General features: G+C 47.4%; 2 protein-coding genes and 1 pseudogene across 2 annotated transcripts; 1 reads left to right on the forward strand and 2 right to left on the reverse strand.

Annotated features, from left to right (window-relative positions):
- Window positions 1-14,364: 14,364 nt before the first annotated feature.
- PRP39-2 (Tetratricopeptide repeat (TPR)-like superfamily protein) lies at window positions 14,365-40,817 on the reverse strand. The gene is made up of 13 exons (XM_048700089.2): window positions 40,615-40,817; window positions 40,008-40,105; window positions 39,587-39,816; window positions 38,261-38,428; window positions 24,013-24,370; window positions 23,771-23,914; window positions 22,262-22,414; window positions 22,062-22,178; window positions 19,174-19,251; window positions 18,517-18,666; window positions 15,574-17,388; window positions 15,104-15,154; window positions 14,365-14,975 (listed from the first exon to the last, which is right to left on the reverse strand). Exons 1-13 carry the CDS (start codon window positions 40,709-40,711, stop codon window positions 14,892-14,894), a joined length of 3,543 nt encoding a protein of 1,180 aa, XP_048556046.1. The 5' UTR covers window positions 40,712-40,817; the 3' UTR covers window positions 14,365-14,891.
- LOC147984608 (uncharacterized) lies at window positions 27,877-29,626 on the forward strand. The gene has a single exon (XM_087545657.1). The coding sequence runs from the start codon at window positions 28,139-28,141 to the stop codon at window positions 29,624-29,626; it is 1,488 nt and encodes a 495-aa protein (XP_087401783.1). The 5' UTR covers window positions 27,877-28,138.
- On the reverse strand, window positions 30,852-38,253 carry LOC147984609 (uncharacterized; annotated as a pseudogene).
- Window positions 40,818-72,089: the final 31,272 nt, after the last annotated feature.

Below are 72,089 nucleotides of genomic sequence, written 5' to 3' on the forward strand. Positions count from 1 at the left end.
AACAATCGGCGTGTGGCTCCCATGGTGGGTGACAATTAAGCTGGTGGTGACTATAGATAAAGCATGCATGGGAACAGCTAGCTTAGATAGATGCGAGAACAATACATGCCACTGAGACGGACCTGAGCGGCCTGGGGATGATGCAGCCCGAGGGGCGCCCCCAGTAGGGTAAGATGTGGAAGTATACACGCCGCAGGGACAGGCCCATGCGACCTGGGAATAATGCAGCCCGAGGGGCGCTCCCAGCTGAATGAACTTGGAAAATGTCATCTGGTTTCTTTGTCGAAGAAGTGTTGGGGTAGCTAAAGGTGTGCCCTGAAGAAGTCTCTCCTCACGAGCCGCCAAGACCCTGAGCCTCGGGAGGCTCTGGGCTCAGGTGGCTCCTTGAGGACCGTCTCCATCTCCGCTAGGACCGCGTGATGCCTGGCCTCCTGGGTTGCCAGGATGCTCCGTAGGTTGCGCTAGAAGGCAGCTGCCATGCTGGGCAGGCCAAACGGCATGCAAACATAGCTGTGAGGTGGACCCTCGCATCGGCCAGCGCGCGAAGGCCAGAAGCGCTCCTGAGATGCGGCCCTATTGAGCCCTGGGATGTTGATGCAGATGCGCAGCTCGCCACCCTTGCCTGGATGGGGAGCTGCACTAGGTGGGCGGCGGTCACCGTGCATAGCCCTTGCTTCTTGAAGCTCCCGGGTGGCCTTGACGATGAACTCCTAAGCGCCGGGCTCTCCTCGCCCGGTGCCCTCCTGAGGGAAACGTGCCGCGGAGCACGCCTTCACGTGGTGCTCGAGCGCCTCCCTCGTGATGTTGGCCAGGTCTGAGGCCCTCCAGAAGAGATCCCCCGAGCCTCGCCCAGGAGGGCGCCGGGCGCGCCTTCCTATGCGAGGGAGGGAGGCACCCCAGGTGCGGGCGTTGATCCTAAGGCGGCGCCGCTAGAGACACTGCCCCCCTGAGGCCATGTACGGAGTAGCTACTTCTTCTTCTTGGGGATGGCCTCAGGAGGATGCTGCGTGCCCTCGCTGTCAGGGTCTTCGATTGCTGCGTCTTGGAAGGCGCGCTCGAGGGAGCACACCACATCTCTTTCTTCATAGGGGACTGTGATGATTCCGCCGCTTCCTGGCATCTTGAAGACGTTGTATCCATGGTGGGTCACTATCTTGAACTTGGCTAATGCTGGGTACCCAAGGATGGCATTGTACGGCAGATGGATGTGGGCGACGTCGAAGTCGACGAGCTCGGTGTGGTAGTTGTCGTGCTGGCCGAAGGTAATAGGGAGACGAACTTGCCCTATCAGGGTGGTGGAGCCGTCGGTCACTCCTGGGAAGGGCTTGGTAGGCTGCAGCTGATCATAGAGTACTTGAAGGCTGTCGAACGTCTCAACGGATAGGACACTGAGCCCTGAGCCACCGTCGATGAGGGTCTTGGTGACTTGGACATTGCTGATGATGGGTGAACAGAGCATCGGGAGACACCGGCGGTCGTCGTGCATTTGAGCTGGTCCGCCGAGCTGAAGGTGATGGCGTACTTGGACCACCTGAGCGGGCACGTGGCCTCAAGCCTGGGAAGGGATGCATTCACCTCGCGAGAGAACTGCTTGAAGATGCGCTGGGAAGCCGGGGCCTGAGCACCGCCCAAGATGCAAGCGATGGCGCACGGCTCCTGGAAGCCCCCAGCCCCCTCGTCCTGATGGTGGTCGTCGTTCCTTCTTGGTGGTGGTGGCAGCGGAGGGAGGCCAGGATTACCCTGAAGACGGTCCTCGCGAGGCTGGTCGCACCAGGCGCCCTCACGAGGTTGCTCCTGCCAGTGGTCCTCACGAGGTCGGTCGCGCCACTCCTGGCGGGTGCCGCGGTCGTCCAAGCGTCCTCCACCTCGTCCTCCTCCTCGGCCATAGCCCCGGTCATTGCGCTCGAGGCATCGACCGAAGCGTCCGTCTCGGATGGCCCTGAGCTCTTGACAATCGTTGGTGTTGTGGCTATGTACATTATGGAAGGCACAGAATGGACGGCTGCTCTTGGACGACTCGGGGTGGTCCCGGTCGCACTTCGTGTCCAGCTCCGCCGCGAGTACGGCTACTCCCTTGCGCTTCACGTCATTGACCTTGGCTTTCTTCTCCTCCGGGTCGGCAGCAGGGAGCTCGAGGAGGGAGAGACACCCCTCCTCAGCTCTTGTGCACTTGGTCGCTATGTTGAACAGCTCCAGAGTCGTGCATAGCTCCTTGTGGATGGCGGAGCACGCCGCAGGACCGCGCGTCGCGTGGACACCATCTTGATGCAGAGGGGGCGGTGGCGCTGCGCGAGCTGCGCGTCTTGGCGCAAGGGTGTCGTCTTGATGCGGAGGCGGCGGAGGCGCTCCGTGAGCTACATCGCCCGCGGGTGTAGGTGGGCGAGGCAGTGAGAGAGATGGTGCAGGAGAGCCCCCAGCGGCACTGACGAGCTCGGCAATGCGATCTAAAGCAGTCCTCGTAGAGGTCGTCGACCGGGCGGTAGCGCAGGAGCTCGTGTGCCATGAGCAGCGCGGCCTACGCATCCGTGGGCGCGCGATGAGCGTGAGACGATGAGCCAGCCGGATTCAGCGACGGGGTGGCGGTGCGGCCGTCCCGCTAAACGGAGGGGTGCAGTGATGATGCTTGCTGCTCATTTGTTGTCGGACCGGTAGTGGCGTTGGCAACAGGAGATGGAGAATGACGGGGAGGCCCGCCGACAGGGCTGTCTGAGCGACACGGGCGGCCCGGCGCTCGGCGCGGGCTCAACGCGCGTCTGACATGGATGCGGTGGAGCGATGGAACGTGGATCAACGGAAGGAAAGCTTCAGCGCACCCCTACCTAGTGCATCAAATGTCGGATTTCAGGTTCCGGCAAAACCCTTGAGGTTCGAACTCTGGGGTGCGCACGAAGATCTCTCCCCCTAGCTCACGCTCTCACCACGATCTCAGAGGTAAGCATGTCGAACTCGTAGAACAAAGGACACAGGGTTTATATTGGTTCGGGCCACCGTTGTGGTGTAATACCCTACTCCAGTGTGGTGTGGTGCATTGCCTCTTGGGCTGAGGATGAACAAGTACAAGGGATGAACAGCCTCCTGAGGAGAGGTGTTCTTGAGCTTGATGAGCTTGTGTGGTGGCCTTGGTGGAATGGGTCTCGTTTCAGCTCAGATCCTCCCCCTATGGTGGTAGCTAGTCCTATGTATAGAGGCTCTAGTCCTCTTCCCAAATGTAGGCATGAAGGGATCCCACAATGCCCAAATTTGAAGGGAGACAACTAGTACAAGTTATCCTGACAAAAGGTGGTCTTTGCTTGCCAAAGGCTCTGGTGGTGACGCCGTTCTGGGCTCCACGGTGACATCCGTCCTGCTGGTCTTGGTCTTGTTGCACCGATATGGAAACCTTTGCATGATGCCTCGGGACTCCTCGCCTGCGCATGTCCCTTTAGCACCAAAGAGGAAACGAGGACACTGCGCGCGCTAGCGTCCGCCTGGCCTTGGTCGTCATGGCTTGCGTCACAGGGACCTCGCGAGGTGCTCCCCGCCTTGATCTCTCCGCCCCTCGCGAGTCAGCCTGGTGAGGCCACCCCCGAGGAGGTCTTGCATTGTCCGCCTCACGAGGCTTGGCCCCTTGCGAGGGTCTTGAGTGTTCTCTGCTGAAGATGGGCCGTACGAGGCCGCTGGTGGAGCCACGCCATGGACCGCAGGCAGGCAAGTCTGGGGACCCCCGTTCCCAGGACGCCGACACCATCAAGATGGGCAACTATAAATTTTTGTCTTCTCCAATGGTTTTTGCCGACTCTAATATTGATCTAATTCTCGGGATGGATTGGCTTTCTAAGCACAAGGCTCAACTTGATTGTGCTGCCGGGGAGATTAAATTGACACACTCTTCTGAGGATGTGATCATCTATGCCGCTCATGACGAAACCATTCGGTTGTTCTCTCTGAATGAGAAGGGCGAGTTAGATGCTATTTCTCAGATTCCAGTTGTTTGTGAGTACCAAGATGTCTTTCCAGAAGAGCTTCCGGGTATGCCTCCTCACCGGCCAGTTGAGTTCGTTATCGATCTTGAGCCTGGCACTGAACCCGTTTGCAAGCGTCCATACAAGCTTGGACCAAAGGAGCTGAAGGAATTGAAGAAACATCTCGATGAACAAGAGCGTATGGGTCTGATCAGACCGAGTTCATCTCCGTGGGGTTGTGGTGTTCTTTTTGTCCAGAAGAAGGATGGCACGGACCGACTTTGCATCGATTTCCGTCCATTGAACAAGAAGACAATCAATAACAAGTATCCACTTCCCAACATCAATGAGCTATTCGAGCAACTCAAAGGTGCAAAGGTGTTTTCCAAGCTTGACCTCCGTATGGGCTATCATCAGATTCGCATTCATGAAGAAGATATCCCCAAGACAGCATTCAGAACTAGCTTTGGTTCTTATGAATATACGGTCATGTCTTTCAGCCTTGTCAATGTTCCTCCAACATTCTCTCGTATGATGAACTTCTTCTTCAACCCCTACACAAATGAATTCGTCCTGGTGTATCTCGATGATATCTTGGTGTTCTCCAAGAATAAGAAGGATCATGCCAAGCATTTGCGATTGGTGCTCGACAAGCTCAGAGAGTATCAATTCTATGCGAAGTTTTCCAAATGTGAGTTTTGGCTTGATAAAGTTCTTTACCTTGGTCACATCATCTCCACCAAGGGCATTGCTGTTAATCCGGAGAAGGTTTTTGCAATTCTGAATTGGGAGCCTCCTCAGAATGTCAAGTAGCTCCGCAGTTTCCTTGGGCTTGTGAGCTATTGCCGAAGATTCATTGAGAATTTCTCAAAGATTGCAAAGCCTCTTTCCAACCTCCTCCAGAAGCATGTCAAGTATGTCTGGACACTTGAGTGTGATGTTGCTTTCAACACTCTCAAAGAGAAGCTAGTCTCAGCTCATGTTTTAACTCCTCCTGGTGAATCCAAGCCATTCTAAGTTTTCTGTGATGCCTCATTGCAAGGTCTCGGTGCCGTGTTAATGCAAGAGAAGAAAGTTGTGGCTTATACCTCTCGTCAATTGAAGCCCAATGAAAGGAACTACCCCACTCATGATCTTGAGTTGGCGGCAGTTGTCCATGCATCAATAACCTGGAGACATCTCTTGTTGGGAAGGCAAGTGGACATTTTCACCGATCACAAGAGCGTCAAATATATCTTCACTCAACCCGACCTCAACCTCAGGAAAACTCGTTGGGTCGAAATGATTCAAGAGTAAAATCCAATTATTGAATATACTCCAGGCAAGGCCAATGTGATTGCAAATTCTTTGAGCAGAAAGGCTTATTGCAACAATTTAATCCTCAAGCCATTCCAACTGGATCTTTGTGAAGCTTTCCGCCAACTCAATCTCCAAGTTGTTCCTCAAGGCTTTCTTGCCAACCTTCAAGTCACTCCAACTTTGGAAGACCAAATTCGTGAGGCACAACTCCTTGATACCATGGTGAAGAAGGTGAAACATGGTATTGCCAAGGGCTTATCCAAATACAAGTGATATCGCATTGATGACAAGGACACCTTATTCTTCGAGGACAGGATTGTGGTTCCTAAAGGTGATCTAAGGAAGGTCATACTGAAAGAAGCGCATAATTATCTCCTTTCCATTCATCCAGGCAGTTAGAAGATGTTCCATGACCTCAAGCATTGGTGGACTCAAATGAAGCGAGAGATCGCTCAATTCATGAATGAATGTGATGTCTGTCGAAGGGTGAAAGCAGAACACCAACGACCAACTGGTCTCCTCCAACCTCTTGCTATTCCAGAATGGAAGTTTGATCATATCGAAATGGACTTCTTCACTGGATTTTCCAAGTCCAAGCGTGGGAATGATGCTATTTTTGTTGTCATTGACAAGCTGACAAAAGTGCCTCATTTCCTTCCAATCAAAGAATCTATCACAGCAGCTCAGTTGGCAGAGATATACACCTCCAAAATTGTCTCGTTGCATGGTATTCCACAATTGATCTCTTCAGACCGTGGAAGCATTTTCACTTCTAAGTTCTGGGACTCCTTCCAGAAGGTCATGGGCGCCAACATTCGCTTCAGCATAGCTTTCCATCCTCAAACAAGTGGCCAAGTCGAGCGATTCAATCAAATCCTTGAAGACATGATCAAGGCTTGTGTCATCTCTTTCGGTATGAAGTGGGAAGGTTGTCTTCCATATGCCGAGTTCTCCTAAAACAACAGTTTCCAAGCAAGTTCGGGCAAGGTCCCATTCAAAATTCTTTATAGCGGAAAGTGTCGTACTCCTCTCAATTGGTCCAAGACTAGTGAATGCCAACGTCTTGGCAATGACTTGATCACAGAAGCTGAAGAAATGTGTAAAGTCATCCCTGAAAATCTCAAAGCCGCGCAATCGCGCCAGAAGAGTTACTATCATAGCAAGCACCATGACTTGTCTTTCAAGATCGGAGACCATGTCTACCTCCGCATCTCTCCAATGAAAGGCACTCGACGCTTCAGTATCAAAGGGAAGCTTGCCCCTAGATATGTGGGTCATTTCAAGATCATTGGCAAAAGAGGCGACCTCGCCTATCAACTTGAGCTTCCGTCCAACTTAACAAATGTGCACGATGTGTTTCATGTGTCACAGCTTCGCAAGTGCTTCAAGACGCCAGAGCGCACTATCAACTTCGAAGAGATTGATCTTCAAGAAGACTTGTCTTATCATGAGCATCCCGTTGCTATTCTTGAAGAAACCGAGCGTAAAACTCGCAACAAGTCGATCAAATTCCTGAAAGTTAAGTCATCACATCATTCCGACCGAGAAGCCACCTGAGAACACGAGGATCACCTCCGTTCCGAATATCCGGAGTTCTTTCAGTCCTAGATCTCGGGACGAGATCCTCTTGTAGTGGTGGAGAGTTGTAACGCCCCGGATGTAACATTCCATAATTGTAACTCCAACTCTTGCCATTTCTGGCTATGTGATATGTTATTTCCTTCGTGGTTGGGTTTTTGTCTTTGTTTTGACTTTTTCCATTTCATGCATTTCATCTCATGTCATCATGTGCATCTCATTTGCATTCGTGTTCATCTCATGCATCCGGTCATTTTCCCCGTTGTCCGCTTCAGAATCCGACACTCCCACATGCACCCGTTGCACCTCTCAGATCTCGTTTTGTGAGCGGGAGAAAAACGTTCTCGGAATGGGTCGAGATTTGTCGAGTAGCTTTGGTACATCACCGGTAGGCTGCCTGGCAAATTTCGTTCCATTTGGAGGTCGTTTGTTGCCCCAACGATTAACCGGGTAACCGTAAAAGCCTCTCTCTTTGCAGCCCAGCATCCCTCCAAATCAGCCCACTAGCCCATCTAAACCCCCTCTATGATCTCCATCGTTGGATCACGATCGTGTCGGTGAAAACCGCACCTCATTTGGTCTCTCCTAGCTCCCCCTACCTATAAATATGCCTTCCCTTCCTCAAAATCCGGGCAAAACCCTAACCCATCTACCTCTCGGCCGTCGGACATGTCCGCCCGCCGCCGGACACGCCCGCGCCACCACCCACGGCCACTCCCGTCGCGCCACGTGGCCTCCTCCACCACCACCCACCGCCGGCCCGCACGGCCCGGGTTGGGCCCCCCGGCCCGTTCGCCTCCACCGTCGCCGCCCGCGCAAGCCGCCACGCCGGATCCCCTGCGCCGCCGCAACCACCTCGCCACGCCGCCCCGACTCCACCTCGCCACGCCCCGCCGTCCGCCGCCCGACTCTGACCTCGCCATCCCGCGCCGACCCCGCCGTCCGCCGCCCATCGCCGACCTCGCCGGCACCAGCTAGACTCGGATCCGGTGCCCCCGACCTCGCCGGCGTCCTCCTCCTCTCCATCGACTCTGGCTGCCTTCCCCACCATCTCTGGCGAATTTTCCGGCGACCTCAGTTCGCGTGCCGCGGACAAACCCTAGATCCGCGAGGTGATATTTTCGTCTAAGTCCCTGACATCCAACATTATGTGCACCCCTTTGACATGTCATATCTCCATGCTCATAGCTCCGATTTGCGCATATGATATATCAAAATGTTCACCTCGTGATGCTCTTCATGTTAGTGTCATTTGCATGCATGTTACTATCCATATTGATGCCCTAATCCTCGTTGCAGAAGTGCTATATGATGTTGTCTGCTGGAATTTATCATAATTTGCTGATTTGTCATTTTCATTGCATTTTGTGTGTGCATCCTATGAGCATGATGTCTACATGTTTTAGGAGCGTATCCATGCCATCTTTACAGGGGGTGCAAGCCTTGTATTTTTATGAGCTCTGTGGTGACTAGCATAAGCATGCAAAGTAGGCTATGTGATGTTGATGATTTCAGACACTTAGTATATTTTGCTAAGTCTTTTCCTGTTACATTATGGTGCTCTATCCATTCATGCCTCTGGTTGCAATTACGGAGGCAGATTGTTAACATGAAGTTCATTTTTTCCATGTCTTTTGCTAGTGATCCATGCACCCTATGAACTTTCTCTTGCCATGTTTAGCTTCATAAATGTGTCTACTTATTGTTGGTTATCTTGTTATACCATGAAATGCCTTGTGGTGAGTGGCATGAGCTTGCAAAGTTGCTATCATGAATCTGTTTCTGCCATGCTCTGTTTTTTCTTCCAAGTCTGAAACTGATCATATCACTTGTCATGCTTGCATGGGTGCTACCTCATTTTCTGTGCCTCTTTGGCTAAAGTTCAGTAAAGGAGTTTTGTTCTTTGCCTTTAGTACTAGCATGACATACCTTTGTTCGCCATGATATGTTCCTGTAGCATGTTATTTGCTAGCTCTAAACATTGCTACCTGATATTGTTTGTGACATGTTTAGTATTTTCACCAAGTCTGTGATGCTACTATCATTTGCATTTTTGCCATGTTATTTTAGACTTGTTCTGGTGAGTTCTAGCAGGATCTCAGTGTTCATGATTTGTAGAGCTTCACTTATGCTTCACTGCGATTAGCTTTGTTGCTATGTTGGAGTGGTGTATCATAGTTTCTTGTTGCATCTTAAGTGCTATGATGCTGTTAAGCGCAGTTTTGCATCATTCTTGTTTTGCTCGTCATTTGCAAACCGTGCATCCGTTTCCGGTGATCTTTATATCGATTTCGACCGAAATCACCCCATCTTTCCAGTGGCATGCTTGGTTTGCCAAGTTGATGCCTTAATCATCCTTTCCCTTCCGGAGTACCCATATGCATTGCACATCATACCTTACATTCCATGCCATGTCTTGCATCATGTTGCTTGTGCATTGCATCGTGATTGATTGTTGTTTCGTTTCTTCTGTTCTTACTTTGGGTAGAGCCGGGAGACGAGTACGTAAACGAGGAACCTATTGAGTACGTTTACGAGGAGCAAGCTTTCGACAACTCTGAGAACTCTGCAGGCAAGATGATCATTACCCTCGATATCACTTCTATCTTTGCTTGCTAGTTGTTTCATTCTATTGCTATTTCATGCTACCTACCACTTGGTTATCATGCCTCCCATATTGCCATGTCAAGCCTCTAACCCACCTTCCTAGCAAACCGTTGTTTGGCTATGTTACCGCTTTTGCTCAGCCCCTCTTATAGCGTTGCTAGTTGCAGGTTGTTCCGTGTTGGAACATGGATATGTTGGGATATCACAATATCTCTTATTTAATTAATGCATCTATATACTTGGCAAAGGGTGGAAGGCTTGACCTTTTGCTCGGTCTTTTGTTCCACTCTTTCCGCCCTAGTTTCCATCATACCGGTGTTATGTTCCTTGATTTTGCGTTCCTTACGCGGTTGGGGTTATGGGACCCCCTTGACAGTTCGCTTTGAATAAAACTCCTCCAGCAAGGCCCAACCTTGGTTTTAACATTTGCCTAATAACAACTAAAACTTTGCCTAGGGAGTAATTAACCCGAGGATCATCTTTATTCAACCCCCCTAGGCCAGTGTTCCTCTGAGTGCTGGTCCAACTTGGGCGATGTACGGTGCCCTCTGGGCAACCGGGGTCTCAGCTAACCCGACGTCTTGCCCATCCGGTGTGCCCTGAGAACGAGATACGTGCGACTCCTATCAGAATTTGTCGGCACATCGGGCTGTCTTGCTGGTCTTGTTTTACCATTGTCGAAATGTCTTGTAATTGGGATTCTGAGACTGATCGGGTCTTTCCGGGAGAAGGAATATCCTTCGTTGATCGTGAGAGCTTGTGATGGGCTAAGTTGGGACACCCCTACAGGGTATAAACTTTCGAGAGCCGTGCCCGTGGTTATGTGGCAGATGGGAATTTGTTAATATCCGGTTGTAGAGAACTTGACACTTGACTTAATTAAAATGCATCAACCGCGTGTGTAACCGTGATGGTCTCTGTTCGACGGGGTTCGGGAAGTGAACACGGTTGGGTTATGTATGAACGTAAGTAGTTCAGGATCACTTATTGATCACTTCTAGCTTCATGTTCATTGCGTAGTTTCTCTTCTTACTCTTGTACTCGTATGTTAGCCACCATATTTGCTTAGCGCTTGCTGCAACTCCACCTCATTACCTCATCCTACCCATAAGCTTAAATAGTCTTGATCTCACGGGTTTTGAGATTGCTGAGTCCGCGTGACTCACAGATACTACCAAAATAGTTGCAGGTGCCGATGATACCAGCGCAGGTGATGCTACCGAGCTCAAGTGGGAGTTCGACGAGGACCTTGGTCGTTACTATGTGTCGTTTCCTGATGATCAGTAATGGAGCCTAGTTAGGACGATCGAGGATCTAACATTTGGGGTTGTCTTCTTTTCATTTGGATTTGTCCGTAGTCAGACTATGTGTGTACTTTGAATGATGGATGAATTGTTTGTTCCTTTGTGTGACGTGGCGATTGTAAGCCAACTATCTATTTATCCATTTCTTGTTCATTACATGGGATTGTGTGAAGATGACCCTTCTTGTGACAAAACCAACATGCGGTTATGCCTCTAAGTCGTGCCTCGACACGTGGGAGATATATCCGCATCTTGGGCGTTACAGTGCTCGCAATCCAGCGATCCAGGCGAGAGGTCCGCGCTCGGCTCGATCTGGGCTGGCGAGCGGGCGGACGGACTGGCGAGCGGGCGGATGGTCCTGCAGCAATGGGGCGATGTTGACTGGATCGGAGGAGACGGCACACGGTGGTCTGGCCGGCGGGGTGAAGGAAAGAGCAGGCCAGCGTGGACCTGCAGGAGAGAGGATTAGAGGTGGAGAGCCGGCGGCAAGAGATAGAAGCAGCGGCGGCCATGGATGGGATCAACGGCACAACTTGCGACGTGCAAAAAAAATGACCTAGCTCTAATACCATGTTAGGAAATATGCAACTTGTATTCCCATGGGGCCATAGGCCAGCATATATACACGTACAAGTGCAGGAAATATGCAGAAAACCCCTTACACAATGGGGTAAATACAAAATGTTACATGGCTATATATGTAGTACTCTAACAACAAGGTCGGTATCTTGACGTGGAGGCGGCAGGAGAAGTCTTGGAGTATACGTCAAGCCTTCGGCAGATGCAATCCTGATCACTGATACGTCTCCAACGTATTTGTATTTTTTGATTATTCCATGCTATTATAGTATCAATGTTTGATGTTTTATATGCAATTATATATCTTTTTTGGGATAACCTATTAACCTAGTGCCAGTTGCTGGTTTTTGCCTGTTTTTTGCTTTTTAGGAAATCAATATCAAACAGAGTCCGAACAAAGAAAAAACTTTGGATTATTTTTTTCTGAACCATAAGAGACCCTAGAAGGTTTGGAAGAAGACCTGAAGAGCCACGAGGGAGCGACAAGCTCGGGAGGCGCGCCCCCAGGCTTGTGGGCCCCTCGTAGCCCCTCTTGACCTAATTCCGCCTCTATAAATTCTGAAATATTCCCCTGACATCAGAGATCCATCTGAAATACTTTTTTCGCCACCCGCAAGTTTCTGTTCTCTCGAGATCCCATCTAGAGGCCTTCTCCGATACTCTACCAGGGGGGAATCGATCACGGAGGGGCTCTACATCAACCTTGCTGCCCTTCCGATGATGTGTGAGTAATTTACCACAGACCTACCGGTCCATAGCTAGTAGGTAGATGGCTTCTTCTCTCTCTTTGATTTTCAATACAATATTCTCCTTGATGTTTTTGGAGATCTATTCGATGTAATGACTTTTTGCGGTGTGTTTGTTGGGATTTGATGAATTGTGAGTTTATGATCAGATTATCCATGAATATTATTTGAGTTTTCTCTGAACTCTTTTATGCATGATTGTTATAGCTTTGTATTTCTCTCTGATCTATTGATTTGGTTTGGCCAACTAGATTGATTTTTCTTGCAATGGGAGAGGTGCTTTGTGATGGGTTCGATCTTGCGGTACTCTATCCCGGTGACAGAAGGGGATATGACACATATTTGTATCATTGCCATTAAGGATAAAAAGATGAGTTTTATTCATGCGTGAGTTTACTTTATCTACATCATGTCATCTTGCTTAAGGCGTTACTCCGTTCTTTATGAACTTAATACTCTAGATGCATGTTGGATAGCGGTTGATGTGTGGAGTAATAGTAGTAGATGCAGAATCGGTTCAGTCTACTTGTCTCGAATGTGATGCCTATATACATGATCATTGCCTTGGATATCGTCATGATTATTTATTTTTTATCAATTGTCCAACAGTAATTTGTTTACCCATCCTATGCTATTTTAAGAGAGAAGCCTCTAGTGAAAACTATGGCCCCGGGTCACTTTTTATCATATATTAAAATCAAAAGACCTTGCTGCAATTTTTCTTTATTTATTTTATTTTGTGCTTTAATTATCTATCTATCACCATATAATTTAATCTTGCAAGTAAGCGCCGAGGGATTGACAACCCCTTGTTCGCGTTGGGTGCAAGAATTTGTTATTTTATGTGTAGGTACTGCTAACGAGGTGTTGCATAGTTCTCCTACTCGATTGATAACCTTGGTTCTTAACTGAGGAATATACTTATCTCTACTATACTGCATCATCCCCTCCTCTTCGAGGAAATCCTAACGCAGCTCACAAGTAGCAAGCACGCCCATCATGCAGCTTCCGAAGTCCATCTTGATAAGAATGAGGGCCCATCAGCCCAATCTGAGGAGTATGGGCCGACCAAGTTAGTACCCCCTAATACAGGACACCGCCACAATGGCTTCATCAGTACTTGCATAAAATGATGTGGAAGTTCAGGTTTTCATAGATCTTCTTTGCTTCTTCAAGGGGTGGATCTACTAGAAGAGCATGAAGTAGTTCATCAACTGGTGCCTTGTAGTGAGTGTCTTCACTCATCGAGTCCAAAGCCCATGTGGCAATGTCATCAGCATTTCCTGAGAAGTGCACTGTTGTATAGAACTAAAGAATGAGTTCTTCATTTCAATCGCAAATATCTAAACAGAAGCTAAGCAGCCCAGCATCGTGAAGAACAGCCAAAACTGGCCGGAAGCATGGAATGGATTCCATGCCACATGAGGAATGTGACGATCCGGGAAGATCTTGCTCTTCTCAAACGGCAATGAAGCATAGTAGTTCATTTTCATCTTGGTCAAGAAGCGCAGACGCCTAATCTTGTCTGAGTTATATAGTGACTCGCCAATGAAGAAATTCTTCTCTTCGAAGAATTTGGCATTACCGAATTGGGGTCGTCTGAGGCTTCTGCCAATCTTTGACATGACCGGAACTGGTTGAAGATTGATTTTCTTCAGCCTCACACCAAACACTGGTCTTGGAGAGCCAGTCGAGTCTTGTGGATCTGTGATGGTCTTTGCTGTGAATCCTGGCCTAGATCCAGGTTTGGAAAAGTGGAGATAGGAGAAATGTCAGGCTGGAGGACCACAATAATTCAATCTCAACTCACATGTCATATTCCGATGAGGGAGTGACGATGACAGCTTGCTCGGCTGTCTAGTACAACAAGGTTTGCCCGACTGTCTATTACACAAGGTTTGCCTGACTCTGGCGATGACGACGACATGACTTCTGGTCGCTCCAGTGTTTGTAGTCGTCGCTAGGTGATCTATAGATTTGGATATAATTTTTACTTCTAGCGTTCTTTGTACTGTCTTGAAAGATAATAAATTGATCGGAAGTTTTTCCCAAAAAAAATTCATGTGTCGGATTGAGGGTCTCAAGAAAAAAAGATTTGCTGCTGTAAGTTTTTTATTCATGGACCGGTAAGAAACAGACAATGTTGGACTAATATATACTCCTACCCACGCGAGCAACTGTTGTCGTCGGGTGTCACTATGCAGATGTTGTCATAACACGCTGATGAACGATTTAATGGATACGTTAACTTTCTTTCCCGTTCAATGCACTGGCATTTGTGCTAGTTCTATCAACATCCACACTTCTGACTTTATAGTGAATCCTCCTACTTTTATTTCTCGCAACATGCATGGAAAATACTACTTATATTCTACAAAAAGTTTACAGCTATATAATAATTAAACACAATCGATCATATTTTGGCCTTTGCTCTCAAAGTTTACAGCTACAAAAAGTTTACAGCTATATAATAATTAAATTTCAGCAGAAACGCTCTCTATGAACCACGGCGAGCTGTCAGTCACAGCTGACATTCCTCATGACTTAAGCTAGTTTTTCATATTTTGGCCTTTGCTCTCGAAGAAGGCACAAAATGCTATAGGATGACACCAACATTCAATGTGTTAGATTGAGCAATCGCAATCACGCGCATTCAAGCTTCTGCACCAGGGGAAAGGGGAAGCTCAGCATCACCACTCAGACACGGCATACTGTTAGGGCATGGAACAGATGAAACGTCCCTTTTCCAAAATGCTTTGATGGATCGAAGTGTCAAATGGTTAGATCAATCACTTGGAATTTCATAGATCCTTGGCTTGGAACCTACATGGATTACTTCAATGACTAGAACGTTGGGACTGTGGAGTCGATGGGTAGGACAACTCAGATTGCTCATCACTCCGCAATTTGGAAACATCACTCTGCGGGAGACAAGTAAATTAGGACCGAGGCAAATTTAAGACCCAAGCAAAGACCTGTGTTGCTTTAAGGACAAAACATGCTTCAAAACTGATTTAAAACATCCAAGTGCGTTGATATTGAATGTCACCTGTGATGCTTCAGATTGTTGACCATGCTCCAGCTGCCTCTTCCTTGCATCCTGAAGAGATACAGAAATGCTCAGAGACGACACAGTTAGCAAATGAAACTTAACATGTTTAAATACCAAGTTCGTTGTGCCACAGTTTCCTCTAGAAGACAATGGCAAATATTCAATATTGATTCTACTGTGTGATGTCACATATCATGAATTACCAAAAATATATGTCCGGAAATAAGGCGAGCTGGATTTTATGACGTGTTGATGTGAGCTTAACGTACAGCAAGAGTGGACACAGAGCTGAACTTGGTATTCACTAGTACTAAAATATCTTCTGTAACATAATGGACAGTAGCCTGAAGTTCTGAATTAGTCACACTGATTTCAAATAGTGTAGGGAACATAATGCAGAGCAACTCAAGTTAACACACCGACTCCTACCCTTCTTTTATCAGAATCAAGTACAGCAGGATAGCTACCTGGTGATTTAGCTCGCCATTCTGATCCTTGAACACTTGTTGGTTTGCTTGCTGTTGCAGGTACTGCTGCATCTGTTGTTGGGCAAACTCTTGCTGCTGCTGCTGCAGAACTACCATCTGCTTCTGTTGTTGATCATAAAGCTGCTGCTGTTGCTGCTGAAAGAGCTCCTGCTGTTGTTCCATGTCTTGTTTCTGCTGCGGCATCTGCGAGAGATACTGTTGCTGCTGCATTAACTGCTGCTGTTGCTGTTGTTGTTGTTGGTACATTTGCTGTTGCTGCTGTATAAAGTACATCTGCTGCTGCTGCTGGAAATAAAGCAGTTGCTGCTGCTGCTGGAACTGCTGGCTTTGATCAATTCCAGATTCTTGTTGCTGATGTTTATTTTGTTCACCTTTAGTATCCCCTGAGTGATACTCACCCTGTGTTTTGTCAGACTGTTGCTGAACTTGTTGTGCATGTTGTTGTTGTTGTTGCTGCTGCTGGACCTGTTGCTGCCAAAGTACCATTTGTTGGTTTAGTTGTTGTACCTGTTGCGTAAAGCTTTGCTGGAGATGCTCGGTTGGAAGCTGCTGCTGTTGCAAACTCTGTATCTGCTGATTATGCTGAGTCTGCAGGTGATACAGCTGTTGCTGGTAATATTGCCACATCTGGGATGCATACCCTTGCATCATTTCCATGTACTGTTGGTTTCCCTGGTTCGGTTGTGCGACGAGGTGAACTTGAGAATGTGGGGATGTATGAACATTCTGAGAAATTGCATAAGCAGGCCCTTGCTGCTGCATCTGCTGCATGTTTTGTCCAGCTAGAAAAAGGTTAATGGATTGGTACGTTTGAGAATTATCCATGTGGTGCTGAAGGGGAGCTTGAGCAGTCACTGCATTGTCAGGAGAAAACTGAGAGCACGTGGTAATTTGTGTTGTTGCCATTTCTGAGCTGGAAGGTTTTGCGCCGACTGACAGATCTTGTGTCTGTGAAGACTGAATATGGTCTTGACTGAGTGCAGAGACTTCCGTACCACATTGAGTTGCTTCTGGATTATCACTAGAGCTCTCTGGCTTTGCATTACTGACAGACACATCATGCTCTGTTTCCAGCTTTACCTGGATTTTCTCAAGTTGCTTATTCTCTAATTCTAAAAATATTGGAGTTGGACCGGACGGACTTCCTTTGAGTAAGCTTGTCCCAGATGATGGTTCAGATCTTGAGCATACTGCTCCTGGATGATGATCAACTGCATTTAGCTCAATGGCCTTAATCTTGTCCTGAACATCAATCTGCTTGGGATCAGCAATTGAATTTGAAGGAGAATCATGATTGCATGATTCAGCTTGAGCGGCTTTCTCACTTACCGAAGCCTGACATATTGTTGTCTGGTCAATTTGCTCGCATACAGTTAAATCATGACTGATATCTTGGTTAGCATGTGAAAACATTTGGCTTTGAATTCCATACTTGTCCAAGCTGTGTTGGCCGTGAGCTGTATCGCCAACCTCCTGTTGCGCATCAACTGTCCCGATGTTCTGCTCATCATCATATCCCTGTCCTCCTGAATTGACAGCATCCATATCCACTTGCGAACCGACTTCTTTATCAACTTGCCAAGAACAAGTTTCACTTTTAGATGACTGTTTTAATGTGATTCTGCCTTCTGGAGAACAGTCATGAGCAACCCTCAGAAATTCAGTTATTCTCCTCTTGTTACAGTCAGTAGTACAGTGCCGCTGTGACAGGTTCCTTGTGTTGTGAGGAAAAAGTTTGCTGTGTCGAGCCCATGCCTTTCTGAGTTCTTGGACACTCCCATAAAGGTCAACAAACTGCAAGCAGGAAACCAGTTGAGCCAGCAATATAACGATGCAGGAGATAACGGACAAGAAAGAATCTAAGTTTCCTCTGTGTGTGGGAAATAAGAACTGTATGCCAGTACTTTTCCTCAGCATGCTAACAAAATAGAACAAATATGAGGCCACTGCTTCAGTTAGTTCAAACCATTACAGCATGACAGCAAAGATTTAACTAAATGTCACACGTGCATGACATAAGAGAATCTGACACAGCTCCCCTGCCATTCATCCTCCATCAAGTGACAATGGAGTTTCAATGTAAGTCTTCCGCCTCCCAGGCCTGCTATCGGCATGAGCATTTTCTCGTCCCTTCTCAGCCACTTCAATGTCTCAATTCTGGATGAATAATTCACCTTCACAATGAAGGCTTGGAGCATACGGCATGCATGGATAGATGATCAGTTGATGATAAGTAAATAAGAGGTCAGACAAATCATCATAGTGATGAACTAGCTGCAGGTAATCAACAAGTATGTTTGAAATGTTTCAGAGCATTTGTTATGTTTCTTTCTAAAAATTGGCTGCATATATGCATTACCAATAATAAAGTGCATTTCTTTCATGATCTTAAGCAAAGAATGTGTCAGAAAAATTTATATCAAACCCCGTTTGACTATTTGTTGTTAATTCACAACGGAATAACAACCATGCTGAAGATAGCCAGGTTGGCCAGACAGCATGGCTGTACGGGGTAACACAGTCCAGGTGTTAAAAGCAGATACCATCGAAATTCAGGGATAGTACTGCCAAATGGATATTATGTTCCAGTGCACTACAATGTATACTGTTTTCTACATTCACATTGAGTGATGCCCACCTGTGACTTAAGATGTAGTGAGACGACTCCAACACAATGTTTACTGAATTCACTTATACTTCAGATTACTGAATCCCATAATATTAAGCGCAGAACAAGAAGAAAGAGATAGAATCTCATTTAGAAATGATTATTCGATCCACTTAGAAAAGTGAATGTAAATGGAGTGTGCACGCCAGTGTGCATTAAACTGCAAGCACGCGAACTGCAAAGGATACACACGCAGACGTACTAAAGAAATGCACAAAAAGATACACAATGCAAACTGCCAGTAACTCTCTAACCTTTAGAAACAACAACGAGATATCTTCACGGTCTTCAAGGCTTAAAGCTGTTGATACGCCAGATCCAGGAATCACGGCATTAGCAATAACAGAATCAAGCAGAGGTATTTCTGTAGATCCTCCGTATGTACTCATGAACTGTATGAATCCCTAGTGGAAGATCACAGAAGGTATTACACAGGTCTCTTTCCAGACAGGAAAGAATAAAAAATGAAACTATGCTCATTAAGAATAAATGGCACTGTCCATGGAATGGGTATGGAGGCTTATCTAATCTAGCCGATGCTATGCATGCTTGTATCTATGCGTTGCAATTTGCTTCTGATGCAGGAATGGGATGGGTGGTGCTTGAAACTGATGCCACTGTCCTCAAGCTGGCGTTGGTAAGCAACGAACATGATTGGTCAAGACATGGTGTCATATTAAGGGATTCAAAGTTTATCCTTCTTACTAGTATTATAGTTTTCAAGGTTGTCTGTTGTAATTGTGGGTGTAATTTATTAGCTGATACCTTAGCTGGTGCTTATATGGACCCAGATGCAACTGATGTTTGGCTTGACTCGGTTCCAAACGTATAAACTAGTATGCTCAGCGGTTTGTCTGTGCCACCAAGTTAATAAAGCCCGCCGTTTTCTAAAGGAAAAAAAAGACATGCACCTTAATCAATGGTTTGCAGGGTGCCTGTTTTATTCCCTTGACAAAGACTTCTTTAGCTTCACCAATGCTATGACTTGCCTGTAGAACATGACATAATCAGCCAAAAATACAAGCAGAAATGTGCTATGTCTAAGCATAACATATGTCAGTCCAAACTAAAAGCAGAAACATCAACTGGCGAATATACACTCTTCTAGTCAGGAGAGCATAACACATGACTAAATTATTTGCTGCATCTTCCGTGACCCTCTAGGCCCAAATATAACTCAAAGCACAGCACTGGCAGGACAGGTGGACATCAATAGCACCCTGCTTACACTTCCGTCCGCTACACCCGGACTGTTCGGGCCAGTCACCCCGGACTGCCCAGACATGCCTGCCTATGCTCAGTAAACGGGCCAAAGGCCCATGTATATGTTTCCCCTTACCCCTTCGTTGTTGGACTATAAATACTCCACCCGCAACTCCTCTCTAGGGTTAGTTAAGAATAGAACTCATTGATAGAGCTTAGCTCATTTACCTCCCCTAGTGGGATTCCTCCATTGTGGAGATGGCTCCTCATGGAGAACAAGGCCACCTTGAGAGGTAAAGACTGCAAGGGTGCAAGACCTCCTTCCCATGTGGAATTCAAGCCCTCCTCATCTTAGGACTTGGGGAAGAACTTCCCACCTTGTTCTTGCTTTTCCTTGGATTTGTAGAAACCACGTTGACAGTGTGGTGTGGATCTATGATTACAAGTGTGTTATGCCTTCAGTTATCCTCTTTTCCTTGTGTTCCTTTATTTTTTGTGTTCTTCACGTTCTTCCTCAAATCCATCTCCATTTCATGAAGATCGGGCCACCCCTAGGGTTCACATTGTATCACCCCAGAGAACCTTGGGTGCTACCAGTTGTGGAGCTATCTTCGTCATGCGCACCGGTGATCCCAAACATAAATCTCTTCACAGTTGAAGCAAAGGCCTTGACGACATTATTCTGCCAACTCAGCTTGGGTGGGGTGCCGAACCTGCCATGGCGGAGTTGGCTCTCGAGTGGTCGGCGGCAGAACAGGTGCAAGTGGTGCTGGCAGGGAAGATATTGGAGTTGAGTTAACTGCAGGAGGATCGGAGGGGCCTTGGTGAAGGAGATGGTGGTTTTGAGGTCAGATGGTCGTTTAAGTTCAACGTCAATGCGAAGACCATTGGACAGCCCTGCCGTGCACAAGAACCGTTATTGGGACGGTATTAATGGCTTATTGTTGTGGCACATGAGTGCTAGAAACTTGCTGCGTAGTCGGCAACCGAGGAAGTGAATGGCAGACACACCAACTCGCACAAGGGATTTGCGCGAAGTGAGGTCCCAAACTGAACGTGGCAAGCCTCCTTCAACTGCTACCATGTCGGTGATGTCAAAATCACACTCAAGCTGTAAGTACCGGAAGTGAGCATCATTGGTGAAGTGGTAGGCTGCAGTCCAGATGCTGTCGGCCTCGTCTGTGCTCGCGCCTATTGAGCCAACCAAGAGGATCGACCGAGCCATCATACGTTGGGAAGTCGAGCTTCTGGAAGTGCGGAACGCCGGAACCCGAACCTAAGCCGAGATGGTGGTCAGGCAAGGGCGGAAGGGAGGCGATGGGCGGGGTGGATCCATAGATTGGTTGTGGAGGGTTCCCGGCCATAACAGCGTATGAAATCGGTTGCAGGTAGAGGCGGCGGCGATCTGCGGCTGCTGCTGGTAAAGCTGCTTATGGTAGGGCTGCTACTGGTAGGTGGGGCAGCAAATTGGGGTGGAATTTGAGCTGTAAGGTGGGGGTGCAAAGTGGCCCAGATTGATGTTTAGGGGCAGCTGCGGCGAGCAAGGAGATGGCTGGAGGTGGTAAAAGGGGGATGGAGCACCGTGGTGGTTGGCAGGAGTCCGCACAGGGTTGTGTTACGACAACAGGTAGGCGGTGGAGGGCAGGAAAGAGGGGGGGGGGGGGGGCAATCTGCCCAACGGGCAGAGGTCCGCCGGCAGCAATTCCCCCGCTGGAGAAGGGGGCACCGGAGGCACTGTTGGCGAGGGGAAGCACCAGGGGTGCGTCGTCGCTGGGGAGGAGGGCCTGGGACCCGGAGGTGGTGTCATGGGCGGCTGCTGCAGCCGTGGAATCTGGTGACGGCGGAGGGCTGGCAGCCGTTGCTCGAGCACCATCAAGCGCTGCACCAGCTCAGCAAGGAGCGGCTGGTCCTCCACTCGTTGGTGTGTGAAGGCCTCCAATTGCCTCGTGATGATCTTCATCTGCTTCACAGCCTCGATCTCAATTTCTTTGCCCGCCATCGTAGATGGTTCTGATACCAAATTGGAAAGATCTACTACTGACATAACCATAATCCCTAATTACTGAAAAGTAAATAAAAGTAGATAATATTCCTCTCTGCTTTACTGAGAGGGGTCGGCCGCTTTATATAGTAGACAAGACTTGACCGACAAGCCGTAAGTCTATTCAAACTCTAATACGATTTCTAAACTCACTGGACTCTTTCCTAACAAACTTGCTTCGTCAATCAGCACTCTAATTAAGGGATAAGACTCTATGTTTGATAGGTTGACCCACATAAATTTTTATGTTTGAACCTAAACATTAGATGCTAGTATAACTCACACTGCAATCCCAATGTGGGACCATCCTACCCTGACAAACCCATATTTACAATTCTAAGACAGATATTACTACTCACAATGATACTGTCTATCCTGATTTAATTTCAGTACACTGCAATTTGAAAAGCATCACAGATAAAGGAACAACCCAAAATCTGCAATTATTTTCAGATAGCACCTGATGCCTGTAAGATGCCTTAGCAGAAAGTATATTGTATACTACAAGATGTACATATCATACTTGATGTCGGTGGAAGGTCCCATATTACCTACCGCATATTTGAATTGCGCAAAATTAGTGTACAGGTCCGGTAGTACTTCAGTGTTCTGCTTTTGCATGGCATCCTGAATTGCATTCTCATATATCTCAGTAGCTGCTTTGGTATTTCCCTACGAACAGTTGAACAGTGTAAATGAATAATATTCTCATGAAGAAGCTAACCAGCACCAATGCACAGAAAACTGGTGTATACCATGCGTTTCTCCATGTTGGCCAGTCTATTAATATTCATGCAGAAATCTGAAGTGGAATTACTGCTTCCTTCAACAAAAAGAGCACGAGCACCTGGTGCATCACCAATTTGCTCTTTGAACATTGAATAGTACATACTGAAAGACGGGACTCCCTGTTTGAATGAAACAAAGAGTAAAAATACAACAGAATCCAGGCTGGTAGCACGGAGCTGCATGTTCTAAAGTACAAACAAGTAACAAAGTTGATGGACAGGCAGTAAACATTTATCACTCCATTTTGAGAATGCATGATTACACCGTTTACCATTCTTTAAATACATAAATGGATGCATATAGAGATTTCATAGGCGGTATTAAAATATATGCCAAGTCACTGAAAATAGATACAGATGCTCTTCAAGTACTAAAATATGTCATTGAGTCAGTGTTAAACCCTTATAATAAAATGATAACGGAAGATTAACTCATTAAATGATGGCTAGTGTCATGTGCACAGTGCACAGTGCGGCAGAACAGTGACAGCAGCAGCACATGGCAGTGGACCTCCAGCCAGCTAGGGCCCATGGAGTTCACGCATCTAGGTAGCAGCAACTGCAATACTAGGGCTGGCTGGGTAGGCTTAGAATAATTTGTTATCTTGATTAGCAAGATATTATGGCTACAGATAAAATCTTATCTTTGATAGCTAGGAAGTGATCTCGTCTTCAGATGGAAAAACTAGATTCAGATATGTGCTATCCATATGTAAAGGCGGCTGTATTATAATTTATTTCTCGAACAGGCAGCAGAGCTGCGTATCTTTGTATTAGAGAAGAAAAGGAAGGGGTAGAGAACCCGAGCACACATGCACACACACTTAGTTGTTAGCGTACATGCCCGCCTGTGAAAAACAGAAAGACAGCCAAAACCCAACCTAACCCCTCCAAACAAGAGCTGTTAGAGCCCTCGAGCCCTAACCATACCCCACAACTGAGCCTCCTCAGCAAGCACCGGAATACTAGTCATGCTCGGTGCTACACCATAGAAGGCAACTGTATTATCAATTTATCATTAAGATTAAGCAAAAAGAAGTAATTAATCCAGTGCACATGAACAGATATGGAAACAGCATAACGGTGACTACTGACTAGGCAATCAAATAAGTGCTGAAAAGTAAAAAGTACAGATTACAAGGCAAAGAAAATGCCTCTGGAGGGAACAGTGAACTTTGAGATGAAAAATCTACAGCACAATGTATGAATTTCCTTTCTATGTAGGCTATAGCTGTTCTAAAAACTTCAGGTTCTTATTTTAAAGGGCTATCTTCCAACGATTTTAGAAACAGCAGAATCAAGGGAATTATGCATGCGTCTGGGAGATGTAACACAAGTGGTTCTGCCGCCTTCGATGTACTTGGCAAAGCAAGTCGATACAGAAGAATATAAGTTCCTTATACAAGCTGCTACTGCTACTAATAATGATAATAATAATAGATGTATCAAACAAAATAGTATTCCAATCGATGATACCTTCACAAAACACGACGAGGCTCGACCAAGAGCATAGTTTGCAATCTCTCTGCCACCTTTGGCATCAACATACTCAGCATAGCGAATCCAAAACTCAGAATAATTAGCGCAGGGGATCAAGCATCTCTCATAAAGTTTTACAGCCTGCAAATGAGAGGCCAAGAGCGAGATATAATCATATGCTAGCACAGACGATGCAGCTAGACTTCTGCACAAAAAAACAAGTACAAGAATAAAAATACCCAATCAAAATCGCCATTCTTCTCAACAAAGTCAAGATACAGGTTCCAGTTTTCAAGTTGGTCATCATCAAGTGGCTTGACATGAAAAAAAGGCCTTTTGATGGATGCCTCAAAGCCACAGATTTCTTTGTCGAGTTCACTGGACCTTTGGTAGAAACGCTCCCCAGCAAATAAGTACTGCTTCAGTACTTCAGGTTTAAGATGCCCACCTTGGTCAAACAAGCGAGCAACTTTAGTCGAGATATACCCTTCCGATTCCTCAGATTCCATCGCTTCAGAAGTATGTAAATTTTCTGATGATATTTCAGCACCGCAATGTGTAACCTCTTGTTCCAATGATGTTACCAACTTCTTAAAACTGGTAGCAAAAATGAAGACGAAAACAAATGAAATGGCATCAGTGAAGACTTCTACAGATCTATTACTCTACTAATTGCAAACCTTTAAAGTTCACACAATAGTCGGAGGAATAGAAAAATTATACTCCCTCCGTTCCATAATGTAGTACATACAGATTTTTTGAAAGGTCAAACTTTGACCAAGTTCATAGAGAGAAGTATTTATATCTACAATACCAAATATATATTAATATGAAAATACATCACACGATGTATCTAATGATACGTGTTTGATATTCTAGATGCACATGTTTTCCTTTATAAACTCGGTCAAAGTTTGTAAAGTTTGACTTCTCAAAAAAATTATAGGCACTACATTGTGGAACGGAGGGAGTATAAGTCACATGTCTAGTGGGACCAAACTATAATGTCCCAGATTAACTCAGGCCCATAGGAGTAGAAAAATATTTGCTGTCGAGTCAGTACAATTGAGTTATAACAGCTCAGATCAATCGTGTACAACACTAGTGTTAAAGGAACTACTTCAACATGCTGCGCTAGATGCCACCCATCTTCTTCCTCCACATGGAGGACCTCTGATTTCATCGTTCTCCGGTACCTACCCTCCGGGAAACGTCGTAGAAACCATCCTCCACCAAGTTAGGGCAAGGATGTCGATCTCCTCAGGTAATGCATTGTTTTCTCCTCTCAATTTTGAATCCCTGTTGCGTTAATTCGTAGTTTATAGATAGGACTTGCGATATTCTACAGGATAGATCCTTTTAGAGCAACTCCAATGCGCCAACCCAAATGGACGGCAATTTTGTCCGTTTGGGTCGGCCCGGCGGACACCCATGTCTGCTTTCGCGTTTGCGTCGGCGCTTGCGCCCAACGCTGGCCCGACCCATTTTTTAGGTCGCGCGATAAAAATACCGCAAACATTTTGGAAAATAAAAACATTAATGCCGGACTTGACGAGAGTCCACGAGTCCACTTTTACATTAATTAAAACATAAAATAAAACTAAAAAACTACGAGGAGGCGTGCTGCCCTAGGTGTCCTCGTCGTCGTCGACGGGGGGCGGTGAGGTCGATGGCGTCGGCGCCAGGCCAGCCTAGGGGAACGTTGTCGCCCAGGCTGTAGCGACGTCATCCGCCGCTGGCTGTACCACTGCTGGCAAGGCGCTCCTCCGCGTCGCGCTCCAGCTGCTCGAGGTACTCGCCCTCGCGGTGCTCCTCGGCGAGCCTTTGCTACCGCCATTGCTCGAGGTAGAGCTGCTCCTGCGCCGGCGTCGCCCCAAGCCAGATGGGTGGCACGCTGACCCACTCGCGCACCACCCCGTTCCATGAGTAGCTCTCCAGCTTGATGGGGGTCGGCGCCGCCTCGGCCTTGACGGGGGACGGCGGCCTCAATGGCGGCACGATGCAGTCGCCCGAAGCGAAGAGCGCCATGCCTCCGCCATGCGTGCTTGGTACGCCGCCTCTTCCTCCGCCGCCTTGCGCCGCTCGTCCTCCTCGCTTTCCTGGAGGGCAGCCGCCAGCGCCGCCTGGTAGGCGGCCTCCGCCTCCTGGTCCTCGTCACGCACGACAAGGGGCGGCGGCGGGGAGCCATGCCGCACGTCGCGGACGCCACGCCTCCTAGCCTCCTCGTGCTCGAACGCGAACCAGACCTCCCAAGCGGGAGAGTCGGTTGCGTAGGCGGGGTCGCGACGCTGCTCCGGCGTGCATTGGGCCATCACTTTTGTCTGCGTCGACCCAAACGAACGGTGGCAGACCAAATGGGTCGCCCCATTGGAGTTGCTCTTAGGCCACAAAATCTTCATACTTTGCAATGAGAGATGATTTGGGTGCTCCAGCATAGCCGGGGCCAACTCCCTCTACCCGGATTCGTCAAGGAAAAGGCAGCTGTTTTAGCTACCCTAGAGCTCCAGGCATGGGAACTCGGAATTCCAAGGCACCAGGATCTCCGAATTTATACCGGATCTCCTGGGTGTCACGAGAGCACCTCCATTTATTTTAAGCAGCCTCTTTTGGCTTCCGCTGACGGCCTAGAGATCACCACCCCCTCCATTTATCATATACTATTGTATCCCATGCTTTTCATAGGTTCAGATGGCCATGTTGGGGATGCTAGGGCAAAGAATCACAAGGGCAACAGTGAGCAGTTCTTTGTGAGGAAAACTCATGGTTCGTTGGAGGAAGGACATGGGTCTGGGAGTACTCGTCGTGCTCCTAGGACAAAGTGGCTTGCCGGTCATCGCACTCCAATCTATGTTGAGCCAAATGATGATGAGGTTGTGAACTATGCCCCTGATGAGGTTTGCATCTTATGATCATTCAAACGGAAAGATTTATCAGAGTGCACGGAGCTCAACTTATAACTCTTTAGAACCATTATTGATCAATATCATAATATTGTGGTTAAATTAAACTAAGCATATTGTACATCTTGCCCCTAATGAGGCTTTTGGTGTTAATGGCATATTGTGGTTAAATTAAACTATGTTTCGAGTGGTTACACAGGACCTTTCAAAATGAAAGATAAAGTTGGCCAGCAACCCCATAAGCAAAAAGGATAAAAGAAGACAACACGTCAATTTTCTACCGCCGTTTCTTGTTTTTGAGTCGTATGTATGTCGTACTATAAAGAGAGGATACGCCATGGATCTAGGTATGGGAATCAACAAACCAAAAGCAAGCCAAAAACACCCACATCCTATGAAAGAGAGCCCTAAAATGTTGAGTGTTTCCCCTCAAGTGAGCCTCGGACCATCCGGGTGGTCTGTAAGCCAAACACATAAAACTTATGTTGAGGTTTGAAACCTCCAAGGTCTCCGGGAGCCTCCAAGTTCTTCAACCCTCAAAGTGGTCCCTACCTGCCTCCGACCGAATATAGATGAGTTACGTTTTCGCTCAGATGCACCTCGAAGGCCCCCCGGACCCTCCAAGCTTACCAGACTAGCAGCATAACCGGCAAAATTAGGGATAGCCTACAAAAGGCATCTTTTTCCCCACGAAGAAGGTGACAACTTTCACTCACTCTCCACCATTGTTAAACGCCTCAAAAGCTTGAGGTATCCCTCCCTAGCCCTTCATTGCACCTACACTTTCAGGGAGAGCAAGAGGACATCCCGATCTAAAACTCCAGCAAAGCAAAAATCGAGTTTGTTGACTCCTCACGAGATCCTTCATGAATCCTGTTACTTTTGGGTTTGTGGGGAATCCTAGACGGTTGGTGTTTCTTGGGAACTTCCAAGTAGTGTGGTTGTGCCCCAAGCTCGTATGCGAGGGTTTGGAGCTCGCCCCAAGAGCTACCCCTAGTGAGAGGGTACTTGGGCATTTGTTTACCGAGGTACTAGGAGGCTTGGGTGAGACATTCGTTGTCGTGGGAGCATTTGTTGTCTCCCACCTCTCCAACGGAGATTAGCACTCTCTCAAGGGTGTGAACTACGGATTACATCTTCGTCTCCATCACTTCCGGTTGTAGAACAGAGATCGCAAACTACCTTGTATGGAATCGAAGTACACCCAATGCAGCATATGTTCTTGCTGAGACAAATATTGTGCCCCATACGGGATACATTTCCTGTTAGACTGTATTTGTACTGTATTGTAACTCATGTACACACCCTAGAGTATAGGATCTGTAACGATCGCCCAAGGCCTGCGTGCCGACTCTCTTGAGCACGCCTCCCTCTTCTCTCGTGTATAAGTTGTACTCTATAACCAGATCAATGCAAGGGACCAGTGATAATCTGTCCAACTTGGTATCAGACACCAGCCGCCTCCATGGCTACCGAATCCTCCACCTCCGCCGCCACCTCGTCGGGCTCTTTCTCTTCTTCGGCGCTGAGCGCCCCCACCGCCCCGGCCACCACGGCAGCGACCTCCCCGCCGTTCGTCTTCGACACAAACCCTTCGCTCTTCAGCGGCTCTTCCACCTCTTCGGGCTCCAAATTCGCCCCCATCTTCTCCTCTGGCGCTCCTACCCCCTCCACGCCGCCTGCTCCAACCCCCAGCGATTCCATCTATCACGATCACATCACCAACCACATCAAATTTCTCCTTAATCCTGCTGATCACAACTACCACAAGTGGAAGACCGTCTTCCTCATGGTCCTCGTTCGCTACGGCATCACCTACCTCATCGAGCATCCACCACCACCCAATGCCACCCTCCAATACCTCGAGCTGAACGCCCATATCACCCTGTGGATCTATGCCACTCTCTCCGACATCATGTGTGACCACGTCGGCGGCGCCACCACCACATATGCTCTCTGGCACAAGATCCAGGCCTTCTTCCTTGCAAACTGCGACGCTCGGTTCATGATCCTTAATCGCCAGTATCGCAACCTCAAGCAGGGCAATCTTTCCTTGTCTGACTACGCCCGCCGCATGAAACTCCTCACCGATGCCCTCGCGGATATCAATCATGCCATCACCGAGGTGGATCTCACCACTCAGTTTCTCCATGGCTTGGACAAACGCCTCGACACCATCCGCGTCGTCCTCGGCGATCAGGGTCTCCCCTTCGACACCGTCCTCTCCCGCGTCGTCCTGGCTAAGGAGTCCCAGGTGCAGCGCGCGGCTGAGGAGAGCGCCTCCGCCTTTGCTCTGCCTGGCGGTGGTTCCTCGGGCGGCAGCTCCAGCGGCGGTGGCCGTCCGAGCCACGATCGCCCCACGGATCGCTCCAACGACGGCGCTCCTGGCGCCCCTCCCCCGCCGGCTCCCGCCCTTGGTCGCGGGGTGACCGTCCTGGCGAAGGCGGTGACCGTGGCCGCGAGCACGGCCGCGGCCGTGGCCGTGAACGCAACGACAACGGGGGTCGCGGCCAGCATCAGCAGGTACCGCTCTCCCCGTACACCGGCTACTTCGCACCGTATGGGATGGCGATCCCGTCTCCGCGCTCCGGCTAGGTCCCTCCCAACGCCGCCGGCGTGCTCGGGCAGCACCCAAGCCTACCCGGTCTACCCGCCGCCGCCGACGCCACCAGCCCCGTTCTACCCGGCCGCGCCTCCGTCGTGGGATCACCTCGCCATGCTCAACACCGCCTACATCAACGGCGGCTACCCTGCTCCCCCAGCGCCCGAATGGTACCTTGGCAGCGGTGCTTCCTCCCACGTGACAGGCAATCCAGGTATCCTCACCTCGTCAAGTTCTTCTTTAAAGCAGCATCTTGCTTCTAGTATTCTTGTTGGTAACGGGCAACATCTTCCCATCACTGCTTCCGGTTCCACAACCCTACCCCCTCACAGATATTCTTGTTTCCCCTAATGTCGTCACTAGCTTAATTTCTGTTCGACGCTTTACCAAAGACAATGCATGCTCCATTGAATTTTACACATGTGGTTTTCTTGTGAAGGATCTTCGCACTCGGAAGGTGCTCAGGATCTCCGTTAGCAATGGCGACCTATATCCCTTTGTTGGCACCAACGCGGCTCGGGCACGCACTCTTCACCACCTCTACACCGGACTTGTGGCATCGCCGCCTCGGCCATCCTAGCGCGCACACTCTTTCTTCCTTAGCCAAAGATTTCTTTAGTGATTGTAATAAGGATGCTCATACCCCATGTAATGCATGTCAACTTGGCAGCCAGCCACGTCTTCCTTTCCCCTCTTCCTTTAGTAAGACTTTTGCACCTTTTGATTTAATACATTGCGATTTGTGGACATCTCTTGTTATAAGCTTTTCTGGTTTCCAATATTACTTGGTCATCCTCGACGATTTCACCCATTACTCATGGACTTTCCCTATGTGCAATAAATCTGACACGTCTTCCATCCTACAACGCTTCTTTACGTTTGTCCACATCCAATTTCATGTCATCATCAAAGCCATGCAATGTGACAATGGAGGCGAATTCATCAACACCTCTCTTCGTGCCTTTTTCTCCTCCAACGGTATTGCCTATCGCTTCTCCTGCCCACACACTTCCCCACAGAATGGCAAGGCCGAACGCCTTCTCTGCACCACAAATGATATTGTGCGCACTCTTTTACTACAAGCCCATCTTCCTCCCCCGTTCTGGGTCGAAGCCCTTCACACGGCCACCTATCTCCTCAACCGCCGGCCTTCTCGTGCCATTAACAACACACCACACTTCTCTATGGCACACACCCCACCTATGACCATCTTTGTGTTTTCGGCCGCCTATGCTTTCCGAACACTTCCGCCACCATGCAACACAAATTGTCGCCTCGTTCCGTTCGTTGTGTGTTCCTTGGCTATCCTTTAGAACACAAAGGCTATCAGTGTTTTGACTTGGAGTCCCGCCGCGTCATCATCTCACGCCACGTCATCTTTGACGAGCAGCAATTCCCGTACACACCGCCAGCCTCTCGCCCCCCATGTAGTACGTCCACACCGGATCCCCCGCCCCCACCCCCACCGAATCTCTCGGATCCACCACCCCCACCTGCGCCCTCGGATCCCCCGCCCCACCTATCGCTTGCCCGCACTCCCCCGACGCTGGGCCCAGCGCCTCCACTACCCCGACAGCGTCCACCGGATCCCCTCCCATCGGCTCACGCGGATCCCCACGCGCATCCCCCTCGCCTGCCGCGCCCACTTCGCCTGGCTCCCACCAATCCAGTGGACCCTCGGCTCCCGCGCCTGCCCCCTCTGCCACCGCATCATCCTCGCAGTCTGTTCCGATCGGCTCTGGTTCTTCTGCCGCCCGGCCCACCGCATCCCCCTCCACTTCCGAGCCCACCACTCCTAGCCCGCCATGCCTGCCATGCAATGCGCTCCCGATAGAGCCACCCAGAAACTCACACCGCATGTCCACCCGTGCCAAATCTGGCTATTGCATGCCTAGACGCCTCTTCCTCAGTACCAACACCACTTCTACCATGTCCCCTCTTCCCGCCACATATAAGTCCGCCCTCAAAGACCCCAATTGGCAACAAGCTATGCAAGATGAATATTCTGCTTTAATGAAAAACTTTACTTGGTCTTTGGTGCCTAAGCCTGCAGGTGTGAACATCGTCACGGGCAAGTGGATCTTTCATCACAAGTTTAATGCGGATGGCTCTCTCGCTCACTACAAAGCTCGCTGGGTGGTTCGTGGGTTCACTCAGCAAGAAGGTGTGGATTATGAGGAGACTTTCAGTCCAGTGGTCAAACCATCTACCATTCGTGTCATTCTCAGCCTCGCCACCTCTCAGTCGTGGCCTATCCATCAACTAGACGTCAAGAATGCTTTCCTCCATGGCACTCTCGACGAAACAGTGTATTGCTCTCAGCCAGCTGGGTTTGTGGATTCCTCTCGTCCGGATCACGTGTGTTTACTCCACAAGTCTCTCTATGGGTTGAAGCAGGCACCACGGCAATGGTTCCTTCGCTTTCAGCGGTTCCTGCACTCTCTCTCTCTCGGGTTCACTGCTGCTCGAAGTGACACCTCCTTATTCATCCTTCATCGGGGGACGAGCATTGCCTATCTCCCTGTGTACGTTGATGACATCATTCTCACCGCCAACTCCACCCAAACCCTTCACACCATCATTACAGCCCTCAAGTCCGAGTTCTCCATGTCCGATCTAGGTGACCACCATTTTTTGGGCATCAATGTCACACCCAATGCCTCGGGCTTGTTCCTCTGTCAACAACAGTACGCACTAGAGATCCTTGACCGTGCCAAAATGCTCAACTACAAACCTGTCTCCACGCCCATCGACACTAGCTCCAAATTGTCTGCCACTGCCGGTCACCTCCTCTCCAAACCCACTCATTACCGCAGCCTCGCCGACGCTCTCCAATACCTAACCCTCACCCAGCCAGACATCTCCTACATCGTCCAACAAGTATGCTTATTCATGCATGCGCCTCGGGACAGCCACATGCAGCTGATCAAGCGCATACTGCGTTACTTGCAAGGTACATCTCACTATGGGCTCCAATTCTACAAGTCTTCCTCCCACGATCTTGTTGCATACACCGATGCCGATTGGGCCGGTTGCCCCGACACCCGCAAGTCCACCTCTGGGTTCCGTGTCTTCCTCAGATCCAACTTGGTCTCCTGGTCTTCTAAGAGGCAGCCCACCATTTCTCGTTCAAGCGTTGAGGCCGAGTACCGTGGTATGGCCAACTGCGTCGCCGAGTCCTGTTGGTTACGTCAGCTCCTGCATGAACTGCGTTGTCCTCCTCGCCGTGCCACCGTGGTCTACTGTGACAACATCAGTGCCTCCTACCTCGCCAGCAACCCGGTGCAACATCAATGCACTAAGCATATCGAGATTGACCTACATTTCGTGCGTGATCGGGTCTCTCTTGGCGAAGCACGCATCTTGCATGTCCCGTCCTCCTCACAGTCCGCTGATCTGTTTACAAAAGGATTGTCGTCTCAAGTGTATCACGAGTTTCGCTCCAGCCTGAACGTCCTTCCGGACGGAGTTCCGGTTGCGTGGGGGTGTTAGACTATATTTGTACTGTACTGTAACTCATGTACACACCCTAGATTTTAGGATCTGTAACGATTGCCCAAGGCCTGCGTGCCGACTCTCTCGGGCCGCCTCCCTCTTCTCTCGTGTATAAGTTGTACTCTGTAACCAGATCAATGCAAGGGACCAGTGATAATCTCTCCAACTTTTCCAGTTATCTGCGTACATTTGTTTTCCCCATGCTATGACACTAAGGTTGTTGGTTGGCATCATTGGTAGATGAATGCATTGGAGTTGGAAAAGGTCATTAACATGAGTAAATCTGAACGGTTAGGACCTGGTCCCACTAGATAGATCGCCAAATTATCGATAGATTCTTCAAAATTAAACAAATCAACAATTTCTGATCTGCAACTAAGGTTTTGTCTCAATCTCTAGGGTGGATCCACAACATTGAGTTTGTAGAGATAAAGTCCATGTTGCGCTCTAGTCTAGGCCTTCGTAAAGAAATCCGCCAACTGCAATTCGTAAAGCACATACTGAATAGCAATAACATGATCATGCACACCAACGCGCACAAAAGAAGCATCAACACCTACTCCCTTCGTCCAATGAAGAGTGTACGTTTGGGTTTAAAATTTGTCCACAAGAGAGTGTACTTCTATCTTCCCAATGCACTTTAAAGTATTTTCTCTCATCCCACGGTAATCAAGACCAATAGCATTCTATACATAGTCTTCTTAATTTCTACATGCACTTAGCTCATTGGAGGTTGGGTAATTAAAGAGGAGAGAGATGGTGGCTTGCAGCTTCCCAATGCATTTTTTACTCCACTCCTTACTTTGTCCTAAAATTTCTAGATGTACACTTTTCACCGGATGGAGGGAGTATATGCTTAGTTTGAAGTAACCACCGTAACCAAGTCACCTCTGAAGCACATGTACTGTCGGACAAGAGTGTAGTAGGTGTAGTAACAAACACACCAAACTCCTGAAGTAACCACCGTAACTAAGTTGCCTCTGCCGCCACAAGAGCCATAGCTCCAACTCAGCCTCTGCACTCGAACGGGACACTTCACTCCTTACTTTGTCCTAAAATTTCTAGATGTACACTTTTCACCGGATGGAGGGAGTATATGCTTAGTTTGAAGTAACCACCGTAACCAAGTCACCTCTGAAGCACATGTACTGTCGGACAAGAGTGTAGTAGGTGTAGTAACAAACACACCAAACTCCTGAAGTAACCACCGTAACTAAGTTGCCTCTGCCGCCACAAGAGCCATAGCTCCAACTCAGCCTCTGCACTCGAACGGGACACTTCAGTCCGTTTCTTCATCTTCCCGACAACATAGGAACCACCAAGAAGAACACAGTAAGCAGAAAGTGAACGGCGATCCAAAGGATCACTAGCCCACATGGCATCCAAATAGGCCTGAAGCTGTAATGAACTGGAGCGGGGGAAGAGAAGACAGTGAGAGATCGCGCCACGAAGATATCATAGAACACGAAGAATGTGACTATAATGGACCGAAGTAGGAGTGAAAACAAACTGACTCAAGATATGGACATGATAGGATATATCCGGATGAGTGACAGCTAGATAGATAAGGCTCCCAGCAAGATGATGATAACGCATAGGATCAAACAAGGGATCACCATCAAAAGCACGGAGGTGAACATTGAGCTCCATGGGAGTCTCAACAGTGCGCTCATCAGTAAGAGTAGCACAAGCAAGAAGATCATGGATATACTTCTCATGGGAAGTAAAGAAGCCATCAGAGGTAGAGGAAACCTCAATCCCAAGAAAGTAACGAAGAGGGCGAAGACCACACATAAGAATCTGCTCACTAAGACGTGCCTTAACAAAGGCAATGTACTCAGGGTCGTCACCGGTGATGATCATGTCATCAACATATAGAAGCGGAAGAGTCCAACCACGAGGAGAAAGGTGGACAAACAACGCAGGATCATGAGTGCTCGCCAAAAAACCAGCAACAGTCACCACAGAGGTGAAATGCTCAAACCATGTACGAGGGGCTTGCTTTAAGGCCATAGAGAGAGTGACAAAGATGGCATACCATGCCATCAGGAACAGAATACCCGAGTGGTGGTTGCATGTAAACCTCCTCATGCAACTCACCATTAAGAAAAGCATTCTTAACATCAAGATGAGAGACAGACCAATGGCGGAAAGAGGCCACAACAAGAAGTGTGCGAGCAGTGGTCATATGGGTCATAGAAGCAGAAGTCTCATTGTAATCGCGACCATGCTCCTACTGAGTCACGAGCCACAAGACGAACTTTGTAGCGCTCAAGAGAACCATCAGAGCGAGTCTTGACCTTGTAGACCCACTTACAAGTGATGGGACGAACACGGGGAGGAAGAGAAACAAGATTCCACATGCTCGTGCTCTCAAGGGCAGCAATCTCCTCCGCCATGGCAAGCTCACTTCAGGATGAACAACAGCATCATGATAAGAAGTCAGCTCAAGAAAAGCAGTGCCAACGCTAGAAAAATCATAGCGGTCAATAGGCGAAAGCGCGCGAGCACATAAGCAATAAGTAGGTTGAGACGAGGAAGATGGCACATCAGTAGACGCATCCACAACACATGGACAATGAGTATAATACTGACGAGAAGATGAAAGAATACGAGGAATCACCGGGACAGGCTCTGGTGATGGAGATGGGGAAGCCACTGGGGATTAAGGTGCAAAACCCTATGACAAGTGAGGTGAGGAAACCATAGGAGATGACGGCATCGGATCTGCAACAGTCGGAGGAGCAAGAGCGGTTGGACGGATGGAGAAAGGCGCAACATGAGTAATAGGAGTGTCGAGAAAAGTGAGGAAAGAGATATCTTCCACTAAAAAGATCGAGGAAGATGAATGCGGGTAGAAGGGATGGGAATCATCAAGTCACATCCCAAGAAATACGCATCCAACAGACAATCCCAACAATGATAGCCCTTATGCTCCAGGGGCTGGCGCCCTGGCGCCAAGGAGAGCATCAGTGTGACGATCTTGAACAAAACAGGAGCCAAAGTCGAGAACGACCCTACAAACAGAGTCAACAATCTAACCACCAAAAATGAGTTGCATGGTAAGTCGAGGAACATGAGCAACATCACGAACATGAAAAGACAAAGTGCTAAGAATGCCTCCGCCATTTAATCGAAAGGGAGGTACCATCAGCAGTAAGAACATGAACAGGAGAATCGAGAGGTCGAATAGAGGACATAGTAGATGGTGGTTCATGAGTCATATGAAAAGATGCTCCATTATCAAGAATCCATGGAGATTTACCTGCCTATGTAGAAGGTGGTCTCACAATGCCAGAAGAGTCAGTAGCAGAACCAACAGAACATGTCGATGGAGAACCGAAAGATGCAGATAGCAGGCATCGAAGTCGCGTAATCTCCTACTCAGTCAGGGGCTCAACTACTCAACTGAAGAGGTCGAAGTAGATGCACCCGGCAATGGAGAGCCAGAGGCAATCAACAGGCCGCAAAGTCGCACAATCTCATGCTCAGTGAAGGACACGGCTGAAATAGTCAACATAGCAGCACCAACAGAGGAGCAGCCACCACCACCCGTGGAAGCCGCTAGATGAGGCTGTGTAGCATGACCAATATCGTCTGCAGAAGCCGGTTGAGAAGACGATGTCGCATCCAAACAAGCACCAGGCGCCAAGGGAAGGCGGGTGCGAGGTGTAGTCGATGGAGCGATATACAACAACATTGTCGGTGAAAGTTGAGAGGAGTCAGTGTAGAACGGCAATCACCATGTGCGATCGTGCGAGGAGTGGCAATCACCACAACCTACAGAGGGCAGCAAAGGGGATGACGTCACATGTGGATGAGCATCAAGCACCGATGAAAGGCGCGTGTGCGAGATGGGATCAAGAACATCATCAAGAGTTCGCGGGCAGCGAGGTAGATGCATACCCGACGAAAACATTGTGCCTGTTTTTTAATACTATTTTTACTCCCGTTCCTCTGGATCGAAGAACAGTGATGCATCGGGAGATGCAGTCAGCCACAGGAAGGAAATCAAAGGCCCAATGGGCGGTAGGCAGCGGGAGGGCCTTTCGGCGGCCACGGTGGAAGACGGAGCCAGAGGGCAGGCGGACGTGAAGATCGCAACAGGGAGCAGCAGCCATAATCGATCCACCTGCCTGCTTAGTACAATTAGTATACATGAGCAGCATCAAGAATCGATCAACCAGCTTGCCTGCTTAGTACAAGTAGTATACGTGCATGTCTCTGTGAGTGACAGGCCGGAAGGAAAAGACCTGAGGTTGACCTTGACATTGAGCGGGCGGGCCCAACCCATCCACAAGTGGGCGTCGCTATGCGCGGGAATCGGCGTTGACCCAGAAGAACAATCAGCCACAACACGTCATGGTAGATGCAGGCGTGCATGGACGCGCGGGGGGGGGGGGAGCAACTACCAGCCAGAGGAGAAGGAAGGTGGCGGGGTGGGATTGGATCTGTACGAATTGCGCATGTGAAAAAAATTGCCTAGGCTCTAATACCATGTTAGGAAATATGCACCTTGTATTTCCTGGGAGGGGGGGTGTGGTAAATATGCAAGAAACCCCTCATACAACAGGGAAAATATACAGGCTATACATGGAACACAATATAACTCTTAACATTAAACAGGTAGCTTTTGAAATTTAACTACCAGCCAACGCTATCTAACCTTATTGGACAATGTAAGTTAATGTTATCTACAATATCTAAAGCTAGCCCCAGTACTAGGAATTCTCTCCCTTCTCCTTGAGCCACAACATCAAAATTAATTTAGCTGTTGGATATACTAGATCAGTCTACAATAGCCATCCAATCTACACGTTGAGAGCAGCTCCACCAGGCACATGCAGTAACTGATGCATGCATGCAGTAACTCACGCCTAGAGTGTGTTTTAATCCGGAGAGAAAACAGACGCATGCATGCAGCTCACACTCCTGTGCTCCATGGAAGAAAGCCGACATATGTGCACATTTTGCTTAGATATGAAACCAAATTAGCTTGCTACAAGATGAATCGTAAAGACACTAGCTAGGTTGATTAGTTCACGCAGTTTTTGTTTTATACAAATTTTTGTAGCAGCGCGCCGTGCATTCGTCTATTTGTCTTCAAAAATATATATTGAATCAGCCTATTTGAGCAAGAAAACTCTTCCATGATACTAGCCCAATTGGCAAACCTGATAAAGCAAACCTACAACAAATATACAATCCAATGACCCAAATATCTACAGCGATGCAAAAAAAGCAAAAATCGCCTAGTAAGGTCATATGCTAGTGCTGCGTTTGACAAAAGAACCAAATTAACCCTAAATCTAACCTCTGGAAGAGCAAAATATACTCCCTTAACATGCTCAACGACTTATTGACAGTTACATGATTTATTCAGGCAGTCGTGTTAGAATTCAACGAGCAAATGTTCCACTGAGCATAAAACCAGAGTCATTGGCAATGAAAAAAGTAGTGTAGTGAGGGAATGAAGAGACTATGATGTACCTCCCATAATACTTGTACAGCTTCTTTGTGGGAAATTTCAACATGTTAATATAAATGGTAGCAAGCTGAATCAGCTGCTTCTGAGAATTCTCGAACTCTATGTACTTATCCCAAAGGTGATAACACAAGTAATCCTTTCCAACAAGAGACATAGCCCTCTCAAATAAGCTGTCAAAAAAGCCATAGCAAAAATTAGTGATGGCACAACAGCAACATAACAACAACAAAATCATGAGCTGACCTGGTACAAAAAGGACCAAAGGGGTATCAAACGGATTAAAGGATGTTTATTCAACAATATTGTGCATCTATAACTTGCTGCAAGAGATATCGATATTATATTCTATGCATCTATAACTTGCTGCAAGAGATATCAATATTATATTCTAACACATTACAGTATACTCTTTCCATTTAACAGTATATTTTAATTTCATTGGGTAACATTGTTTCACATACTAATCCAAGCACAAACATTATACCATGAAATTTTAACCTTCAATCAATCAGACAGATAGAGAGATGAGTAATTTAAGCATCTTGTTTAAGAAGGTCAAAATTTCAACATTGTTTTATTTCCCCGGTTCTTTACTTCCGCAGTCCTCGTGCTCAGGAATCAAGATTTCCCCAATCAATACATAACAAACATGATGCTCCATCCATCCATTTTTACAAGGTCTAAGTTTTGAATCTTATACCAAGGCAATAGCCCAAAAGTTGAAGCAAATTAGGCAGCCAACCAAATTGCAGTAAGTGGCTGCGCATGCAAACTCCATTTAGTGCATAGGCCCACACTTTCCCCTCTATTAATTCCTCCATCCATTTATTTAGTGCTAATCCCTCGTATGCATGTGCATCACTATTGGTAAGGACTGTTTGCATGCATGCACAACCTTAAATACCGATGGAAAAGGCCAGGCGTGGTGTGCTACATAGTAATGGCCACGCGCGACGCGAGGCCAATTCGGCCTAGTATTTTTGGAAAAACTGATTTTGGGGTTAGGCCTTGTAAAAATGGATGGGGGGAGTACAAATTATAGAAGTCTACACTACATGGAAAACATGACTGGTCTATTTTCTAGTAATTGATCAATCTGTATTCTATCTCCACCTAATGTTATAATTTAAACAACATGAAATGCATGCATGATTGCTGGTCCATGAAGTACTGTCGGTTTGAAACCTTTAAATAGCCTGAGATCCTAAAAACATACAGGCGAATGCACTGTGAGAAAATTTGTTTATACAAAGAAAAGAAGGGAAAGGATCCAGAGAGATTTGGTTCTGGAGAAAAGAAGGGACAGGTTACATCTGTGTCTTCTTTACCTTCTAACAAGGGCAGGGTCTTCATACGCACTCATAGCAAATCCACAGTAACTGACCCAAAGATCAGTACAATGAGGTACTGCTTGGACGGCTTGTTCATAAACCCCCACCACATCATCATATGTACATAACCTTGCTTTATGAGCTGCGTATTTAATCCAGTAGCCGTGGCACAAAGGAAATTCCAATAAGAAGGTATCGTAGACCAAGCTAATAACCCTTATGTCATTCTGGAAGAACGCAAACATCAGTAACCAGATGCTGCTTAAAATACATTGGTCTGGCATGCAAAAGTGTTGAAATTTGAAAAGAAACGTTTTCCCTTTTGTTTGTGAGGTTATATGATAATGAATAGGAAAGGTGATGCGTCGTGGTTCTAAACTACTAAAAACTAATTAGAACAAGATAAAAAATCACTTACAACAGAAGTTTCCTCTGCAGAACTTATCAATGATACCCACGTATCAAAATCACTCGTATTTCCATCAATCAATAAATGAAGTCTGCTCTTGAAAACATCTGTGTAGAATGATGAAAGAACAAGTCATATCCTGGGTATAATTGAAATGCAAATCCACCATCAACTATCTGAACTGATATAACTCAAAGCTACATCCCGCATGTAAGAAAACCCCAACTACTAATTACAGAGCTCAAAGTGGTGACGCGCAAGCATCCCAGTGCCTTCGAGGTTCTCTCTGACATTTTTAAACGGGACAAATTACCAGCCAAAAGGAACAAAATGGCAGTGCAATATAACGAAATGAAGAGCCTGCCACTCCCTAGAAAGAGGTTTGGTACCAAATCCCCACCATTCCTAGGTCTGGATGCTCAGCGTTAGCATAGCTGATAGCTAGCACCGCTAAAAATTGGACAAATTTATCAAAACAAAACTGAGTTTAGCACGGAGCTGGTGCTCTGAAGAGCCTCATATTTGACAGATATCCGCATCAATTTAACAAATCGCATTCCTTCAAATAGATAATTAGGTAATCCCACGGATGTATGTACAGACGGGCTGTGCTCACCGAGCTGCGACGCAGAGGGCTCCAACCCCAAGGCCACGAGCGCGGCTGCAGCCTCCGGCTCCGCCTCCATGTCCACCGTCCCCGGCGGCCCTAGCATGCCGTCCTGGAGCTTTTGCGGGGTTGCGCGGTCGGAACCTCAGAGGGCGGCGTCTGGTTGGGTTCAGGTACCGAGTCTGTACTGTAGCACTTGCGAACCACTCTTGACGACCGGAGAATTGAGAAACTAGATGATGCCGGGAATATTTTGCAGTATTTTAGTGAGATTTTGGTTATATGGAACATGAATATTTAAAATAATAGTTTTTAAAATTAAATATGAAATAAATTTAATATTATAATAGAATGAAATTTTACATGCATGCATGTTTGCATGTTGAAGTGGATTTTTAATATGCATAGTTGCATGTTGAGGTGGGCCTTTCCTATGCATGTTGAATGATGAGGTGGCATGCTTACATGTTAAGAGAAATATGTTAGTGGGGGCTAGCTATTTAGATATAGAAGATGCGCGTATGCTCCGAGCGGCAGCTCTATTCCTGCCCAAATCTGGCCATGTGGGCCGTGCTTTTAAGGCCGGCTCGCCGTCCGGGTCGGCCTTCAGCAGGCCACAAAACAAGGCCAATCGAAAGCAAGTCTTGAAATCGGACCGACGCGCCTCTTTTTTTTTGACAATTATCTCTTCAGTCATCTAATCTTGGGGGTATAAAAGCGGCTGCATCGGCTCCGTCTGTGAATCACTTATTGTTTGTAGACGACAGCCTGCTGTTTTTAAAACCAAATGTAGAGAGGGTGGAGGAAGTATCTCTTTTGTTGGAAACTTATGCTAAGACTTCTGGGACAAAGAGTTAACAAGGACAAATCAGCGCTATTTTCTAGTAAAGGTTGCCCAGATTCGGTTAGTGTACTAATAAAAGATGTGTTGCAGATCCCTAATGAAAGTCTCAATGTAAAATATCTCGGTATGCCGTCTGAAGTGGGACTATAAAAAAATGGGGCTTTCAAGTATTTGAAGGACTATTTCTGAAGCAAGATACGTGGTTGGACAAGTAAGTTTGTGTCTACTGCAGGTAAGGAGGTTTTAATAAAATATGTGGTACAAGCGATTCCGGTCTGCTTCATGTCTTGTTTGAAACTATCGCGAGGTTTATGTGAACACTTAACTTCTGCAATCCGAGATTTCAGATGGGGGGTAAGCAAAGAAAAAAGGAAACCATATTGTGTGGCATGGTAGAAGATGACAATGCCGAAATATATAGGGGGGCCTTGGTTTTAGGGACTTTGAAATTTTCAACTTGGCTCTTCTTGCAAAAGAGGCATGGAGGATCTTAGATAATCCTAATTCTTTAAGTGTGTATTCTGAAACTTCCCACAAGAATCAATTTTGGATGCCCAACTTGGAAGCCACCCCTCGCAAATATGGAGATCACTGATTGAAGGTCATGATATTATGAAACAGGGAAATATTAAAAGGATTGGCAATGGAGCTTCTACTAAAGTATGGTTAGATAACTGGATACCACGTGATGGCATGATGAGCACTGGTTGCATGGGTGTCTAACCCACCTGAGTTAGTGTTCGAGCTCATTGACATGCCCAACGCACGTTGCAATGTGCAGTTGCTTCAGGAGGTTTATTTACCATGCGATGTTGAGATGATAATGCAAATCCCTATATGTCTCCAGGTGATGGAGGATTTTTTGGGTATGAAATTATGAAAGATCTGGTAAGTTCAGTGTCCGGTCTACGTATAGGATGATACTGGACACAAAAAAGCGCATGGAAGACTGGCTTAATCAGCGGGCAGAATCCTCTAACAATTCAGCAACCGACAAGGCTTGGACAATGTTATGGAATACTAAGGTACCGGCCAAGATACGGGTGTTCCTATGGCGTCTTGCACATCAATCCTACATACGAAGGATGTGCGAATGCATATGAATATGTCGAACACTAGTGCTTGCGCCGTCTAGAGAGTGTAGATTCATGGAGGCATAGCTTGGTCGAGTGTACCATGGCACGATGTGTTGGAGCGGATGGTGGATCATGATCTTCTTGACCAGGTGATAGCGAATGGGGAACCAAATGCAAAGTCCTAGCTATTCACGATGATAGAGGCATTACCGCATGAGGGTGTTCATAAAAATGACAGTGATGCTTTGGGCCATCTGGAAAGCGAAGAGGAAGCTCATCCATGAAAGAATTAATGAGAGCCCTTTGTCGACTCATTTACTGGTGACAAATTTTATTTGCAGTGCTGGCTGAAATTGACCGCCTAGGCCAGGTATGAGCTACTGGGATCACTATTCATGTGCGCCAAATGGGAAAGAATTGGAAATTGACGGGGAAGTACACGATCAACGTGGATGTGGGTGTTTCAAGCCAAGGTTGTCTAGGTACAGGAGCCGCTGTTTGTCGAGATGAACATGGGGTATACATGGGCTCTTCTATTTATGTTATAAGGGGGATGACTGATCCTACATCCCTTGAAGTGGTGGCATGTCATGAAGCCCTCTCTCTTGCGAAAGACCTTGGAATTCGACAAATACATATCGCATCAGATTGCAAGATAGTGGTAAATCATATTCATGAGGCTACAGGTGTGAGCTACGGTGGGGTGATCAAGGACATCAAGCCGTGGGAACGTTCTTTCATTTCATGTAATTTTGTTCACGAGTCAAGAGACTCAAACTTTGAACCATATACTCTAGCTAGGCACACACTTTTACTAGATCAGAGGAGGCATGTTTGGTTAGGTCTTCCCCATGACCAGGACGTTTTACCTATTTTTTTAAATATTGATCAATAAAGCCTAGCAGAGGTTACTCAAAAAAATCATAAGAACCGTACCATCGCTTACAATAAGAGAAATAACCACGTATCCCTGACTTTATTCTCTCCAACATTGCAAACGATGGCTACCATTTGAGGAATAAAGTCTCTTTTTTCAAAAAAACACATCCGGGGGGTAGTGTCCATCCATATATTTGGAGGAGAAAATCTACCTATCCTAGCCAGTTCATGATCTACTTGATTTTTTCTCAATTACAGTGATCATAGATGACACGAGTAAAGTCAAACGACATAAAATAACAGTCATCAAAGATAGCAGAAGCTACTGAAGAAGAATAACCATTGATTAGAGCAACAACAACCTCCAAACTATCAGAGTTGGCCACGATTTTAATGCATCCAACTGTATGTGCCAGGTTCATTCCAAACCTCACTGCAACTGCCTCCGCCGTGAATGAGTCAAAGCAAAGATCAATCTTTTCATTTGTGGTTGCAATGAACTTTCCATGATTGTCTCGAATGACTGCTCTGACCATCTCCTGAAGCGTGTTCACATCAAAACATGCATCAACGTTTACCTTAATATAGCCATATGTTGGTTTCAACCAAGCATCTGATCTCACTTTGGCCTTAGGACTGTATGAGATACACTACTGCAGGATGCTACTAACGCGACACTATGATCAGAGACCCTTCCAGAAACTGTGTGCGATGCAATAATTGCAAAGGTGCTGTATGAAAACCGTCAGCAATGTGTAAAATGTTTGCGATGACAGATGCATCAAACACAGTTCAAGTTTTATTTGCGTGTGCGATGAAGGGCATACGGTTCAGTTCAATGAACTGTTTGCGATGAGGAGGAACAAAAGAAATGGGCAGCCAGATGAAGGCGTGTGCGATACACGGCATACGGTTCACTCGGATGAACTATTTGTGATTAGGTAACACAAAAGAAACGGTCAACCAGATCAATGGTGTGTGTGATATACGGCATGCGGTTCACTCGGATGAACTGTTTGCGTTGAGACATGGGAACAGGAACGGTCCAAATGAACAAGATGTGTGTGATACGAGGCAAACAGGTCTGTAATTGGAGACATGTGCGAAGACCGATAACAACACAGACGATTACTGCTAACAAGCCGTGTGTGCTGAGAGCAAACGATTGCTGGTATACAATTGTGAGTGATTGATGAAAACATCATCGACGGGTTCCATTGTTTAGTCCGTGTGCGCTGTGATTTTCTTTGTCCGCACAACATCTATGCTCTGTCTACAGCATCAACATATATACTCAAAAAGACAGCATTGCATAACCAAATTAAGCATACAATTACACAAGTGACTACACACATAACATTTCCACACACCAAAGAAAGCAATTACATGCATACTAAAGTAGGAGAAACGAGGATCTAATCATCTACTTATTGTTGCGACGAATCTTGCCATTGCTCTGCTTCCGGCTGGATCCCTGCCCGTTTTGGGAAAGGAAGGACTTCCTCATGTCAACGATCTGTCTATACATGTCGTAGCTCGTGTACGTCTTCTTGGTCGCGTACACGACGTGAGCTTTGTCGAGTTTCTCCATCCAGGCCGAGTGCCAGGCACGCTTGTCCTTGTTGCACGAATCCTTCATGTCTCTGTAGTAGGGGTCGATGATGGCCTCGGCGAGGTGAACCAGTGAGTCCTTCTCATGCTCCTTGCTGCCCCTAATCTTATATTGGCACTAGATGTCGACAAGATTCTGGCAGGTGATGCCCGAATTTTCGAGCGCCTTTACATCATTGGTGATGTCCACCATAGCGAACATGTAGTGGGGGCTGTTGACAAACCTGGTGAAACGCTCACAAGGCCTTGTGGCCAGGCAGTAGTGGTAGACGAGGACGTGGTGGCGCATGCACATCTGGGCGACGGCGACCTTGGGACGAGACCCGGCACGAGCGTAGGTGTACTCGAGGTCGAACCCGACCACCTTGTACTTCTCCTCGGCAAGCAACGGCTCCATGATGTGGATGGAGTGCTCCGCCCAAACCGGGTCATTGGTGTACACCATCGAGAGGTCCATGAACCTTCTGTGGGTGTCCACCACGGCACGCATGGTGAACTGCTGCTCGTCGTCGACAGCCGCTCGGAGCGCCATTGGAGTCGTGCAGGATACCCTCTAAGAATTTCTCATGGTGGGTGTGCTTCTTGCATTGGTGGGGCGTGATCGAAAGATTGAAGAGACACAAGGGTAGCTTAAATGGCGGCTGTAATAAATGGGGGCCGGCCGGCCTGTAATCGCCACATGGCAGCGTCACGAGACCAAACAGGAAAGAGACTAGTTGACGAGGAGAACGCACACAGCGCACAGAACGAGAAGTATATAAGAGTAGCCAAGGAAGGATGGATACAGGCAACTGCCATACACGGCGCGCAGGCCGGAAAGGAGTGAGACCTAAACTCCGCAAACAGCACCACCAGGATTAGACGACAGGATCCCGTCCGGAGATGTGAGATGCCGAAGCCCGGATTTTGTCGATGAGCAGGTCCAGGGCATCCCGATCAACCTCCTTAGTCAATGATCTCCACTGCTGCAGTAATATACATGATTTGAAAAGAACGTCAGCAGGCTTAGATGGGAAGATATGCTCAATAGTAAATTTGTTCCTAATGGTCCACAGAGCCCAACATAAGGCACCCAGGCCAACCCAAAACACCCTCTTGGTGACCCCAACCAAAGCTTTGGCTAGGGTTTGAATATCGGAGAAAGAGGAGGGGTTCCAAGAGACCTGAAGCCAAGATCTGACACAACACCAAACCAGCTTGGCCAGCACGCAATTGAAAAAGATGTGATCAGAGTTCTCCAAGGCCCCACATAGATGACAAAAATCCGAGCCAGGCCCATTGCGCTTTTTAATCTGGTCAGCAGCCGGCAGGCGACCACGAAAGGCTTGCCAAAGGAAAATTTTAATCTTAGGAGGAACTTTGGACTTCCAAACACAAGAGAATCTGGTCGAAGGAGTACCACCAATAAGTCTAGAATAAAGCGACTTGACCGTAAATCTACCTGAGGCCGAATGAGGCCAGACTACAGAATCGGCCGACTCCGAGAGCACGGGGAAGAGGGCACAGAGACTTTGCCAATCTTCCAACTCTTCAGGAGACAGGACCCGACGAAAGGCCAGATCCCAGTTATTAGCCGCCACCTCCGCGATGGAGATACCCGGATTAGGACAGTAAGAGAACAAAACCGGAAAACTCTCAGCGAGGGGGGCATCCCCCGACCACCAGTCCAACCAAAAGCGGACTGCCATCCCATTACCAACATTAAATTTAACATGTTCCAGGAAAATAGGTCTAACTTTGACAAGGGATTTCCAAAATTGAGAGCCGCGCCTCGCGGTGGCAAACAGCGGGTTGGAATGTGGGAAGTATTTAGCCTTAAGAATCGAGAACCAAAGCGAGTCAGCCCCACTAGTTAAAATTTTCCACCACCACTTGATAAGCAAACAAATGTTCATTACCCGAGTATTAATAATACCTAACCCCCCACGGTTTTTAGGCTTACACATATGCTGCCACTTGACCAGCCTATATTTCTGTTTGTTATCCGCGGAATTCCAGTAGAAGGCTCCCCTATGTTTGTCGAAGCCAGCACGCACGCCATCCGTAAGAAGATAGAAGCCCATAAGAAACATGGGGAGAGAGGATAAGCAGGAGTTAATTAGAGCAACTTTGCCAGCATTGGTATTATATCTGCCTCTCCAAGGGAGCACCCTGTTCCCCACTTTAGCGACCGCCGGAGCGAAATCTTTAGCATGGAGCACGCCAGGAGAGATAGGAAGGCCTAGATATTTAAAGGGAAAGGAACCCAAAGAACAGTTCAGAAGCCTGGCAACCCACAAGGCTTCCGCCTCATCCACACCCGTCACCAGGACCTCACTTTTAGCGAAATTAATCTTAAGACCCGAAACAGCTTTGAAACACAACAGGATGAATTTAAGATTGGCAATGCAGGTGTCATCCAGCTCCACCAAGATAATTGTATCATCCGCATATTGCAAGTGGGAAACACCCTCCGGAAGTAAATGAGAGACCACAGGAGCAATGTGCCCACAACGGGCCGCCCTGGAAAGCATGCACGAGAAGGCGTCGGCCAAAAAATTAAAAAGAACAGGGGAAGCAGGATCCCCTTGGCGAAGGCCCCTACCATTGGCGAAGAAATTGCTAACAAAACCATTAACCAAAACGGCAATATGGCCACCCGAGACCAACTGCATGATACGATGAACATAAGCACCGTCGAAACCTTTAGCAAGAAGGACCTGCTTGAGGAAGGGCCAGCTAACGGAGTCATAGGCTTTCTCAAAGTCTAGCATAACCGCTTTAGCTCTCCGAGCGTGAAGATCGTGATCAATCTCATGAAGGGATAGGATACCATCAAGGATGAAACGCCCTTTGATGAAAGCAGATTGATAAGGACTAATAACTCTATGAGCAACCGGCGACAAACGATTCGCAAAGCCTTTAGCCGGGAATTTGGCGAAGTTGTTAATCAAAGCAATAGGTCGGAATTGGGAAATAACATCAGCACCCTTAACCTTGGGGATCAGGGTTATCACTGCATAGTTCAGGCGGGAGATATCGATAGTACCAAGACAGAAGCCCTGGATAACATTACAAACCAGCTGTTTCAACTGGGGCCAGAATTTCCGAAAGAAAGGAATAGAGAAGCCGTCTGGCCCAGAAGCAACATTAGGATTGGCAGTGTTAACAACATCCCAAATTTCCTAATCAGAAAGAGGGATCATCAAAGAGGCATTTTCCTCGGGTGAGATTTTAAGACCTAAGTTCCAAAGGGAGGGAGAAATGGAGAAGCCCGATGGAGGTTTAGCCCCCAACAACGAAAGAGAAGAAATCCACCACATGAGCCATAATAACAGACTACTCCAAAGATCGCACACCATTAATGAGCAGGCTATTAATACCACATCGTCTACTCCTGCCGTTCGCGATCGCAAAGAAATACGCCGTAGGGGAGTCGCCTTTTAGAGTCCAGTTTAGAGTACCCCGTTGACGCCAATAAATCTCAGCCTGATGGTGTAACTGTATTAAAGCAGCCTCCAGATTATAACGAACCACCCAACCATCATCAGAGAGCCCAATAGAATCAGCCGCGCGATCCAGCGACAAGATCTGGTCTTCGAGGAAAGATTTGGTGCGATGATCCTCCGCCGCACGATTACGAGACCAACCTCTGAGGAATTTACGCAGGTTATAGGAACACGAATGCCAATCATCCAAAGGCCCAAAGGAGCGAGCATTGGATGATAGAGAAAGGGAGATCTTCGCCGCAACCATATCGACAAAGCCATCCACAGCCAACCAGGAGGCGTCAAATTGAAATCTAGCCGGAGGCCTGAGGCTAATGGAACCATCGTCAAGAATTAAGGGGGTATGATCGGAACCGATAATGCATTTGGCGTAAAGAGAGGCCCTAGGGAACAAGGAATCCCACCTGGGACAAAGGAAGACTCTGTCAAGCACTGATCTAATAGGGATTGACTGATGATTGGACCAGGTATAACGAGCTCCCCCCCGAGGCAGCTCACGAATAACATTGGCACTAATGAAGTCGTTAAAGGCATTAGCCAGCGGCCAGGAGAAGTTATCATTACTTTTGTCATTAGGGCACCGCAGAAGGTTAAAGTCTCCCCCAATAACCATCGGTAAATTACAAGCATCGATCTTCAACGAAAGTTCATTAAGAAATAAAGGCGACAAGGAATGGTCCGCAGGCCCATAGACGACGATAAACTCACAAAGAGTATTCTGAGCTTTATGAGAGAGAACAACACTGGCCCAAAAGATCCCATGATCAAAAGCAACAAAATCAAAAATATCTTTATTGGAGCCTATCAAGATCCCGCCAGAGTGCCCCGAAGCAGGTAAAAAGTTCCAATTAAATCTGTCCATGCCCACAATAGCAGAAAAGTCATTAGGGGAGAAGGATTCCTTGAAGGTTTCTACCAGCCCCACAAAGTCAATAGAGTTAGAACGAACCAGATCTTTAAGTTGGTCACGGCGCCCCCTAGCACCGAACCCCCTAATGTTCCAGAATAACGCCCTCATTTATAAGAAAGATTCTTGATTCGAAGGCTCGACCTGCAAGGGGCCACGCAGGGTTAGCACGCTTATTGGTGCCCCTTTTAGACAAGTTGGATTGGGGTTGGCCACTACCAGCGCCCGCATCCACGACCGGACCACTACTAGAAGCCCCTACCTGAGAGGCAACGGACTCTTTGGCTTTGGCAATGGCAGCCTGAGCCATCTCGTTAGCCCGAATAATAGCAAGAAGAGAACTAGGAGAACCAACAGACGAATCAACCACCACCCCCACATCCGACATAATATTTAAAAGATGATCATCCGAAAGAGAAGGTAGAACCAACCGAACCGGAGAAGCAACAATAGAGGGAACGGGAGATGTACCCAGGGAAGGGAGATCCTTCGCCGCAGCCCGCTCTAGGACAGAAACACCTGAATTCGCCACCCTCCTTCCTTTGCGAGCCGTGGACACAGGGGATCGAATCGCAGGCGACCGCGCAGCAGGAGAGCCAACATGGGGACCCGAACGGGACATAGATCCCAAATCTTGATCAAGACACCGACAAACCCCCGTCATGGAGTGCTTCGAGCCCGACGAGTTCCGGCTCTTAGCCGAGAATTTGCGCACTAAGGATTTCTTCTTCCGGAGGGACTGGGATTCACCACATCGCGAGCCGGGGAGGCCGGAAGATCTTCAATTCCCGATCGAGTGGGGAAGAGCGGGCGGACAAGAAGATTGGAGCAAGCACCAGAAACGGGGGTAGCAGAGCAGGGCGGGAACTTCGACATATCAGCACCAGCAGCAGGGACATTGGGAGCAGCAGACGGGATCACCGAATCATCACGAGGAGCAACACCAGAGGGAGCTTGGGATTGAAACAACTCACGTTCAGAATCTGCCAAACCATCCCATTCAGATTGGGTGAAGTGGAGGTTAGACCCATGGCTCTGATTAGGGCCACCCAGAGAGCCGTCCCCCTCCTTATCATGCTTGTCCGAAGGGTTAGAAGGGGGAGGAGGGGGAGGTGGAGTCTGAAAAGCAGCCGCCCCCTCCACTCGCACTCGAAGCTTAATACCATTGGGAGAAGGGAAGATATCAATCGAGCCATGAACCCGTTCAGGATCCACACACCAAACCTTCATCCTAGCAGGGCCAACCTTGTTCAGAGAGTCTTCATCCACCTCAATGGGCTTCCCAATCAGAACCCCGAAAGACATGAGAAAAGCAGACGAATGGAGACCAGCAGGCAAATCGTCAATCAAAACCCAGACTTGAGAGAGAGGACCAACTGCCGTACCACTGCAAGAAGCCGCTTTAACAAAAACCACCAATTGATTGAGGGGAAAGGTGAAGCTAGTGCATGAGGCAATCATCTGCAAACATTCTTTGGAGGAAAACACCACAGAGAACTCAAATTCAGATATCTGCACAACTTGCCAGTCCCATCCAGCCTCATCCCAAATGCGAATCCCTTCTAGAAGAATTTGGCGCAAAATCTTTTGATCCTTGACCGTAACAATCGCAGCATTAGACAGAGCAGGTGCCACCTCCCGGACAGGCAGGTCACCGTCGAAGGCGAAAAAGGCGCAACCGGGGAGGCCCGAGCCGAACTGGATGACCGCAGGAGGTTTCTGCCTAGCCATGCAGTTGACCGTGAGGTGACCATAAGAGCGACAGATCAGGCAAAAAGAAGGGTTGGTGCAGTGAGACTGGAAATGGCCAGGCCTGTGACAAGCGAAGCAGGTGAGCGCCGAGGGGTTGTTATGGGAAGCAGAGGACGGGCGGGATTGCGGAAGCGACGGAGGAGGAGGAAGGATCCCATCCCCCATCCCCGGAAAAGGGGGCGCCCCAGAGGCCGGACCGGGCGGCCGACGCGCCGGCCCCGCGAAGGACCGAGGCCGCGGACGAGCACCAGCACCAACCCCAACCGAGCGAGGAGGAGGAGGGCACGACAGAGCAGATGGACCGCGGCTCACTCCCGGAGCAGGAAGGGAGGCAGAAGACGAAGAAACACCACCGCCAGAGGCCACCGCCGCCTCCCACGGGTCCAGCACCGGAGAGAGAGAATGGCCAGATCCAGAGCCCTGCGGGCCGGATCCGGGCACACCAACCCTCTCCGAGCGCTGCGACCACTCCGGACCCGAAGCCCGAGCCTCGCGGTCACGAGCCACCTGCTCGCGCGCCGCCTGTTCCGCCTCCAACTTGGAACGGAGTGAAGCCTCGAGCTCCAGATCCACCGCGGAGGAAGGGGAGTCCTCACGGCGTCGCTTGCTGCCTGAGAGCGCCTCGCAGGAAGAGCCCCGCGACTTGTCCATGGATAGCACCACAGCAAAAGGAAGGAGGAGGGGTGGAGGTGGGGAGGATCTAATGAGGCGACGAATGGGAAGACGGTGACGGCGCAGATCGGAAGTGGAAGCCACAAACCCTAGCAAAGGGGAGGAAGAGCCGCGGGGGATCCATAAATAGCCCGTCCGAGCCGTGCCCACCTGGGCCCGACTCGCCACATGGGCCAAAGAAGGTTGAGGAGCAGGAACCCGGACGATGGGCCCAACTGGGCCGGACGGGACCAGAGGGGGGAAATCTGCCACCGATGAAAGAGGGGGAGGAGAGGCAGGCCCACTGGGCAACGGCTAACCGCAAGGCCCATCAAGCCCACCCGAGGGGACGTCCCGCGGCCCGATGGCCACCGCGGAGAAATCGAGATCTAGGTTACACGAAGCCACCAGCGACCCCGCCATCGCCGCCGCCGGCGACGAGGCCGCCGCAGAGGCTGCAGGAGAGGGGGATGGGAGGCCACCAAGCTCCCCATCAGGCGCACTGCCCAGGACAACGAGATCAGGTGACGCAACAGCAAACTTACCAGACTTACGCCGCCGCCGAGAGATCCGAATCCAGCCATCAACCGACGAGGACGCGGCCACCGACCGGCCCCGGCCACCAGGAGCGAACTTGCGGGGACGAGGAGCGGCGGAAGGCACCACCACCCCCCAGCACAAGGCACGGGACCACAGGGGGAAGGGACCGACGACCGCGAATCCTCCTCATCAGATGCAAGGGCCCAGAAACGAGAACCGAGCACCGGCAGCGGTGAAGACAGAGGGGAGAACCCCACCCGCGGGGAGCCAGGGGAGGGAAGAGAGAGAGCACCTGCAAGCGGAGAGGGGGATGACTGGGCACCGGCCAGCGGGACAGGGCGGGGAGCGGGACAGCTAGGGCAAGGAGGGGAGGAGGGGGAGGAGGAGGCGAGGGAGGAGGGAGGGAGGGGATCCATCCTAGCGGAGGATTCCAGAATCCAGTGCACGCTTGACAACATCGCACCCCAGGAGTAGGCTCGAAGAGCCTGTTCCCGCGCTACCGCGCTGTTTTCGCAAGCTTCCCGCCTGGCTAGTTTGGCCATGTGTCGGCTAGAAGAGGGACAAATCGTGGGCGTTTATTGGCAAAAAGCTTTGTAAAAACAAAGTGTGTGGAATGAGTTCAGTCATAAGTTTACCCTTGGGTGATGAGGTCAAAGTTACATAGAAGGGTGATGATGGACACTCGAGTGCAATAATTAATTCTGCGCTCTACAATACACACGGTGGAAGAAACCAACTGTGTGCAGCATTGTCGAAGATCGTAGTCGAGTTAGCTATACAGATCGTGTGTTGTGAGATCGACAAGGTAAACTGATTCAAGAATGGTTAATAAAATCTAAGAACATTGCATATTAAGGTCAAAATAGTGCTAGCAATATACGAGTCTCATACGATGTCATTTCAACGATTATACCACAAAAGCTCGAAATGTTACAAGGTTCAAATTCCAGAGTTATATGGCTCAAATTCAAAGATTACAAGGTTCAAACTGATATTAGAAATGAATATTCAGCTCATCGGCTGCAAACGCTCGCGCTGATGCGCTGAACATGGATATCAAAGAGGTTCAAACTAATATCACCGCTTCTAAGTCTGGTTTCGAAACCTCACAATTTTTGCAAAGGGGTCAGCCACTGAGAAGTCATGTATGGGGTTGACCCTATGACTTCCGATTACTCTGTCATCTGAAGTTCCAAAATAAAATTCAGCATTTTTGGAGCCTACTCCATTCTGCTGCAGGCGGCGGCGCTGATCAACAGACCATTCATTTTTATGAAATAAATGTAGGCAAACCTCATTTCCTTCAGCACCCTTGCACTGAGAACAAAGAACCTGGCGAATATAATCTCCAGTAAGGTCCCTCGGTAGGAGTTCAAAGTAATTTCGAAGAGGTGCAGATCTAGGCATTCGACGTGATTATTTTATTGTATTACATTATCGACCACTAGGCCTAATCTTATCTGCAAAAAAAGAAAATGTGTTAGTGCCTACATGCAGTTTTGAACATTACTACAGGCCTAGCTATTTTGTTTGCAGGATTTGTAAAATGCACTAACATGCCATCTTCGACCTGACATGATTAACATGGGCATTTGATTACATTCTAGAAAAATGTAGCCTTCTTCACAAGAGGTTGGAGTGGCTGAAAAGTTCCCTAAGAAAACTAGTATAGATGAATCCAAAGAAGAAATGCTTATTGAATGTACATATGGACCAAGCAACCAATATGGGGGCATGTATGTACTGAAATCCTCCAAAAGAACCTTCAAAAATTGTAGTATATTGTCATTGTAAACTTGGAAAAAGGTGTCACAAATTGAACTCCCTTATGGTTAATATTTAATAGGAAAGGAACATCACCTCGATATATAGCTTCTCCAGGCACGGAAAGCATCTCAGGAAACTGATAACTTGCTCCAGGTCGGGCCTGATAGATTCTAGTGCCAAGACCTTCACTGTGCGTAGTTTCGGGGTCAAGCTTGTCGGAATCATTTTCTGAATGATAGACGAACAAACATCTTCAAAATTAGAAATAATGTTAATTTATAGAAGGAGAGGTAGAAGGCGGCTGTTGTACCTAAACGGGTGTGGATCCAATAACAAGTTCGGAGTATTTGTCAGACGAGTAGCCCACCACTATCAATTTCGGCGCAGAAATGACATTGATTCTTGTTGGACCTTCTTGATCAACTACAAGTAATCTCTCAAGTGTAGGTGTGTCCTGGATGACCATATCGTGGTCCACCTTTTGTGATGTCTTCCTGCCGCACCAGCAACACACATAAATAGTCTGGAGAGTCATGGAGGTGATGTGGAAGGTACTCAACCCATTGATCGCCTGAAGACGAAGGTACTCGAGTGCAATATAGCCACAGAGCAAGCGCTCCATGTCACCCTTTGAGAGGCAGACGGCGATGAGCTCGAGGTGCTTCAGTCATGGTAGAATAAGAGCGGGCGCGTCATTAAGGGGCGAGAAATGGCAGTTCCTGAACTTGGTGACGCGCAGCGTGGGCGCTAGGCGGAGTGCGGACGTTGGCAGCGACCGCATATGCCCATCATCAAAAGTGAGCTCCTCGAGGTAATCTAGGGTGGGGGATCGGAACCAGTCGTCAAGCTTGGCTCGGTCCTTGCCGTTGGAACGGAAGTTGCCCATTCTAAGGCCTTTGGTTGGGCCGGTGACTGCCAAGGATCTTGGAGAACGCATCCAAACTTTTGTGATAGCCATGGCACAGCTCGTGGGTGTCGATTAGGTTGAGAGGGCTAGAGTTCCATAGGGGGCACCACCGCTGGGAAAGGAGGGTTGTATGCGCCCCATATTTGATTGGGAGGAGGGAGATGATGATTCTCAACATATCATCGGGGAGGCTGCTGATTAAGTCTAGGCTTGCTGGAGTCGCTTGTGGTTCTAGCTCGTCCCGCCTCCTCTTGTTGGCAGCCCCGTTCTCCACCTCCGGAGTCTCCTTATCAGCGGCGCTTTCTGATAGAAATGGGAGTACAGGAAATATTTAGTTAAAACAGGGCAATAGAAAAGTGTATTGGTAACTAGAAGTTATTAGGTAGGGATATAGTAAGAAAAGGGAATAACAATTGGTTGCTTAAATACTACACAATTCATTTGACATTGCTGGGTAAGTCAACATATGCAGATAGTTGAAAAGAAAACTTACTTCGAACAAAGTCTGGACGGATGATTTTGTCGGGGAAGTTAGCATATATCTCATGACCAGGCCCTTCTATGTGTAGTGCAATTTTAGTGCCAGCTTTCAGTACATAAAACTTTGCAATTTCATTCCAAAAGCCAGTGCCAAAACAGGAGTCACCACGTTCATCAAGTCTTACAGTAGCAACGATTGTAAATCCATGGTTTATGTGCAGTATGACATTCGTGGAGCCTTGATGTATGTAAAGGGAAAAATTGTGCACTACATAATCTGTTGCATAGCCAGGAATGTCCTGCAGAAAATGGTAGGATTGTTAAAAAAATATGGTAACATGCAAATATGGGCCCAAATTGAAAGAATTGTACAACAGTTGAAATCGAAGGACAAAAGTCTATAATTAAACAGATAGGGTAAACATGATGTCATGGAAATATGAGAGTAATCGAAAGAACAATACATCATTAATTTGCCTAATATAGAAAGAAGAGGCGAAAAATCCCCTTTGACGTATAAGGTGCATGTGGCACCTTTTATCCAAATGTAGCAATATTTAGAATATGTTCGGGAAAGTAGGCCATGCCAACCGATTTAGGGTGAGATTGAACATACCGCGCGTGCTCTCAAGTTATCTGGTACGATGAGATGGAATCTCTGGCGGCGGTCACCAAGTCCTGAAGTGTCGACGCACTGTACATTCTATGAATGAAAGAAAACCCTCAAATCAGCTCGAATAAAAATGAATTCACTGCGATTTCCGCCAGGTGATTAAAGGAGGTAGATGAACTGGGATAAGAGACAAGATAATATCTCGCTAAATTAGTTACCTTGTCGTCCATGAGAAAGAACCCTCAGTACGGTAGATTCCCCAACCGAGCAGAGCTGGGTCGACCACGAGCAGCGTCGAGAAAGTCGATGGCGATAGGCGGCGGCAAGCGAAAGTGGCGAAATGCGGTGGGCTTTGCGAGCAGCCTGGCGGCGGCGGCAGGCGGCGAGCTAAGTGTTTACCGCCATGATAGGCAGTGCCATGGCATAGACGCGGAGGAGCTTGTGCAGGTGTGAATGGGGAACGTACCGGAGGGGTCGAGGGGGTGGTGGGCGGGGTGAGGGTTTTTGTGGCATAGGGATGATGAGTTTTTTTTTTCTTTTTTGAATTGGGTGGTCAGGGTTTTCTATCCCACAAAGAATTTTGGGGGCGACGGTTTGCTAGAGCAAACCGTGTGTGATTGACGTACTACCTCCATCCTGGTTTATTGGTCCCTCATTGTAATTTTTACTAAAATTTGGCGAAATATTTAACATACTCAGACATAGATAATAAGCGTACACGTACATAAGCATAGTTTAACCATAAGTACATAGTTCAACCGTCATTAAGTATAATCAAGCGTACATAGTTCGATCCATCCCACATCTCATCTCACATGCGGCCGACACGATCCTGAAGCTTCTCCAGGTACTCGGCATAGGCGTCGTGCGCCACCCTGCGAGAATACTTCAGCTTGAAGGAGCCAACGGCCCGTCCTCTTGCATGCGCCAGAACATTTAGATACGCGTCATGAATCTTGTGGTTGCAAAATGGGCAACCATAGCCATCGTTTCAGGTCCTAATATGCCTGTTATGCATTCCCGCATAAAGCTCCCTCAGGATTCGCCTCTTGTACCTCCTCTGGGCATCTTCATCCTCGCTGTCCACATCGTCAGACAGCACCTATACAAATAGTAAAACAAATTTGGCATCAAATCACTGATTACATGCCATGAAGTAGGATTAGGAATTTATGGCTATTTATTTATACATATTCAGAGATTATGGTTCGACTTTTAAGCATAGTCGTCTATGTACAGACCAATCTTGAAGAAAATAATGGCACAAACATAGGTAGGTCATTCAAAATCAATTGTCAAGTCCTGGCTAGGAATTATTAGCACGAACACTAACTCTAGTCGGATTACTAGCATAAATCATTTGCACAGATGAAACAACTAATCACTTATCACCTGTATCATTCAAACAATCAATACACTACACGGATCTAACAAAACTTACTCAGATTTCATGGATTGGGAGAACATGACCACGGGATTTCTATTCCGAAAAGGGGGAGGCGGGAGTAACCAGAGAAACCCTATGATCTATTTGACACATAAATGGGTATAGGTGACTAACCAACTTCCCGTCGTCGTCGGAGTCATCGCCGGAGTGGTCGTCGGATTCGTCGTTGGAGTCATCACCGGAGTCGTCGCCGGAGTGGTCATTGGAGTCGGTGTGGAACTCCGCCTCTGGCTATGGAAGCTCGACGCCGTCGACGACGTCAGGGTGCAGCGATAACTCGCCGGCGGTGACGGCAACCTCTATCTCCATATCCACGCCGTGCTCCGGTACTTTAGCAGCCCTGGCATCGCCACTCCCTCCGATGGGGCGCTTCGGCGGCATCCTCATACACTGATGACTTTGAGGACTGAGAGCGGCGTTGAGGATGCAAGCGAAGAGAGAGGATTGTGTGTGCGTAGCGAGGATGGGGGGTGCGGCCGCTCGGACGCACCATTAATATGGAGTAGTGGGAGTTGTGGAAGAGAGGCGGGCGGCGGTCAAACCGATGGCTTGCCTCCCGGTGAGCCTGCGCACCGGACAGCTGGCATGCCTACCAAAGTTTGACACAGCTACTCACACGCCACCCGATGACACTGCGCAGCGAGCACGCCTCCGTCAATTCACACACCTGCACGCACGCCTCCCCGTCTGCCTGCGCGGCGGACTGCTCGCATGCGTCCCATCAACTCACGCCTGCTCGAACGCCACACGGGTCGCGCGGTGGCTCGTATATTGTTTTTCTATTTGGATGATTAATACTGTCGCTTTATTGCTTAACCGAAGCATGGCACGTATCCATTGTTGGTCTAACGCTCACGGTTCGAATAAATAATCCGTTTGGGATATTGGTTCCCAATTATTAATAATCTCCCGTCTGTAATTAGATAAAGATTACATCAAAACTGGTCTCAAATTTGACAAAAAAAAGTACAATGCCACTTTGTATTGGTGTCCATATGACAACACGATAAGTTTGATGAACTTCAAATAAGTTTCGGATGTACTAGAATTTAAAAATCAAGATTCTCAATGTTTGAAATTTGTTGCACGGGGAGTAAACATGCACCTAGTGAGACACATGTGTTTTTGCAATCCATTTAGGTGCACTGTCACATGTGCATGTAGCTCAAATTTGATTTTTGCACATTATACCCATAGAAAATCAATTAATCAATGTACTAAAACGTCTTAATGATCTCTGTGATTTTTCTGAAATTTAAACGTCCCTCCTTTTGTAACATGTATGTTCACTGTGGGACAATTAATTTAACATGCATCATAGTTACGGTGGATTCGCGGTGTGTGTGTGGGTGTGTGCGTCTGGGGGTGGCGGGCGGCTCGCAGTACACTATGAGTTGTGAGCCACCGTGTGGGTTGGCCGTTTTGTTACGCAGGCTGGTGCCACATCAGAGTCGTGAAATCGTTATTTAAAACATTACACAACCCTTTCATACATAAATGTTTTGCCACATGCAGTCGATGGTTGTCCTAAACGACACTCGATACTCGTGTGTGACGCTTTCTATGGGCCCGCGAGGTCGTTGTCCATCACTTTGATGAACAGCCGGCAGTGAGGTTAATTTGACCAGCAAGGTTGAATCTTTTTTGTTTGTGTTATGGTGGTATATAGTACGCGTCGAAGAGGTGGGAGGGGACTAGCATATATACTATACGTATGCGTCCGTGAACAAGTACACCTCACTCAGTGTCGGGACTTTTTAGTTAACGAGGCACGTGCCACATCGAAATTGTGAAATTGGTTATTCAAACATCACACAACACCTTTTTGGGCCACATGCATATATATCCTATCTAGGACACTCACGTGTGACGCTTCCATCTGTGGGCCCACGAGGCCATCATCGATGCATGCATGCATGCATCACTTTGACCTACATCGGAAGAGGTTAATTAATTTCACCATCGATGAGGATTATTTTGGGTTTTACATATATTACGGCAGGCGCATATAGTATGCGGTGAAGGGGGGGAAGAGGACCATCATATGTAGTACGCTTGATATGAACCTCGCTTTGTGTAGGTGCATGGTTTACGGTTTTTGAGGCATGTGGCACATCAGAGTTGTGCATTTTGGGTATTCAACAATATATGGTTGGCCCACATGCAAAGCGGTGGTGGTTGTCCTCTCGCATCCACTTAAGCGATTATCAGCGATATCGATGCTTTTCATTTGTGGGCCCGCTTGGTCCATCACTTTTTTTGCCTGACAACAAGAGAGGGTAATTTGACTTAGGAGGGGATTATTTTTTTTCTCTGAGATGACATGCATGATACACTTTGAGCACACACACACACATGCATGTGTATGCATGAATCCCTCCCATCGAGTCGAAGTGGCTAGTACAACGACACCATCATGAACCGATCTCACTCTGTGTGGGGAGCTAGTGTATGATTTTTGACACACGCGCCAGATCAATGTTGTGTATTCAAACATGCATGCATGCATCACCTCCATACATATTGAAAGTGCAACTATCCCTGGGTGGTTTTGGTAATTCCTAACAACATATAGCTCATTGAGCTAACATTATTCCAAGATTAATATTTCAGGAAAAGCTCAATGAATGGCATGGCATGGATGAGGAAAGTGGATCCCTCAAAATTCTAAGGATAAAAAGTTTGGCTTAAGCTTGAAGCTCAAGACTCTACATTTTATATTTCAGTGATCCAAGATCACATTGAGTCTATAGGAAAAGCCAATACTATCAAGGAGGGATGAGGTGTTGCTTAATGGCTTGCTTGCTCAAAATGCTTAGTGATATTCTCCAAAATCCTCAACTACCTTCCCACATCCACATATGACCTAAACCAAAAGTCAAACTCGGCCCCACCGATTCTTTCTATCCGGCGCCACCGAGTTTCAAATGTCATAGCCACTGCCACAAACCCTAGGCAAATCGGTCTCACCGAGATGGGATTGTAATCTCTCTGTTTCCCTTCGTAACGTTTCGGTCTTACCGAGATGAGCGATCGGTCCCACCGAGATTGCAATGTAAACTCTCTGTTTCCCTTTTGTAACATTTCGGTCTCACCGAGATGAGTGAATCGGTCCCATCGAGTTTACCTGACCAACTCTCTGGTTAGCTTATTACCAAAATCGGTCCCACCGAGTTTGTGTAATCGGTCACACCGAGATTACGTTATGCCCTAACCCTGACCATATCGGTCCTACCGAGTTGCATCTCAGTCCCACCGAAAATCCTAACGGTCACTAGGTTTGCTGAATCGGTCCGACCGAGTTTAACCATTCGGTCCCACCGAGTTTGGCAAATTGTGTGTAACGGTTAGATTTTGTGTGGAGGCTATATATACCCCTCCACCCACTCTTCATTCGTGGAGAGAGCCATCAGAACATACCTACACTTCCAATACACATTTTCTGAGAGAGAACCACCTACACTTGTGTTGAGGTCAAGATATTCCATTCCAACCATATGAATCTTGATCTCTAGCCTTCCCCAAGTTGCTTTCCACTCAAATCTTCTTTCCACCAAATCCAAATCCTGTGAGAGAGAGTTGAGTGTTGGGGAGACTATAATTTGAAGCACAAGAGCAAGGAGTTCATCATCAACACACCATTTGTTACTTCTTGGAGAGTGGTGTCTCCTAGATTGGCTAGGTGTCACTTGGGAGCCTCCGACAAGATTGTGGAGTTGAACCAAGGAGTTTGTAAGGGCAAGGAGATCGCCTACTTCGTGAAGATCTACCGCTAGTGAGGCAAGTCCTTCGTGGGCGACAGCCGTGATGGAATAGACAAGGTTGCTTCTTCGTGGACCCTTCGTGGGTGGAGCCCTCCGTGGACTCGCGCAACCGTTACCCTCCGTGGGTTGAAGTCTCCATCAACGTGGATGTACGATAGCACCACCTATCGGAACCACGACAAAAACATCTGTGTCTCCAATTGCGTTTGAATCCTCCAAACCCTTCCCTTTACATTCTTGCAAGTTGCATGCTTTACTTTCCGCTGCTCATATACTCTTTTGCATGCTTGCTTGAATTGTGTGGAAATTTCTTGACTTGTGCTAAGATAGCTAAAATCTGCCAAGAACTAAAATTGGGAAAAGGCTAGATTTTTATTTGGTCAAGTAGTCTAATCACCCCCCTCTAGACATACTTTCGATCCTACAAGTGGTATCAGAGCTCTGGTCTCCATCTGCTTTGATTTCCATAGCTTTTGGCAGTCATAGCCTTGGTTTCACAACCTAGGAGAGTATGGCGTCTAGCGAGGGAAATTATCACCGTAGAGGTCCTTACTTTGATGGCACTAATTTTGCTAGTTGGAAGCATAAGATGAAAATGCATATTCTTGGACATAACCCCGCCGTTTGGGCTATTGTGTGTATTGGCTTGCAAGGTGAATTCTTTGACGGGAAAGAACCGAACCGTGAAGCCACCGCGGAAGAGTTGAAAATGCTGCAATACAACGCTCAAGCTTGTGATATCCTCTTCAACGGATTGTGCCCCGAAGAATTCAACAAAATCAGCCGTCTTGAGATTGCAAAGGAAATTTGGGATACTTTGATTGATATGCACGAAGGTACCGACTCCGTCAAGGAATCCAAATTGGATGTGCTTCAAAGTCAACTTGACAAGTTCAAAATGAAGGATGGTGAAGGTGTTGCTGAAATGTACTCTAGGCTTGCTCTTATCACAAATGAGATTGCCGGCTTAGGGAGTGAAGAGATGACCGATAGATTCATCATCAAGAAGATCCTAAGAGCCTTGGATGGAAAATATGATACCATGTGCACATTGATCCAAATGATGCTAAATTACAAAGATCTCAAGCCAACGGAAGTCATCGGAAGAATTGTTGCTCATGAGATGTCACTCAAGGATAAAGAGGAACTTCACAACAAATCAAGTGGTGCTTACAAAGCCTCATGTGAAGCCCCCACATCATAGAGTGAGAAACAAACCTTCAATGAAGAATTGAGCTTAATGGTGAAGAACTTCAACAAGTTTTACAAGAGTAGAAGCAAAGAGAGAAGCTCCAAGTCAAGGTCCTACAATGACAAAAGATCTTCTAGCCGAGAGCGAAACTGCTACAATTGTGGAAGGCCCGGACACTATTCCAATGAGTGTACGGCCCCCTACAAGAGAAGAGAAGATTCTCCCAAGAGAAGAAGTAGAAGAGAAGAATCACCATCTAGAGAAAGAAGGAGTAGAGATGATCGTTATGAACGAAGACCCTCACGGAGAAGCAAGGATTTGGAAAGAAAGGACAAGTCATCAAGGAGCTACACAAAACAAAGACATCAAACTCATGTTGGTGAATGGGTATCCGGCTCCGACTCCGACAACCACTCCGAGAGAAGCTATCACTCCGACTCCGAATATACTCAAGATGAAGGTGTTGCCGGTCTAGCACTTGTGACAACCAATTCCTACGACATATTTGACTCACCAAATGAAGGAGTTGGAACATGCTTCATGGCTAAAGGCCCAAAGGTATCACACCCCGAGTATGTTAATTTCAATAGTGATGAAGATGACTTGTTAGGTGATGATGATTTACTTGTTGACAACTCTAGTGATGAATACTGTGATGAAACGTCAATTAATCATGCTAATCAAGATAAAACGAATGACAATGATAAGGAGAAGATTGAGTCTCTAACTAAAGAACTAAACACTCTTAAGTTAGCTCATGAAACTATCTTAGGAGATCATCGAGAACTTTTAAGGACTCATGAGAAATTACGCTTTGAAAAGCTCAACCTTGAGCAAGAGCATGAGTTCTTAAAAGCAATCAATGATGATCTTCGTAAGAAAAGTTCTTCTTGCATTGCCAAGCGTTTACTCTTATCCACTTACATGCCTCAAGTCAAGTCTAGTAACAAGAACAAGAAAGATTCTTCCTCTAGTAGTAACAATAATCATGCTAAATCCAATATTGTTGCTTCTAGTAGTTCTCTTGATTCCACTAATGATTCTCTTAGCCAAGTTACACTTGAGAAAGAAAATAGCTTATTGAAGGGAATTATAGAGAAAGGTGTTTACAAGAGCCTTGCCGGAAGTAAGCAATTCAAGGAAATTGTACGCAAGCAAGGAAGGCACCGGAAGAATCAAGGTGTTGGTTTTGAACGAAAGTTCAATGCCAATGGAGTTGAGTGGGAAGAAGATCAATACCCCAAGATGAAGTTTGTTCCTCAACAAGAGAAGTATGATCCTACTTCTTTCAAAGGGACACAAGCTCAAGATGATCTTCCACCACAAGACCACAAGCAAAAAGGCAAGGACAAGCTTCAAGAGGAAATTGATGCATTTAAAGAAGCTCCTAAGGCCTTGGTCAAGTGGGTTCCCAAGACTACTTCAAGTTCTACTTCATCAAGTACAACTACAACACCGAGGATTCCCATCAAGATGGTGTGGATCCCGAAGAAGAAGAACTAGAGAGTTCTTGAGGGTGACTCCGCCAACATACTTCACTCTTATCATCTTGGCAAGAACAAGTGCAATCAACTTCCACATCTTGCACTAGTTCAAGGAGTCACAAACCCTCTTGTTGGTAAGACAAGGGACAAGGTAACCTAAAAGCTTTCATAGACATCATCTTGTGTGTGCATCACTTTATGTCTATGGATATCCTTGTTTGTTCCTTGTGGGACTAACCCGTGTAGGTATTGAAAGTGCAACTCACTCCAATGGATAGCTTCAAATGATCTACATCAACATTGAGCATCCACATCTTCAACATCTACATGAAGTCATCATCGACAAAACCCAAGGTTAGTTCATCCCTCTTAGGGGGGATCTCACATCTAGGGGGAGCTTTACTCTAATAATTGAGCTAAAGAAACTCTAATGATGTGAACACAACAATGCTTTATGTAAAAGTGGTAACCCCACTTGTGCTTAAACGATGAGTATGACCTATGATCAAATGTTCTCATTTGACTCCTAAGTCAATATACTCATATATAGATGACCTAGTCATCGCAAATTGTTTGGTAGATGCTAGAATTGGTTGTGCATGCTTTGCCACATATTTCAATTGCCATTTTATTGTGTGAGCATGTTGATTGCATATTTTACTCATTCGAGGACATCCACTTGTTGTTTTGATTGATTGGTTTTCTTTTCTTTTGCCAAGTGGATGGACAAGAATGCCCAAGAACCCTCTCTAGATATCTATGCTTTTCTCGTCTCAAACTCTATTCATGCTACATCACAAAATTTGATCAAGTCATATTCGAACCACTCTGTGTGAGGAGCACTCGGAGTCCCCGATTCGTCATAGACTTAAACTTCCAAAACTTCTTTGTGCGTTTCAGTCTGACCGATTCATCCGTTTCGGTCATACCAAGATCACTAAGTCGATCTAGGTTTTCAATCTCGGTGCAACCGATTTGAACCTTTCGGTCACACCGAGTTTCAGTAACTGATTGCAGTTATGAATCTCGGTGCCACCGAGTTGTTCCACTCGGTCACACCAACAGGGTCAAGCTATATATATCCACGGGCAAATTTTTTGGAAATTTCTCTGAAGTCTTTTCGCCTGCGCTTAGCCCGCTCTGCCTCCAGGGTCCCCGGATCGTCTTCCTCGTCGCCAGCCGCCTCCTGCCGCTAGTCTCCGCCGCCGTCAACGGGAATCATCCCCGCCGTTGCCGCCGTAGCGAGTTCATCGCCGAACTAGGGTATGAACTCGATCACTGTGCTATCCCTATCTGATTCCTAGCATATTGTGTTCACCATGTATCTTGCCACGATTGAGATCATTCTTATCCAGTCAAAACACTCCGTAGTTTAGTCGTGAATTGAAAATTTAGGGTTAGGTTTCCGCCGAAACCATCTCGGACCCACCGAGTTGTGGAACTCGGTACCACCGATTCGGCTCAGGCCATTGCACATGTAATTTTCGGTCTGACCAAGAATTGCAAATCGGTTTGACCGAGTTCAGGACTTTGTGAAACCCTAGCAGTCTCGGTGCCACCGAACTGTGACTCGGTCTGACCGAGTTCACTAGTTTAGGTTCCAACAGCTGCTTCGGTATCACCGAGTTTACAAATCGGTTGATCCGAAATGCTTTCTGTGGAAAACTAAAACTAAGTTTTTGACTCATTCTTTTGCAAAAACCTCTGCATTTTGTGATGCTCATCCACTCTATCTCATCTATATCTATTCACAAGGTCTGCTGTCAGTGTTTGCAATATGTCTGATCAGAGTGACAGCCAGAACAGGTCAGAAGAGCAGGTTCACCTGAGTGAGGGCACTAGTCCCTCTAGCAGCTCAAATGATGGAAGCAGGAGCACTCCCAGCAACTTGCCCAAAGCTGCCACCAGAACAAGGAAGAAGAAAACTTCAGAGTCTGAGGATAAAGACTATGTGACCACTGAGGATGATGCCACATCAAAGAAGAAAGTGCTCAAGAAGGAGTACAACTCAGCTGCAGTTAAGCCAGGGATGAAGATCAAAAGGCCAGCAGGAAGACAACCCATGTCAAAAGCCAGATCCACCACTCAAGCATCTTTGGAATCCAAACCCAAAGAGCCTGCTGCAGAAGGAAAGAAAAGGAAGGAAAGGGTTAAGAAGACCATGGCCAGAGTGATCAGAAAGGCTTCCATGATGGAAGAAGAAGAAGAGGTTGCTGCACCAGCACCCAAGGCACAAAAGCTGATGGGTGATGCTATAAAGTCAGGGGCTGCAACATCAAAGCCCAAAGAAGCACCCCAAGCAGCCTCCAAGCCCAAGAGTGCACCTAAGAGGAATACCAGGAGTATACCAGCTGCTGAGAAGAACAAGGCCCCAGTGCCTGAAGTTGCTGCTGATGAAGGACAAGTCCTGAGGAAGCTCAAACCCAAGATTCCAGACCACAATGATGCTCATCCTGTGGCTGAGAACATGAAGATCAGGAGAGACTCAGGGTTGAGGCTATGGAGAGAGTCAGATCCATATGCCACCAGGAGAAGGACTGCTGTTGATTACAGGTTCCACACAAAGGAACAACAATATTTCTATGAGACAATCCTGTTGGACAAGAAGCCTATAGTGTGTGATATGAGGTGGGTCGACTGGACCTACATGAAGGAGAATGAAGAACACTATCCTGGAGTGTATGACAGCTTCAGTGCGTGTGGAGTTGCAGACTTTGTTGGGCAGAAGCTCACAAACTGGAATGATGAGCTCATTATGCAATTCTACTCCACAGCACATTTCTATCCAGATGGCAGAATAGTTTGGATGTCTGAAGGAATGAGATACCAATCAACTATTGAGGAATGGGCCAATCTGATCAATGCCCCAAAGGAAAGTGAAGATGACTTGGATGTTTATGCCAAGAAAAATATGGATCACAATTCTATGTCACAGATGTACAAGGAAATCCCAGACAAAGCTCTTGAGACTTTCAAGTTTGGGTCAGTCCACTTTCTTCTGTCAGGACTGCCAACGATCAACTGGATCCTAAGGCACACTCTTTTGCCCAAGTCAGGTGACCACAATATGATCAGAGGGCATGCAATTAATTTGCTACACATATTTGATGTGCCACAGAAATTCAAGGTCATGAGCCTCATGGTTGAGACTATCAAGAGGACAGGAGCAGACCAAAGTTGTGGATATGCCCCACAAATTCAGGAGTTGATTAACTCAAAGATGGGCACAGGAAAATATCTGTTGGATAAGGAACACTTTGTCATCTATCCAGATTTTGAGGACAACCAAGTGGTTATGGATGAAGATGAACCATCCTCAGTACAAGCACAAGCCAAGAGAGAGAAGGCAAAAACAGAAAAAGCTGCAAAGATGCCAACCCAGGAGGAGGCATCTCAGTATCTTCTAAAAAGCAAGCAAGATCAGCTTGGCTACTTGATTGCATCCACTCTAAGGATAGAGAAAGGACTGGCCACCCTGACTCGAAACGAGGAGAGCTTGGAAAGAATCGTGGAGAAAAAATTCTATGACTTGGATGTGAAGGTAACTGAGATTCAGTCTGTTGTGGAGCAACTTCAAGATGATATGCAGGAGAGGAAGGGCAAGACAACCACGGATGCATTTTCTAGAGTGCCTAGAGCTCAGAGGTCTGCTGCAGTGCCTGTTCCAGACACCAGAGCCACGTCATCTGCACCAGCTACAGCTTCAGTGCCACCAGCTCCAGCACCTACTCCATCAGCTCCATCTACTTCGACTGAAGCCTTTGTTCTTGGAGTTATCCGGACACCACCACCTGAAGACCAAGCTTGAGAGACGTTTTAGTGCTATGCATTTTCTATGAACTTTTTGGTAACTTGTTGCCAAAGGGGGAGAAACATGTATAGATCATAGGCTCCGAGAGAGAGCATTGCTTTTTATTCTCTCTTGCTTTGGTGGTTGAACTTTGTTTGTCTTTTGATTGCTTGAGATACTATGCTATTATCTGTGAGACATTGATGATCACGTGGTTGATCATAAGCTACACTTATGCTTGTTAGATGATATTATCTTACTTATCCTTATATGATCATTCACTTTGCTTGGTGATGAGTGCATGTATTCAATCTTTATTATTTTGAGCGCTCCACCAAGATGTATGTGACATGGAAGAGTAACCCATGATCCTAACTCATTGTGCATTTGCAGTCCAAAGCAAATCTTAAGATATGCAAAAATTTAGGGGGAGCTCTTGCTTTTCACATACTTCTCAAAGCGACAATATCTTTCACTCTTATTATCATTTGTCGAAGCTTTGATCTATATGTTGTCATCAATTACCAAAAAGGGGGAGATTGAAAGTGCAACTATCCCTGGGTGGTTTTGGTAATTCCTAACAACATATAGCTCATTGAGCTAACATTATTCCAAGATTAATATTTCAGGAAAAGCTCAATGAATGGCATGGCATGGATGAGGAAAGTGGATCCCTCAAAATTCTAAGGACAAAAAGTTTGGCTCAAGCTTGAATCTCAAGACTCTACATTTTATATTTCAGTGATCCAAGATCACATTGAGTCTATAGGAAAAGCCAATACTATCAAGGAGGGATGAGGTGTTGCTTAATGGCTTGCTTGCTCAAAATGCTTAGTGATATGCTCCAAAATCCTCAACTACCTTCCCACATCCACATATGACCTAAACCAAAAGTCAAACTCGGCCCCACCGATTCTTTCTATCCAGCGCCACCGAGTTTCAAATGTCATAGCCACTGCCACAAACCCTAGGCAAATCGGTCTCACCGATAGGGATCTCGGTCTCACCGAGATGGGATTGTAATCTCTCTGTTTCCCTTCGTAACATTTCGGTCTTACCGAGATGAGCGATCGGTCCCACCGAGATTGCAATGTAAACTCTCTGTTTCCCTTTTGTAACATTTCGGTCTCACCGAGATGAGCGAATCGGTCCCACCGAGTTTACCTGACCAACTCTCTGGTTAGCTTATTACCAAAATCGGTCCCACCGAGTTTGTGTAATCGGTCACACCGAGATTACGTTATGCCCTAACCCTAACCATATCGGTCCTACCGAGTTGCATCTCAGTCCCACCGAAAATCCTAGCGGTCACTAGGTTTGCTGAATCGGTCCGACCGAGTTTAACCATTCGGTCCCACCGAGTTTGGAAAATTGTGTGGAACGGTTAGATTTTGTGTGGAGGCTATATATACCCCTCCACCCACTCTTCATTCGTGGAGAGAGCCATCAGAACATACCTACACTTCCAATACACATTTTCTGAGAAAGAACCACCTACACTTGTGTTGAGGTCAAGATATTCCATTCCAACCATATGAATCTTGATCTCTAGCCTTCCCCAAGTTGCTTTCCACTCAAATCTTCTTTCCACCAAATCCAAATCCTGTGAGAGAGAGTTGAGTGTTGGGGAGACTATAATTTGAAGCACAAGAGCAAGGAGTTCATCATCAACACACCATTTGTTACTTCTTGGAGAGTGGTGTCTCCTAGATTGGCTAGGTGTCACTTGGGAGCCTTCGACAAGATTGTGGAGTTGAACCAAGGAGTTTGTAAGGGCAAGGAGATCGCCTACTTCGTGAAGATCTACCGCTAGTGAGGCAAGTCCTTCGTGGGCGACGGCCGTGATGGAATAGACAAGGTTGCTTCTTCGTGGACCCTTCATGGGTGGAGCCCTCCGTGGACTCGCGCAACCGTTACCCTCCGTGGGTTGAAGTCTCCATCAACGTGGATGTACGATAGCACCACCTATCGGAACCACGACAAAAACATCTGTGTCTCCAATTGCGTTTGAATCCTCCAAACCCTTCCCTTTACATTCTTGCAAGTTGCATGCTTTACTTTCCGCTGCTCATATACTCTTTTGCATGCTTGCTTGAATTGTGTGGAGATTGCTTGACTTGTGCTAAGATAGCTAAAATCTGCCAAGAACTAAAATTGGGAAAAGGCTAGATTTTTATTTGGTCAAGTAGTCTAATCACCCCCCTCTAGACATACTTTCGATCCTACACATATGCATGTAGTGGATGCCTTCGAATGATACACTCCCTCGCCTGGTTATCGGCGACAAGCCTATATATTCGTGGGCCCGCGTGGACATCCATGATCACCTTGACCAACAACAATATAGGTTACCATGGCGGATTCTTCATTTGGTTCGTGTTATCGTAGTATAGGTCATGGTGAGATTCAGACCTAATTAAGTTTGAGCGCATATACTATGCACGCATGCATGCATATATGAATCCCCGTCGTTGGCTTGAAGTGTGGTGTAACATACACATGCATCGTCAACCTAACCCTCACTCAGTGTGGGGATTTCTAGTTCGAAATCACGGTGCCACATCAAATTTGTTCCATTGTTACTCAAAAACACACCTCTCCATACATATGTTTGCGCCACACGCATGAAGTGGTTGTCTTCGGGGACTAGCTACTTGCGTGATTATTGGCGAGCTAGCCCATCTCCGGGGTCGCATGGATGGCCATCACTTTGACCAACAATAAGAGAGAGGTTGTACGACCAAGTTGGATTATTCTTGGTCCGTTTTACGATCCATCTTGGTGAGATATATGCCTCTCTGGCCCGCCGACGGAAAGTGTATGTGTGTGGGGGGTGCTACATCGCACTTTTCTAGGTGAACCTCGGTTGGGGGGGGGCATGCATTCATATCTTAACTAGGATTCCCTTCGTGGCGACACGAGGGGGTGGGGGGCTTCTAGCTACTTCGCACTTTGCTAGGTGAACCTCGGTTGGGGGGGGGGAGGGGGCATGCTCATAGCTTAGGATTCCCTTCATGTCGACATGAGGGGGGGCTAGTAGCTACTTGGCACTTTGCTAGGTGAACCTCGGTTGGGGGGGCATGTACATTCATATCTTAGGATTCCCTTCGTGCCGACACGAGGGAGGGATGGCTGCTAGCTACTTCGCACTTTGCTAGGGTGAACCTCGGTTGGGGGGGGGCATGCATTCATAGCCTAGGATTCCCTTCATGTCGACACGAGGGAGGGGGTCTGCTAGCTACTTCCACTTTGCTAGGTGAACCTCGGTTGGGGGGCATGTGCATTCATAGCTTAGGATTCCCTTCGTGCCGACACGAGGGAGGAGTGGCTGCTAGCTACTTCGCACTTTGCTAGGGTGAACCTCGGTTGGGGGGGGTCATGCATTCATAGCTTAGCTAGGATTCCCTTCGTGCCGACGCGAGGGAGGGGGGCTGCTAGCTACTTCGCACTTTGCTAGGTGAACCTCAGTTGGGGGTGGGCATGCATTCATAGCTTAGGAATCCCTTCGTGCCGACACGAGGGAGGGGGGCTACTAGCCCTACTTCACACTTTGCTAGGTGAACCTCGGTTGGGGGGCATGCATTCATAGCTTAGGATTCCCTTCGTGCCAACACGAGGGAGGGGGGCTACTAGCTACTTCGCACTTTGCTACGGCTCGGTTGGGGGGGGCATGCATTCATAGCTTAGGATTCCCTTCGTGCCGACACGAGGGAGGATGGGGGCTGCTAGCTAATTCGCACTTTCAGAGGTGAACCTCGGTTGATGGGAAGGGGGCATGCATTCATAACTTAGGATTCCCACGTGCCAACACGAGGGGGGTGGGGCAAGAAATACCGTGCGCTTTGCGAGAGAGGTGCCACATCGAAGTTGCATTTGGTATTTGAAAATCAAACCACCCTTTTGATACATAAATTTGGTTCACATGCAAGTGTGTTTGTGTCCTGACCCTCTCCCGCATCATTTTTCGCCAAATTTATGAACATTAGACAAGTCGGATGACACAACAGACACGGTTCACTCAAACTAACCATATGCCACGCCGGTGCACCTGTCACGCACACATCCGCACAGTACATTGGGCTCCACGAGGCTCCCCCTCTCAAAAATATCTGCCCGCCTCGAGGGTTTTTCTGTTTCATAACACACGGTTGTTATCTTCGGACCGTGTGCGATGTTTCTTGTTCCCAATCCCGCTTGCATCCCTAGAAAATATCTGCCCGCCTCGAGGGTTTTTCTGTTTCGCAACACATGGTTATTATCTCCGGACCATGTGCGATGCACTATCATCAAAA

Source organism: Triticum urartu, chromosome 2A (assembly GCF_056163025.1).
Source record: "Triticum urartu cultivar PI428250 chromosome 2A, HENAU_Tu73, whole genome shotgun sequence".
In the NCBI taxonomy this organism is placed as follows: Eukaryota; Viridiplantae; Streptophyta; class Magnoliopsida; order Poales; family Poaceae; genus Triticum; species Triticum urartu.

Excerpts from the sequence above, each read along its gene's own strand:
- LOC147984608 (XM_087545657.1), top strand. The coding sequence starts at position 28,139 with ATGGCTACCGAATCCTCCACCTCCGCCGCCACCTCGTCGGGCTCTTTC.
- PRP39-2 (XM_048700089.2), bottom strand. The coding sequence starts at position 40,711 with ATGCTAGGGCCGCCGGGGACGGTGGACATGGAGGCGGAGCCGGAGGCT. Across the intron at positions 23,915-24,012 it reads AGAATGGCGATTTTGATTGG|GCTGTAAAACTTTATGAGAG; the intron begins GTATTTTTATTC and ends TCTCATTTGCAG. Across the intron at positions 19,252-22,061 it reads TTGCGCAATTCAAATATGCG|GCAAGTCATAGCATTGGTGA; the intron begins GTAGGTAATATG and ends CATGTTCTACAG.